At 39.0% G+C, this 72,089-nt stretch overlaps 1 protein-coding gene and 1 long non-coding RNA gene across 3 annotated transcripts; one reads left to right on the plus strand and one right to left on the minus strand.

The window, feature by feature from the left end:
* Positions 1-5,494: 5,494 nt before the first annotated feature.
* Positions 5,495-29,993, minus strand: INSIG2 (insulin induced gene 2). 2 transcript variants are annotated; one of them, XM_019748228.2, is made up of 6 exons: positions 29,923-29,993; positions 23,804-24,190; positions 12,195-12,319; positions 8,531-8,697; positions 8,251-8,350; positions 5,495-7,207 (listed from the first exon to the last, which is right to left on the minus strand). In XM_019748228.2, exons 2-6 carry the CDS (start codon positions 24,045-24,047, stop codon positions 7,166-7,168), a joined length of 678 nt encoding a protein of 225 aa, XP_019603787.1. In that variant the 5' UTR covers positions 24,048-24,190; positions 29,923-29,993; the 3' UTR covers positions 5,495-7,165. The 2 variants fall into 2 exon arrangements, with proteins under 2 accessions (XP_019603787.1, XP_074191486.1); XM_074335385.1 differs by lacking the exon at positions 23,804-24,190 and having other exon boundaries at positions 29,923-29,942.
* Positions 29,530-47,938, plus strand: LOC141572171 (uncharacterized). The gene is made up of 3 exons (XR_012497374.1): positions 29,530-29,743; positions 47,492-47,591; positions 47,711-47,938. It is a non-coding gene; the product is annotated as an uncharacterized LOC141572171 (long non-coding RNA).
* The last annotated feature ends 24,151 nt before the right edge of the window (positions 47,939-72,089 follow it).

Below are 72,089 nucleotides of genomic sequence, written 5' to 3' on the forward strand. Positions count from 1 at the left end.
CTTTCCACCACTGTGCTGGATTACGCACACTTGGTTCTCCTGCCCTTCACGGGCGGCCTTCCACGTCCCAGGCCGCGGGAAGTCAGTCGGGGCCATAGGACCAGAACTATTCCTTACAAACATTTAAGGAACACTAGTTTATTTTTATGAAAATAAAGCTGAACACGACTCAACTTTTTTTAAATCAATTTTATATGTATTTTTTGGAAAGAGTTGCTTCAACATATACTGACTTGCTTTCTCTTGAACAGGCATATTGACACACACTAGGTCTCAGGCACAGAAAATTCCACAAAGATTTGTCTTTACACACATATTTGAACTTCATCTCCCACTTGCCAGTCTGCAGGCTTCCCAAGTCAAGTGTGTGGAGAGCGCAGAGCAGCTGCCTCCAGCTGATCCTAAGATGATGGGGGAGCACTTTGTCTTTCTGGAACGTCCTGCTGGAAAATCTCAAGTCTTTGTAAATGCAGAAAGAATTGTTTCAAAACAGAACTGCCACTGTCATACTTTGGTTGAGTAGACATTCCCAGAAGATCTGGGAGTGACATATGATAACTATAAAGGGAATAGAAATGAGTGTCATTCAATGGCAGAAATTCCCAGGGAACACATTTTAGAAACTTTTCTTCTAAAACAAACAGATTCAGCCCTTGAGTTCTTTCTTTTCCTTTGTCTACTCAATTGCCCATCACAATGGCTTGGTCCACGATCACGTTCTGTACAAGTTTCCTCAAAAAGTGTTTCTAGAAGAAAGACAAAATCTCGCCAGTGGAACATTCTCATGGAAACACAGTAGCACAGAGCGAATTTATTGTTTTCAGAACAGTAATAAAAAAAAGGATTATTTTTAAAAGGCAATACTTTTCCTAAGTGCTCATTACAGCCCACCTTTGGGAAAGCCACAGACAATTAGTAATTACAAATCCTGTTACAGGAAAGCAGAATAGGACACAGTTGCACCAGGACACAATTTCAATTTGGAATCAAAACTGCCCCTTGTTCATGAAAATCCTTACAGACCGCAACTGGAGAAACAGTGAAAGGGAAAAATTGCCCACATGTGGCAATCAGTTTTGACACGGGGCTCATCAATAGCCCCGTCTTTCCCAGGCACATCATTATCTATCTGATCTGCCAAATCTGATGCTTAACAACATTGTCTTCAGAACAGTTGACATACCCTGGAAAAGTCTGTCTTGTAAATCACAAAGAAAGATGACAGGTTTCACAGATTTCATCAGTGATAAAAAGAAGGGAGGCGTAAAGGAACTAGTATACTGACACTTCCTGGCACAGTGAACTCAATGAACTAAATGTATTTCAAGGGGAAAAAAACCCCTCCACACCCCATTTTTTGTTGAGACCAAGTAAGAAACCACTGACTTAAACTATTTATATCTCAGCTCCCAACTGAATTGTTTTTGAAATGTAAAGACAAATGACCAGGCAGATGGCATGATTTTGTGGTATAAAAAAGTGGTGGGAAAGGTTGAATTGGGGCAGCAAACTAGTCAAGCTGTAACTTCTCCCTCCTGTCCCAAATCCATAGAATAAAAAAAAAAAAAGGAAAGGAAAGAAAAGAAAAGAAAAAGAAAAGGAATTCACAACTGTTCTGCCAAATAAGGAGAAATAGCCTCCATGGACTAGATACAAGAAATCCCTGAAAAGCACGAAAACATTGAGAACAGAGAGGTGGAGAGAAGCCACAGTCCAAAACACTCAAGAAGACTTGCTAAAAATGAAAGCAGGAACATTCAAAGCTCAGAGGTGGCTGATGCCCAGGGCGGGAAATGCCAAGGGCAAATGACCTGATGGGTGCAAGCAGGCTGCTGTGGAGGCACCCATCTGGCTGACCCTCCACACTTCTACCCGCCCACAGAGACAACACAGTATCTGCCTGCAGCTGCAGAGGGTAGGTGTGAGCACTAAACTCAGAGAGGTGTGGCAGGGTGCCCAGGGCAGAGCAGGGAGCCTTCATGGCCAGAGACCTCTGGGCTGGTCAGGCTCATCCTGCCCTTCCCTACAATGGCTCTTTAAAAGAGTTTATGACTTTAGAATAATCAATACCCTCAGAAAATACAAGAATGACAACACATGTCCACACACAAAAAAAGACAGACCTTGGAAATTAAAATTGTGATCACAGAAATTAAAAATTCAACTGAGCCGAATGCTGAGTGGATATAGTTGAAGAGCAACTCACTGAGCGAGAAGATCCAGTTAAGTAATCCTTCCAGAATGTAGCACAACAGAGAAAAGCTAAGGGGTATATAGAAAACAGAAACTCTTGAATAAAGAAAGAGCTCTTGACTAAAGAAATTTTAGGAGACTAGAGAAGGTGAACAAAGTAGTAAGAGCAAAGAAAGAAAAAAATGCCCCAAATTAAAGATAATGTCTCTGATAGAACAGGGTTAATAGAAAAAGACCCATTCCTAAACATCCTGTGGTAAAATTTCTGAATGTCTAAGACAGTGAAAAAAAACTAAAAAAAAAGAAGAAAAAGAAAAAACTAAAAATAAAAGGTAGAAAGGGACCCTAAGTACCTTGGGTTTTTTGGTATGTATTTTGCTTTATTGTGCTTTGCAGATATTGCATTTTCATCAACACTGAGACAAACCCCCTCCCCCACCCAGCAAAAAGATTGACTTGCTGAAAGCTCAGATGATGGTTAGCATTTTTTAGCAATAAAGTATTTTTTAATCAAGGCATGTACATTGCTTCTTTTTTAGACGTAATGCTATTGCACTCTTGGACTCCAGTATAGTGTAAACATAATTTTTATATGCACTGGGAAACCAAAACATTTGTGTGATTCGCTCTGTTGTGATACGGGCTTTATTACCGTGGTCTAGAACAGAACCCACAATATCTCCAAGGTCTGCCTGTACAGTCAAGGCGTCTGCATACAGATTTCACTCAAGTGGTCATCAGACTACAGATGAGACCCTTCCTTTCCACCTGACCTCTGAATCATTCCAGGAAACATCAATACTGGTATTAACAGCTAGTCACCAAGGCCTTGGATCTCCACTGCTGTTCATTCCACTCACTTCAGTGAACTAAGTAAACAGTTATTTAGATCACACCCTGGACCTCAAGATCTGGAAATGTTCCATGAAATTCCTCTCTAACTACAACCTCCAAGTCTACCACCCTTCCCATTACATGGGGTTTTAACCTCCTTAAGACTTGCAGTCCTTTCACCCCTCCCCTTCTGCCCCCGCCCCCACTCTTTCATGCTGTCAGGTCAGCACTGCTGATTCAACGTCCTTCTCCAATTTGCCTGGATCCCGTGATAAATCTGTTAATCTATCCTTAGGATCCTCCATTAATTTTCACATAACCTTGTGCCATGTCTCCCAATAAATCACCACTAGAATCAATCTACTCCATCACAACTGACCTAAATTCATGGTCTACTGAGACCACTTAGACGTGGCACAACCATGTCCATTGGCTCCACTGCAAATATCTGCTCTCTAGCTTCACTTGGGTCCTTGATGGCCTCCAAACTGCCTAGCAATTCTTTCAACATCCCTAGTCATTTCCTGTGTCCATTTTTCATAGATGTTGTCCAAATCTCCACCATTCTTTCCAAGTTCTCCAGTTGCTCCCGGCTCTCCTCACTCACAACAAATCACTTAGTAGATGATCAGGCTTTCCTTAAACATACTTTGTAAGCTATTAGTATACAATGAAATGTTTTAACTATTAAGATAAAATAGGTTAGAAAAAGCATTTTTCAACACAAAACATCAGACACCACCTTCTTTATCTCTAAGGTTAATTATTCCTTCCAACTGCATTTCACACAGTTAGCCTCTGCCTGAAACTCCCTCCGGCCTTGGTTTCATCCACCTCACTCTTCTGTTTTTCCTCCTACTTCTGACCACACCCCTTTATTTCCTTCACCAGTTTCTCTCCCGACGTGTCAGTGTGCCTCAGATCTCTTCTCACTGTCACATGCTCCCTAGGTGATCTCATCCTCTCCCACAGCTTCAGTGATTTCTGCCATATGCTGATGACTCCCTCATTTATATCCAATAACCCTGACTCGAATATCCAACTCTTTACGACTCTACCAGATGTTCCTTCTGTATCTCACCCTCCACACACCAAACCAAACTCATTAGCTTTACCCATTCACCCACTTCTCTACATATTTCTTTTGGCTTATGGAAATATCATCCACCTACTTTCCAAAGAAAGAAAAAGTAAGTCACCCTTTCTACTTCCATAACCTTCACCCTCAAGTCACCAAGTTCTGATGATTTAATCTAAAATTTAAGTCAGTGTATCTCTCACTCTTTATTTCCAAAGTCGCTACCATCTCATCTCTCTCACCCTCCACCTTATCTTACCTTTATCTACACCAATGATTAGCAACCTGGGCCACGTTAGAATCACCTGGGGAACTTCTGAAAATCCCAACGCTTAGGACAAACTCCAGACCAATTACATCAGAGTCTCTGGGGGATGGGAGCCAGATGTCAGCATATTTTTCTAGGTTCCCATATGATTCCAATATGCAGCCAGATTTAAGAATCTTCCAGAATTGAAGATATGAGCCCACAGATTGAAAGTGTATACCAAATACCAAGCAAGATAAAATAAAAATAAACCTACAACTAAACAAGTTAAAATGAAACTGAATAACCTTGTGGATAAAAAGAAAATCATGTAAAAATTTCTGGAGAGAAAAAGACAGATTGTCTACAAAGAAAAGAAAATTACACTAATGGCAGACTCATTGTCTTATGGTGATCCCTTCTTGATGTAGGGAACAAAATCAATAATGTGGCAGTAACTCTGTATAGTGTCAGGTGTATACTGTTGAATAACTATGATGTACAAACTAATATAATATAGTATGTTAGCGATATTTTAATAAAAATCTTTAAAAAAATGAAATGGACTTTTTCAGACACACAAAACTAAGACTCTAATGCTCATAGACCATCACTGAAAGAATTACCTAATGAACATACTTCATTGAGCCATGAAAATTAGAGAGGTATTTCATAATGTTGACCAGGTCTGGATCCTACCAAGAAAACACAAGACATGTGAAATGTATGCACCACTGAGGTTCAAGTGACCTTAAAGATGGTAACATAGTTCAATGCAAACAAATAAATTTTACAACAAAAGTATTAGTAGGGTATGGCTAGTTAATTTTAATTGTTTTCTTGTGCACTTTTGTAGCATTTAGTCTCAGTTTTCAACTCTTCAAGAGATAATATATTTATATACTTATCAAAATATCAACACAACTTTATTTTTGCCATAAATATCTTTTCTTGTGCTCTAGATGATCTGAAAATAATTTAAGAATCCCAAAATGACATCATTCAATTCCTGTAATACTAAACTTAATTTCCTTTCATCGTTTCTTAGGAAATTTAACCATGCATGTTAATTTTATTAAATTAATCCTCAGTACTTATATTTTATGATTTAACATGAGAAAGAAAAAAAGACTCTTAACCAAGACGATAATTATATATTTAATACATCTTGTTTTTAAAAGCAATTCAAAGTAAACACATCATAGACCTTATAACTTATTAAAGATTTATAGTGCTTACAAAGTTGATTCTAAAAATATACCTTATTTGTTCTAAATGAATAGCATTATCTGGAAGATAGAATCATAAATTATAGTAGTCTGTTTACCACCACTATAGTTAAGATTGTGTACATATATTCAATATGAAGTCCTCTTAGGATTTTAACACTTTCAGCCTTAAAGTGTAAAAACACATTAAAGTTTGGCATACAAGATCTCAGTCTGACAGCAATGGTTTAAAAACCAAAAATTAAAAAAATATCTAGCTGGTATATTAAAACAGCATGGGCACACGCACACATATACACACATACACTTTCTCTCTCAGTTCAACACATACACACGCGTGTGCACACATGCCCCCAGAGTACACAGAAGATTTCCCCCTTGTGTATCAGACAGTTGCCATCAATTTCAAAAATAAAAATTGGGAAAAAAAGTTAATTAAAATATATACTTAAGCCATATTTAAATGGCTCTGGTTGGAAAGATGTACACAAAATTGTCATCAAGGTCTCTAACATGCACAATATGCCATCTCAATACTCTTAACCACGCTTGAACTATTCATTGATGCGCATATGAATACATACAAAATTATGTACCCAGCCATTCCCCAGATGGCACTCCACTAACAATCAGTCATATGACCCAGCCCAGCTAAAGTGATTTGCTTTATAGAAACCAAAGAACAGAACCCAATAGAATTAGAAACTTCATTTTGATCTGTTTGGGGTTTTTTACGTGTTCCATGTACAAAAGCAGCAGGATTCTGTATTGCAAATGACAGTTAACACCACTTAACACTTTGTGGCACAACAGAAGGTCATTTTGTATTTCTAAAACATATATTTATTCTAGTTAAAGTCCCCAATGGTCCTTACTTTTAATTATATATACTCTTCCAGGTTTAGACGCAAAACAGTTTAATGCTGATAATCTCTCCTGCTCACCAGTTTTACCTCCAGTAAAATCTGTCCAAACAGAAAATTACTCTTCTGACTCTTTCCAGTAACGTACATTTGAAAAGTGTTCTATGGAAGTTCATTTTCATCATATAGTAAAACGTCCAAAGTTCTCTGAAACCACGTTAAAATAGAAACTAACTACACATTAGGGCACCCATAAGTCATACTGTTGTGATTAGAAAAATAAAAAGGCACAATAGTAAGCAAAAGAGAATATACCAGCTTTCCATTCATGTTTTTGGGCCTTCCTCTTATTTTATTTCAGTAAGTTTGTAAATTGTTCAAAGCATTCTTATACTCTGCATGACAGGAACAGAATATTTTGGCACATCAACATTGTGATACAATATATGGTATGTTTAAAAAATTAATTAAAAAATTTCATCTATTAATCAACATTTTTAATGTAGTGCATATATATTTTACACTTATTTAAGTCAAATACATAAAGATTTATAACTGATTTACAGACAAAGCAATCACAGATTGCAGTAATACAGATATACCAATCAAGGGAAAAACTGCATCCTGGCAATTTTATAGTCCATAGTTTCGTTGGTATAGCTATCGTTTACATGCCCTTTTCATCTTGTTTTTCTGTACAAAAAATATATTTTTGCTTTCTTCATTCCTGATGAGATTTTTCTGCGATAACTTTACATTCATACTGCAAAATTTAAAAGGTTAAATAAAAGGTTAACAGAGTAAGGTTTAATGTGAATAGCAATTTTCCTATAAACTAGAAAGTTCTAAAAATTAATACTTTATTAATCTATGCCCACTTTATTCCTCAAAGAATCTTGAGACTTACACAACTATTAGGATTCTATGACTAGTGAAATTGGGAAAAAGAAAATCCACATTGTAGAAGTGAAAGTCATAGCCAAAAGCAGGAGGAAGATGAGGTTTCTGCATTACAAGCAAATGATAACAGGGTATGTTTCAGATCAGCCCGAGAATATGAAAGCAAGCAAAGCAGGTTTCCCTGAGTGCTCGGTAAGTTGAATCAGCAAAGGAAAAGTCATGAACTTAAGGACAGGGCTGATAATAGTAAATTCAGAAGCAAAAGCTTCTAGTCAAAACAACATTTTAGAAGTACAACTATAAAAATGTACACTCACGTTTCAAAATAAAGGCAACAAATGCACTTACGGTAATTGGGTGGCTAGATTATCAAAAAGAGCAACGTGTGAAGCCACTCAATTCTCCTGCTGGTTAAACTGGTAACTGACAACTTATTCCCGAAACTGCTGTGGCCTCTGCATGTTACTCCCCGACCCCGGCCAGTCTGACTGTGATCAGCAGCGATGTCCTTTCCTTCTCAACCAAAATGACCAAACACCTTGATTTCCTAGAGATCGTCCTAATTCATATCTACCGTAGTAACATCATTATTAATAGAGCCTCTTTTCACTTTAAAATTGTTCCTTTTTGATGGAGTAGAAACCTATAAATTAGTTTTAAAAAAACAGGAGCATAAATCATATTGCCCTATGCCTAACACATTTTAGCTTTTCTATCCAGTGGCTCCTTCAACTTTTAATACACTTGTGATTAAATCCTTCCAAATGATTTATTTCAATGGAATTGCAAACAGATTCAAAGGATGCTGTCTTCACAAACTGTTTTCCCTTAAAGAAGGACCGCCATTTGGAGAAAACTTGTCTTACATCTAGTAACAGAAAAGTGATTAAATAAGCATCAGCTTACCATCGCCAGTTGTCTGCCAATGTTTCCCATTGTTATGCCTCCAGCAAAAAATATACAAGGTAACCAAGAACGAACATAGAGAAAATCTGGAGATGTATATCTAGAATAATAGAAATGTTTTTAACAACCCAGAGGAAAGATAATGACACTTATTAAGATAATTACAACTGAAATCAGTTATTCTTCTGATTAAAGTGGCTAACCCAATTTTAAAATCTCAATTCTGAATTCAGTTATCATTTATTTATTTTAGCAAACAAGCACCAAAAAGAATACTTACTGATAAACACCATTGTAGACTAGCAGTTGTGTGACCAAGGTTGCCAAGAAAGCAATTCCTACTCCAAGGCCAAAACCAGTTCTAGATCTATCAAAAGTCCACCACAGTCCAATGGACAGTGCAGCCAGTGTAAGAGACAACTGTATGTTGTTATCAAAATCCACTTTCTGAGATCAGTGTTAAAGAGTCATCTTAAAACTTGTAACCAAATAACATCACCTGTTCATTTTTCTAAAATAAGAGATGTTACTGTTAAGAAGGGAATTAATTGCTTATTCTGGAGTGTATTCAGTCTTTTAACACAATGTATGAGATTTAGTGGAATTAAAGCTGTCTCTGATATTTACTAAAGATACACAGAGGGCATGATATTTCATTAATAGAGCCTACCAACCTGTAATTCCTCAAATTAAAAAACACTCTATATACATTTCCAATTATAAGATCAGACCCATTTTTTGAGAAATGTTTTCTTGCTAAAACTGGAACTGGAAGTCTTGGAACACAAATTTTACAAAAAGAACACAATTTTGCTAAAAAGGAAGCCAATATTACTTCCCAAAAGGGTTGAGAATTACTTGAGAATCATATAGGAACTTGAAAATAGAAGAGTTGACAGCTATTTAACAGGGTACAACATTGTCTATGTGATTTACTGACAGACACATTTTATAATAATGCAGTTCAGAAACAAGAGTACCAAGGACACAGTATCCCTTTCTATTATGTCAACTGTTCCAGTTTTAATTTGTAGAGGATAAAGCCTTGAAGTGAACATTATCTTGCAACCTGCCAAGCTATTTTGGTGCCTGAGACATTCTGGTATAGGACAGTTTGCTCAAATGATATTTTATTTCCATCACCTACTTAAGCATCTATTCACAAACGTACAGCCCTTTTCTACTCCAAAATCTCTGGACAAAATGAAGCTTTACAAATTCAATTTTCTCATTTCTTTGCTAGAGGATTACACTAAAGGAATTAATTTCAAGTATCATTAAAAGGGCATTATCTATGTCCCAAAGGCCACATCTTGGCTCTCCATCCAGCTCTCCAGGGGAGCCTACATATCTCACCAAACTAACTGGCCATGCTGCGAGTACAGAGAAGAGAGCAAAAGTTCAAAAAATGCATACGAAACCATTTCCTACTTTCTTTAACACCCTGTTTACCACCTACCCAACCAGCTGGTATCCTGAACACCCAGCTGCTTACTTCTCAGCTGTTAGGGGCCTCTCCCTCCGGGTCATTCACCGTTGAGCCTTGATTTAACAAGAAACCTATAGTTTATGGATATGCTTTCTGGAAAAGAAAGCTTTTCTTATTTTTTAGCAAGCATTACACCTAAAACTCTACAAAGAAAAGCTTGTGAACTCTGACTTCTCTATGCCATAAACATTCTTGTAAAGAGCGATACTAACTGCGTTCTATCTTTGCTTACTAAATGAACTTCATTTAGAGTCAAAGCAAAATAAGGAGGTTTCTAGGGTCAGCAGCTAAAAAACATCAATCTCAAAAATAGCACCGTGTGATTTTGTGAAGTCTAAATATCCTAATGATAAGCCCATATTATAAATTTGTAAACATTTGGGGTTTTGCTTAAAGGATGGCCAGAACAGCTAAGATTGCTATATTTAAGTATTTCATTGAGAGAAAAAGAATGACCAGAGCAAAAAATTTTAATTAGATATATAAAGTTTTTTAAATTCCAGAAAAGCCTATTTAAATTTCTCAACTTAAAAATATTAGGTTGGTGCAAAAGTAACTGCGGTTTAAAAGGTTAAAAACAATTGCAAAAACCTCAATTACTTTTGCACCAGCCTAATAACGAAAATAAAAATACCGAGATAAAAAGATCTAACCCACCAGGTAGAGAGAATTGACACACGTGTGGGGCTCCTGGATGGGAGACTGGCGTCAGGATCTCTGGAGTCTGGTCTCGGCTCTGGCACAGCCTCACAGTATGAAAGACTTACCGTGTTCCCTCGAAAATAAGACCTAGCCGGATAATCAGCTCTAATGCGTCTTTTGGAGCAAAAATTAATATAAGACCCGGTATTATATTATATTATATTACATTACTATATTATATTGTATTATATGACCCGGTCTTATTTTATTATAAGACCGGGTCATATAACATAATATAATGTAATGTAATATAATATAATATAATATAATATAATATAATATAATATAATATATAATAAGACCGGGTCTTACATTAATTTTTGCTCCAAAAGACGCATTAGAGCTGATTGTCTGGCTAGGTCTTATTTTCAGGGAAATATGGTAGCAAAGTATCTAGACTCTCTAGCATTCATTTGTCTTATTATCTTTATAAAGAAAACATGGAACTAGGTGATTGCTAACTTTTCTTCTAGATAGAATTTTCTATGAATCTATCTTTTTAAGCTCTCATAACCACTAGACTTGTTTAAATGCTAAATATCAAAGATTTCCCCAAATTATACACGTGGGGAAATTCTTTAACACAAAAGGAAATGGAAAACCAAAACAATAACAGCCACTGGGGGACTTCCAATCCAAGGGCCAACACAACTGGGAACAGAAAGGCAGATGTGTTTTCAGCATTAGGACCCTGCCTCTTTCCATGGTTCTTCTTTCCAAACTTTCCAAAACACTTTCCGTAAAAGACCCAGCAATTGACTTCCACATGACCACCCCCTCTCCAGCTAACCACCAGCCCTGAGCCCAACCCAGGACAAGGGAAAGCCTGGGCAGCCCAAGTCACATCTCCTGCTCTTCCCAGTACCAAAGGCTTCCGCCACGTCCATTCTCTAAGCCAAGTCTTCTAGAAAAGGGAAGACTGAACTCGCATTTCCCAGATCCTCCTCTACAAAGGGAAGTTGGGGGTGGGGGGAAAAGAAAGGGAGGAGAGCATGAAAACCTTAGGAGGGCAAAACCTTTTGTTCTGGGGGTAGACATTGTTTTCTAAGGTGTATAAGTCAGAGGAGGCAAGGGGAACAGAGGCTACCACGCCCTTCTAGCTAGGACACTATAAAAATACTCAATCACTAAATAAAATGTCAGAATTTTTTAAATGATTAAAGTTTAAAAATATGTACCTTAGAAAAAAAATTCCTTTTGGCCAAGGTCTAAGTTGGATATTTCTATGTATGCCACCCTTACGAAGATGGATGTGGTTTGCTGGTATTGACTAAAACCAATAAATGACAGTGTGCCATATATATATATATATATATATATATATATATATATATATATATATATATATATATTCTTTAAATTAAAAACAAAACCAAAAAGCAACCAGCCCCTGAAGCCACCACATGTCCTTATTGGCACATCTTAAATGAAGAAATAGAGGAAAGAAATCCTTTGAAAATGTATCTGTTTCAATGCTAAAGTTACCAAAACTATAGGTAAGTCACTTACGAAAAACATGGAAAATCTTAAAACATGTTAAGTCTCTAAATAATATTAAAAAACGGGGATTTAAATGAAAAGGTGAACCCCACACTGAAGTAGCCATCACAGCCGCCACTGTGACGTTTTAACAATATGACACGTATTCCTTTCATGACAAAGTGGGCGTATCACAGTTTGATGAGAGTGAAGTTGCAAGGGGCTGGGTCACCTGTGGTTCTTATAATGCATTTCATTACAGCAAAAAGGATACAGCACTGGCGTGGTTTATACCGACAAAGACGGCGACACACCGCATTACACTTGACCACTCTCTCTTAAATTCATGTGGTTCTCCTAGATGCCTGTCAATGCAGGGGTACAACAACCCAATCACAGCTGTGGAAAAAGAGAGAAACAAATGAAATCATCTCCAATGCTTTCCTGGCTAAACTTAAGCTCAGAGTCACCACAATCCCCATAAGCACTGGAAAGATTATTTTGAAAAACCTTACAAGTTACTTAAGGTCACTTGCTGATATTTAAACTTACCTCCCAAAAGGGGAAAAAAGAAGATAAGAACACTGTTAATGGAAGCATTGTAAATGATCGCATCAGTATTCTAAAGCGTAACAGGCAAAACACCATTTCAGCGCATGATTCAGAATTTAACAGATTGGCCTAGATGATTCATGCTACATTTCTACTATTATCTCTGAGAGTTAAGAAACATCAAACCAGTTGGCAGTTAAGCAGTGTTCTCTCTAAGCTATATAACAACCATGGAACATGGCATTAAATGCCACCAATCTAGAGGCTAAACACGTACAATAAACTCGTCATACACACGATGTTCAGATGGCAATGGCTGTCCTGTTATACAGGTCACCTGTGCCCCTTCAGGTTCCAGTCTCGAGCTCCTGCATCTAGCACCTTGATCTGACACTCCCTTCCACCCCGGCCCTCTAAGACTCTAGATTATATTGTCCAAAGCAGGAAAACTCTCAACAGAAATCTACATGTAAGACTCATTCTGCACATAGAAAAAAAATGGAGGAAACATGGTCTATAAGAATTATAAATTTTCAGTAAAAATTTAAATTCACTGTTGAAAGATAAGAAGTCATTTTAGTACATTTCTTATTTTTCGAAAGAACATCATGACTGCTAAATATGTAATTAATTATGAATAACTGTATGCAAAATGTCTGTGATTGAGACTCAAAATATTCTCACCCAATTTTTAACTTAAATACTTGACGAACCTTAAATTTTTGTTCGTTTGGTTGGAGAGGATTTTAAGTGCTAAGTTAGTCATTAAAAATAAAGACCAATGAACCAAGACTTCCTGCAACAAGTTATAAGGAAAAAGTACTTCCACAGATTAAATTTAACAGGAAATAGCTAGGCAGCTTTGATTTGCCAATCTTCCTAAAAAGAGAATGGTTATGCTGCCATTCGGTACTACCTATGACGTATCATGAAACTATTGTACCAAGATCTAAGTGCTTGAGGATCAGAAGCCTCTGCCTAGTATTGGCTGCCTATACCTCACAAATGATGCATTTAATCTCCAAGGAAAAATGAAAGTCAATTAATATAAAAAACCACAGGCTAGCAGACCAATGGAGCAGCACGGAGAAGAGGCTGCATGACCACCCTTCCATCTGGAGGTGAGATGCTACAACGATGTATGCATTTTCTAATCCACAAAACACTTGCAAGTGCTCTTCTGAATTAGGCTTTGCTGAATATAGATGGTTCACAGACCATCACGAGATCACCAACAGCTTCAGTTATGCAGAGCTCCAAAAGCTACTAATAAATATAAAAGTTTCACATCACAGCAGTCACTCTACCATCTTTTCATTATCACATTGCAGGAAATTAACTTTTGTTTATATCAATTAACCTATGGTAAAATTAGTTTTGTTATACATAGTTTCATGTAAAGCCACAGAACCTACCTGGGACTTTTAAGTGAGGATTTACTGTACATTTCTATTTAAAAGGCTGCTCTAAAATCTTGTGAGATTAACTGACAGCGTTTCCAAATTTCTACAAAATTAAAGTAGCAACAAGCATGCCTAAGTTGAAATATATCTAAATGAATAGTACCTCCTTTGTTTTCCTTACGGGGTCACGATACTAACAGCTCATATGTCATTCCTCACTCTCACTCCAGCTCTCTCCCCCCTCCCTTTGCCTGTTGCTGAGTAAAATCAACTAAGATCGGGCATTCCAAGTCAATTTTCCTCAACAGCTGATGCCACAGGTAAAGTATTATCACATAGAGAGAGTACTGACATGTGTGTGCAAAGATATAAATAACTAAAATTGACTATATTTTTATGCATGTGATGTCAGACTTGCAAGTGAGAGACAACTGTGGAGAGAAAGCAAAAACACAAAAGGAATTTAAACTGCCATGCTGCCAACCTTGGGATTTGCCAATAAAAATCAAATCCATTGAGTATGCATAGTTCTCGGTTGCTCACTGAGAGGGAGAATTCGAGGAAGCTTGTCACTTCCCATTAAATGTCTTCTTTCTTCCCTTTAAATAAAGGCATGGCAGAGTCTGATAGCAATATCTACAGCACAGTGAGGCGCCACTGTTGAAGAGCCCGGCAGAGGTATGTCTGGGCTTCTTTTACCCTTTCTGTTAAAACCATGCCTGCGTAAAATCATATGCAAACACAGTCCTGGTTAATCAGATGGTTCTCTGATGCAAAACTCCCATTCGTTGGGATACAGGCAGGCCTCATGTGATTGTGCTTTGCTTTATTGCTCTGTGCAGATAGTGCGTTTTCTATGAATTCAAGGTAAGACCCTCCACCACCAAAAAGATTACGCCTAGCTGAGGGCTGGGGTGATGGTCAGCACTTTTTAATTAAGGTCTGTACATCGTGTTTTTAGACATAAAGCTATTGCACATTTAATAGACCACGGTATAGTGTAAACATAATGTGTATATGCATTAAGAAACCAAAAATTCATGTGACTCATGTTATTGCAATATTTGCATTATTGTGGTGGTCTAGAATCAAATTTGCAGTATCTCCAAGGTATGCCTATATATTAAGTTATTGCCCAGGGACTAGTTGCAGCCTACCAGGACTAAAAACAAAAAAGTTTATAAAACATCAATATTGTCATCACTTTTTCATCGTAATGTGTTTAATGCAGTGATACACTAAAAGGAACAGTTAAACATTTTGCCAGGAAAGGGGGCTGAAAAAAAGAAAACCACTGAATGAGATATACTTTTGTGGAAAACTATTCCAGGATAGGAAACATTTTCATTCAACAAATACTTAAGCTCCCACAGTGTCGCTTGTTCTTGGTATTTGTTGAGGATTTGAAAAGAAAAAAGAGTAAGACATGATCCCAGTCCCCAGGTGACCACAGAAACAGCCACATACAGCCATGTGTTAGGGGCAGCACTGCCAGGGCCCAGTGGAGGCCCCATACTCTCCTGGCCTGTGCTGAGGGAAGATGGGGTACTGTGTTGTCAGGGAAGCTTCACAGAAGAGGCGATCCTTGAGGCAAGAGCATTCAGCAGGTGAGTGGTGTGGAAAAGGCTTTCTAATCACAGTGAAGCATTTGAGGAAAAGCGTGGGGAACAGAAAATGCCCGGTGTCGCCTGAAAATTTTAAGCATTAGTCCAGAAAGACTCCAAGGAAGATAAAAGTAGTCAAGGGTCGTATCATAGAGACTTTCCCCTGTAGCCACCGGGGAACCAGGAAAATAATGCCATCACAATTGTACCAGATAGAGAGGCAATCACTCTTACAGCATTGAGTATACAAGACGGGAGGGGAGGTTGGAGGATGATACAAAATTAGAGACAGAAAAAGAAAAAACTGAAAATTCCAAGCAGAGTGGTTGAGGGCCTGGACCAAGAAAGAGACAGAAAAGATGTAAAACTTGGAACTGAATGTGGGAGGTGAGAGAGAGAGGCAGGAATCTCACAGGGCTCTCCAGGAATTGGGTAAATGACTGGATGGCTACACAGGGAAGATCTGTTTTATTAAATTTTTAAATTAGACATTAGTTTCATAGGTATGAACACAATCTGGTAACCTGTGATTTTTGAGTCAACTTCTCTACTTATTTTACCCACACAATGACAGTTGTCTTGCTTCTCCTAGCATACATTCTTCAGAAAGACTCCTCTGTGGCCCTCAATAATGTTCAAGCAGTTTCCAACTCCAATTCTAATGCACTCCACATAAAGAACTTAATCAAGCACATCCAAACAGCAGTCTCAGCAGGCACCAGCGCCCACTGGGGAGAATCCCGCTCCATGGGGTAACCCTCCCGCAAGGCAGCCCATAAGTTGTGGACATGGCCAAACCCACAGCCCGTTAGACTGAGGGTCAGAACCACCCACTGCCACACCAACAGCAACCAAGGCTCAACTATAACAACAGGGCACACACAACTCACACAAGGAACACACCTGGAGTATGCATCACAGGTGACCAGGGAGACTGTGCCACTGGGACACACAAAGCACCTACTATAAAAGGTCACCCGACCAAGACTGGGAGACATAGCAGATCTACCTAATATATAGGAACAAACACAGGGAGGCAGCCAAAATGCAGAGACAAAGAAATATGTCCCAAATGAAAAAACAGGAGAAAATTCCAGAGAAAGAACTAAATGAAATGGAGGTGAGCAACCTACCAGAGATAGAGTTCAAAACAATGGTTATAAGGATGCTCAAGGAACTTAGTGAGCACTTCAATAAAGAGACAGCAAACATAAAAAGGGACATAGAAACCATAAAAAAGAACCAGTCAGAAGTGAAGAATACAGTAACTGAAATGAAGAATTCACTAGAAGGAATCACCAGCAGACCAGATGAAGCAGAGGATCGAATCAGCAATTTAGAAGACAAGGTAGCAGAAAACACCCAATCAGAACAACAAAAAGTAAAAAAAAAGAAAAATTAGAATAGTTTAAGAGACCTATGGGACAACATCAAGCATAAGAACATTTACATCATAAGGGTACCAGAAGGAGAAGAGAGAAATCTGCAAGGGATTGAGAACCTATTTGAAGAAATAATGACTGAAAACATTCCTAACCTGGAGAAGGAAATAGACATACAAGCCTACAGATAGTCTCAAACAAAATGAACACAAACAGGCCCACAAGAAGCATTGCAATTAAAATGGCAAAAGTTAAAGACAGAAAGAGAATCCTAAAAGCAGCAAGAGAAAGGAAGATATTTACTTACAAGGGAGTTCACATAAGACTGTCAGCTGATTTCTCAACAGAAACTTTACAGGAATGGAAAACGATATTTCATGTGTGTGGAAACAAACAAACATAAAAGCTGTGGTAGCAATATTTCTATTAGACAAAATACACTGTAAAACCAAGACTATAAGAGACAAAGAGGGAAATTATATAACGATAAAGGGATCAATCCAACAAGAAGACAATAACACTTGTAAATATGTATGTACCCAAAATAGGAACAACTAATATATAAAGCAAATATTGACTGGCATAAAGGGAGAGACGGACGTAATACTATCACACTATGGGACGTTAACGCCCCATTGACACCAATGGACAGATCTTCCAGACAGAAAATCAACAAGGAAAGAACAGCCTTAAATAACACACTATACCAGATGAATTTAATTGATATTTTTAGAGCATTTAACCCCAAAGCTACAGAATACACATTTCAAGTGCACATAGAACATTTTCTAAGATCAATTACATGGTAGGCCACAAAACTAGTCTCAATACATTTAAGAAGACTGAAATCATATCTCCGACCACATTCTCCAACCACAATAGTATGAAACTAGAAATCAGTAACAAGAGAAAACCCTGAAAAACACATAAATCACAGGTTAAACAACATGCTACTAAATAATGACTAGGTCATCAACAAGGTTAAGGAAAAATTCAAAAAATACCTTGAAACAAATGAAAATGAAACCACAATGATCCAAAATCTGTGGGACACAGTGAAAGCAGTCCTAAGAGGGGAATTCATAGCAACATAGGCCTATCCCAAGAAACAAGAAAAATTTTAAATAAGCAATCTAACCTTACTTACATCTAAAGGAACTAGAAAAGAAAAATAGCAAACAAACAGTGAGTAGAAGAAAGGAAATAATAAAGATCAGAGTGGAAATAAATAAAATAGAGTCTAAAACAAACAATACAAAAGGTCAATGAAACCAACAGCTGGTTCTTTGAAAAGACAAGTAAAACTAATAAATCTTTAGTCAGACTCAGCAAGAAAAAAAAAGAGAGGACCCAAGTAAACAAAATCAGACATGAAAAAGAAGAGACAACTGACACCAAAGAAAAACAAAGGATTAGAAGAAAATTCTATGAGCTGTTACATGCCAACAAATTAGATAAACTAGAAGAAACAGACAAATTCCTAGAAACACACACTCTTCCAAGACTGAGTTAAGAACAAACAGGAAATCTGAATTGACCAATTACTACTAACAAAATCGAATCAGTAATCAAAAAACTCCCAACAAAGTCCTGGACCAGATGGCTTCACAGGTAAATTTTACCAAATATTCAAAGAAGATTAACACCTATCCTTCTGAAACTATCCCAAAAAATTCAAGAGGAGGAAAGGCTCCCAAACTCATTTTACGAAGCCACCATTACCCTGATTCCAAAACCAGACAAAGACATTAAAAAAAAAGAAAATTATAGGCCAATATCCCTGATGAACATAGAGTCAAAAATCCTCAACAAAATATTAGCAAACTGCATACAGCAATACATTAAAAAAATCATGATCAAGTGGGATTTATTCCTGGCCTACAAGGTTGGTTCAGTATCTGCAAATCAATTAACGTGATACACCACACAAACAAAATGAAAAATAAAAATCATATGGTCATATCAATAGATGCAAAAAAGCATTTGACAAAATCCAGCATCAATTTATGATAAAAACCCTCAGCAAAGTGGAAATAGAGGGAACATACTTCAAATAAAAAAAAAGCCACATATGACAAACCCACAGGTAACCTCATTCATACTCAATGGGGAAAAGCTGAAAGTGTTCTTCCTAAGATCAGAAACAAGACAAAAATGCCCACTTGTATTCAACATAGTATTGGAAGTCTTAGCCACAATACTCAGACAAGAAAAAGGAATAAAAGGCATCCAAATTGGAAAGGAAGAAGTAAAACTGTCATTATTTGCAGATGACATGATACTATATAGAGAAAACCCCAAAGATTTCACCAAAAAAAAAAAACCTATTAGAACTGATAAATGAATTCAGTAAAGTAGCAGGATACAAAATCAATATTCAGAAATCAGCTGTATTTTTACACACCAATAATGAACTGACAGAAAGAGAAATTAAGAAAACAATTCTATTTACAATTGCATCAAAAACAAAAACAATAACAAAAAAAACCTAGGAATAAATTTAACCAAGGAAGTAAAAGACCTGTACTCAGAAAATTATAAGACACTGAGGAAAAAAACTGAAGACACAGATAAATGTAAACATATATTGTGCTCATGGATAGGAAGAATTAACATTGTTAAAATGGCCACACTACCAAAGCAATCTACAGGTTCAATGCAATCCCTATCAAAACACCAATGGCATTTTTCACAGAACTACAACAAATAATCTTAAACGTTATATTGAACCACAAAAGACCCTGAATAGCCACAGCAATCTTGAGAAAGAAGAACAAAATTGGAACCTATCACTCTGCCTCATATCAAATTATACTACACAGCTATAGTAATCAAAACAGCATGTACTGGCATAAAAACAGACACATAACTCAATGGAACAGAATAGAGAGCCCAGAGATAAACCCATGCCTAAATGGTCATTTAATTTATGACAAAGGAGGCAAGAACATAGAGTGGGATAAATACAATTCATTCAATAAATGGTATTGGGAAAATATGTTCTAAAAGATGAAATTGGACCACCTTCTTATACCATATTCAGGAACAAACTCAAAATGGATTAAAGACTTAAGTGTAAGATCTGAAACCATAATACTCCTAGGTGAAAACATACACAGTAAACTCTCTGACATTGCTTTTTGTAATATTTTTTTCTGATCTATCTCCTCAGGCAAGGGAAACAAAAATAAATAAACATGTGGCACTACGTCAAACTAAAAAGCTTTGCACAGCAAAGGAAACCATCAAAAAAATAGAGACAGCCTACTGAATGGGAGAAGATATTCACTAATGATACATCTGATAAGTTAATACCAAAATTTATAAAAATCTCATAAAACTCACCAAACAATCCAATAAAAAAATGGGCAGAGGACCTGAACAGACATTTCTCCAAAGAGGACAGACAGATGGCCAACAGACATCTGAAAAAATGCTCAATCAATTTCACTAATCATCAGAGAAATGCAAATTAAAACCACAATGAGATATCACCTCACACCTGTCTAGGATGACTATTATCAATAAATCAACAAACAACAAGTTTTGGCAAGAATGCTTGTACACTGTTGGTGAGATTGCAAATTGGTGCAGTCACTATGGAAAATGGTTTGGAGGTTCCTCAAAAAATTAAATCGAACTATTTATGACCCAGCAATTCCACTTCTGGGTATTTATCCAAAGGAATCCAAAACACTAATTCGAAAAGATATATTAGCCTCTATGTTCAGCACTATTTATAATCACCAAGATATGGAAGCAACCTAAATGCCCATCAACAGACAATTGGATAAAGAAGTGGTACAGATATACAATAGAATATTGGCCATAAAAAAGGAATGAAATCTTACATTTGCAATGTGGATAAACCTAGAGGATATTATGTTAAGTGAAATAAGTCAGACAGAGAAAGACAAATACCATGTGATCTCACTTATATGTCGAATCCAAAGATCAAAATAAATGAGCAAACAAAACAGACAGACTCATAGATGCAGGAACAAACTGATAGTTGCCAGAGGGGAGTGGGGTTGAGGAGCTGGATGAAAAAGGTAAAGAGATTAAGAAATACAAATTAATAGTTACAAAATAGTCATGAGGATGTAGTGTACAGCATAGAGAATATAGTCAATAATGTTGCAACAACTATGTAGAGTGCCAGGTGGGTACTGGACTAATTGGGGGATCACTGCATAAATTACATAAATAGCTAACCACTATGCCACACACCTGAAGCTAATGTAAAATAATACTGAATGTCAATGGTAACTGAAAAAAACATAATTTTTAAAAAGGAAAAAAAAGTTAATCAACTTGAAACACCAGTCAGTATTAAACTAAAAATAGAGAATACAAGGAAAATGAGATCAAAAGCAATTGACCAGAGTTTTCTACTAGTTGTCCCTCCAGAAGCACCAAAAGCACATTGTCCAACCCTAAGTGTTATAGAGAAAGGCAGCAAATAACCAGGAGCCCTTCCGTTTATGTGTAGTACGTGTGATTATGGAGACCCTGCAGAAGGTAGTTGTTTGGTTAGTTGGACAGGAAAATCAAAGGACAATTATCAGCTTTTCTGATTTAAGATGGTTGAGAGCCTAGAGCTTTAAAAATGCATACCAACACAACACACAAAAATATAAGCACACTACATACACATGCAAACTCATATACACTATGTTTCTTACACCATTTACTTTTTTTCTTGATATTTTCCCTAAATTTGGTGGGGTGGGGGCAGGTGGCAATTATGCAAGAATCCATTTTCCATCTTTGGTGATTTCCACAAATCTGATGTCTTTATCCTCATCTGTTAAACACCACAACTTACCCAACAAAATGAGTAGCAGAAGTAACTGGAATCTAGAGTTCCTAATGCCTCGCTATTTTCTGTTGCCCAGGTGCCTCAGAGAATGCACTGCTTTCGGAAGAAACAGTGAAGCAAGAAATGTAAATGCAGATCCCCAAATGAAAAGGTGTGTGGTTAAGTTTGTCAGTGTGAGAAACCTAGTGGCTGGGAACAGGAAGGAGGGCAGGGACAAACTGACTGAAATGTAGTGTCCACATCTGGAGTTTCCCTTCCTCGGTGTGAGTTTGTGGCAGAACTGCCCATATCCGAGAGACAGACACAGCCCGTTCCTCTCCATAATGGAGGGACGACGACACCTCAGTCAAGGTCTCCTGCCCCCGCCCAGAACGTGCAACACATTCCAGTGCCTGCCATCCAAGCCTGGCACTCAGTCTGCAGGCTTTGAAAGAGGTGCCCTAAGCGCAGAGTGCCAGTAGCGCCCCCTTTCGCCTTCCCCGGCGTGACACGACCAGCTGAACCATTCACTGGCTCCAGAACCCTGGGTTCACTGATATCCTCTCATATCTCAGCTTCTTCATCCCCCCCCCCGCCCCCCAAATAGGCACGATGCCATACATCTCACTCCCGAAGTCGCTCTGCAGACCCTTGGGGTTAAGGGATGTGCCCAGCACATTAGCAGACACTCAGTAATAGTTCCCCTTCTCTGACCTTCCTTTCGTCTATTCTTAGAAGATACGTTCTTCTAAGTCTCTGAAAGCTTCTCTTGGTAATCAGACAGCAGCAATACCAGAGTGGAAAATAAACAAAGAACTAGAAAAAGTTGTTGGGAAAACTTCCTTTTTCTCTTTTCTGAATTTAAACTTCCTTTCTGAAAGAAAGGAAAATACACGAGGACTAAGAGAATGAGGAAACGTAATTTAGGCTGTCTTCTCTTTGCCTGTTTGGTATATTTTCCATCTTCTCTCGGAGAACGATAAGAACCCTGTGGCCACTAAGAAGCATCACCTTCACAATTTCTCTTTTGACGTGAATACTGTAATAGTGAGACACAATATGTACCCCACACTGAAACCTCACCATGACAATACCCTTCCATCCCTGCCATGGGTAGATGCAAAGGTCATTCTAAAGCATCGCACACCTAACTCCTTACCCTTGGACCTCCAACTCTAGGATGGAAGTCAGGAAGGATCTCCATTACACTGCAAGGTATTTATGTATATTAAGTATGAGACACCAATGAGACATTCAAAAAAAGCAGTTTTCGCCCTTAATCAGAATTCTGTTCTACCATACAATTATGGCTTCCTTCTATTACTTTAATAAACTATTATTAATCTATTTGTCTCAGTCATTAGAAAAAGCTAAAGGGCTGTCCATTATGGAAGGTGAGCATCAATAGGAATTCTGAAATGTATTCATTACACACTGCCCTCCAAAAAAGATCTAAAGTATCTAATAGGAAAATAATGATTTCAAGCAAAGAGAATCTACTTTATTGATCTCTTTAAGTATTTATTATCCTTGAGGTACATCTGAAAACAAGATGTCAAGGAAAGAAGCATATATAAAAATCTGAAAAAATAACAATATGAAGCTTTAAACTTGAATAAAACTATTTCATCTTCAAAAACAAGACCATAACACACACATCAAACCCTTAAAACCAAACAGTGGCGACCAGGATTAAAATAAGACTTATTTATATGAGGTGGGCTGAAGAAAAGGCAAAATTAAGAGGTTAAAACCTTCATCCCTAAAGGAATCAAGTTTTTAGGATTTCATTTTTAAAGGTCATAGGTCAGACAGAAATTAGACACAAAAGAGTACATATTCTATGATTCCATTTATATTACATTCCAGAACAGGCAAAAATAAACTAGTGACAGAAAGATCAGTGGAAGCCTGAAGCTGGAGAAAGGGAGTGGACTGCAAGAGGACACAGAGAGTCTGCAGGCGGCTGGAATGTTCCATAGCTTAATTGTGTATGCATTTGTGTGAACTCAGCAGGTACATTTATTGAATTTAAATTATACCTCCATAAAGCTGATTTTTTAAAAAGTATTGCTCAGACAATATCCACACTCATTGACCATATTTTCTTTCTCAGCATCACGGAAACAACCTACACCTACCTGAAGCTGTGCCACAACACGGTGGTACCCACCATGCTGAGGAAAAGATGCTTGCAATCACATCAGGTGGAAAGAGTGTCACATTTCTCTGAATCTGAAGTAAATTTAACACTAATGCAAGAAATACTCCAATAAAAAATAGCACTACTCCTCGAATCATCAAATTCACACTCCGGCTAGTCACAGATGAGATATAGGGGCCATGCTTTTTGGGCCCAGGTGACTCTGTCTTTCCTTCTGCCATGGTTTCATAAGTTCAGTAAGTCGGCCAAAAAAAAAAAAAAAAAAATTGGTTTCCCAGCAGAAAAGCCAACTGTCTGTGAATCAAATTAGACTGGCGTTTCAACAGTACAGCATCTTGTCCTAAAACAGGACCTACCAGAAATCCTGCAAGAGATAAGAAAAAAAAACATCAATGTGGGTCTAATGATTATATAATTTTCCTGATTTCAATACTAATTAATTTGAAAGGACAAATAATGAAATGACAAACTTAAATGTTTATTTAGTTATTTACTGAAGAAGAGGTTTAAAAAAACATTTTTATATGCATGATGTAATAAAAAAATGAAGTACTCCACTTACATTTACTAGGACAGAATAAGTAACTGAAGAGACTTAAAGGTTAGAATAGTAGTAAGAACAGCTTGTGCTGCCTCCGAGAAAAGCAGAGCAGGTTATGAGACACTCTCACCAGAATCAGGAAGATTAAAATCCAGATTTCTGTTTCATCTACCTGAATCTTTATACTTTACATTCTGACTGAAAATTGTTGAATTGTTCACAATAAAATGTGAACAAAAGGACATGTTTTAATGTTTCATGCTTATCTATTTGAGTTTCTGCTCAGAAGTGTCTTACCAAAAGCAGACCACCGCACATTCACCTACACATATCCCACGCACAGAAACCAGACCTGACCCTTTCCCCAGAGCCCCAGCTGCGTCCCAGCCCTGGCTTGACCCAATCCACCCTTGTTGCAGTCATGGGAGCTTTCCAGAGAAAGTGGAGTAGGCAGCAGAAGAAAGGAAGCTAAAAATGAAGAATAACCTACTCTAATGAGTTTTGTCCACATAGATCCGGACACCTAAAACGTACAATCAGTGTAGGTATTTGTTCACTCCTCCAACCAAAGTGATCTTTCCTTTGTGTATGTTTCAGGCTTTTCTATGGCCCTGACATATGGTAACTCATATAACTTTCACAATAACCCTAAAAGGTAAGTGCAATTATTATGTCCATTTTACAGGTGAGGTCAAAAAGCAAAGAAAGGTTAAGTCACTTAATAAAGCTTACACCCCTAACAAGAGGCCGAGCTGGGATTCAAATCCATGCCATGACTCCAAAGCCCTCATTCTAATCATGACGTTCAGCCTCCAAAACTGTTGCATATTTTTCTCTGTTTCCTATAAATGCTATCATTTTTGAAATGGGATAATACTCCACAGACTGTTTTTGTCACTTACTTTCATCCCACCCTATAATAATTCATCTTGGGCATCATCATAAGTCAGCACATAAATGATGTTTCCTTCAATTCGCAAAGCAGTGTATTTAAAGGTTTAGTATGGCACTTCTCATAGCTGCCTTATAATGACACGTACAGTTGCTTTACGGATTATAAGCTTTTCCTATAGATCTGATTCCCTATCACGTCCCCACTGTGTCTATGTACCCAGAAAGGTGCCTGCCTCGCCCAGAGTGGGAGGTGTATGTAGTCCGATTTGTTGAGTGAAACTGGGCAAACTTTTTGAATCAAACAACATGGGGTTAAGCGGGCTTTCAGAAAGCAAACCTAGCACTTAATCATCATTTAAAATACATTTCCTCTGCGTTTCCACGTTTCAAACTACCTTAAATTTTAAAACAAAATTCATGTGTAAATAGAGGAGGTGCCAACTTTAGAAATAATCAGTATGAAAACGAGAATATCTGTAAGCACTAGCAACCTGCACAGCCTATCAGTTTCATGGGATAAACAGACAACAGAGTATTTTCATGAGCCCCTGTGCCCAGGGGGAGACTTGTGTCCTCAAGCCACGCGTAGCCCTCACAAACCTACTTCAGTTTATAGCATCACTGAGCCCTCCAGCTTAGAGGACTAGAGAAAACAGTACGTATGACTGGTGATTCACGGGACAACAGACTGTCAACACCAACTGAAAAAGTCCGGAAAACACCTCCTCCTGAGCTGGTCTTGCAGACTATTCCTCGCTGTGGTATCCGCCATGTCCTCAGGGCACGTGCTCTGGGCACTTAGCGAGGTATTCAGTAGCTACAGCGCTCTTCTTCACCTTCCTCATCATCACGAGCATGACTACTGATAAAATACCCTTTACAGAGGGCCTAATCCGTGCGAGACAGAGTAATCCTAGTCTTCAGAATAATCCTAAAAGCAGGTATGATGATCCTCACTTTACAAATGAAGATGTAAATCAGAGATGTAGCAACTTGCATATGGTCACATGATATGCAGTCTTGGAACCTGAATTTTCCCTTACATCAGACTGACCCTAAAACCCTTTCTGCTCCCTCTAGGCCTGAGTCCCAGTCCAGCCCAACTCCTCAGACTTCTCTTTTGGCACATGGGTCTTGGGAACATGACTTAGTTACTGAAAAGATGGATAGATATTAGAAAATAATCTCAACTACAAGATATTCTAAGATAAATGCCAATGCATGCTCCCTCCCCAGTCTGAGACAGCTAAAAATGACACTACGTATTTTCAAATGCCCCCAGAAAGCCAATACCCTCCACTAAGAGCCAGACTGCTAGAGACTCTTTCCTCAGTGTATTTCAAGGTTGCTAGAGACTTTCTACACTCTTCATTTATGTTATTCTACCATGGCTGTTTATTCAACCTTTACTGGTAGTGCTTCTTATAGTTTCCTACTTCACCCCAAAAGTTTTCTTTAAAAATAACACATTTGCTTGATGTTTATTTGAATGAGTTTTTAAGCCAATTTTTAAAAGCCCCAAAATCTAATTTTGTGCCTACATAATACAGTAGTATATAATTACTGTAGACGAAAATAAAAGTTAAAATGCTTTAGAATCATGGTACCCTAAAATTTAAGAAATGGAAGGTAACTGGGAGATCACCTGTTCCAAGAGGTGTGTGAGCCTGAAGCAAAACAAAAACAAAAAAGTTGTGCATATATGCATTTTTCTCAAAAAGCCCAAGACCCAAAAGGAGTGAAGGACCAGCTATCTAACAGTTCTCTTATTTTACTGGCAAAGCAAATGAGACCAAAGTGGTCACGTGAAGTGCTCTACTGGATCTCGCTACCACGAACCTGTGAAGTGAACCGGGCAGACTCATGAAAAGGGTAAGAAACGCCACAAGACCATTCAGTCCCTACTGTGGATCAAGTAAGATCCTACAAAACCACGTTTTTTACAATATTAGTCACACAGTTGGCGAGTGGGTTAAAGTGAAAACTCTTGGAATAAGTATCCCTTAATTTGTTAGCTTTAAAATTTGGTTTTCTGATTATGTATTGATACTATTTTCTGAAAACAAAGCATACCGCTGCCTTTAAATATTATTCTAACATCAATGATAAATTCGGTTCTCCAAAATTAAAAAATAATGTATGTGTGAAAACTTGAGCTTACTCAAGAAATAATTTGCTGATCAAGAAGAAGTGTGTGGTATAAAAATACCCTTTAGAGGACAAGATCTCAATAGATCCTCAACAGTAATCTTGGTAAGTAGGCAAGTGTTTTTAATTCCCATTCTATAAAATAAAATAGTCTCAGTAACTCTCTCAGACCATAAAACTGTTACCAGGTAGTCCAAGCATTCTGACTCCACATCCAGACTACTGTGCATTTCACTACATTTGTTTCCACCTACAAACACCATACAAAACAATTTAAGTGCCCCACAAGGAACAGTTTTTAAAGTCATGCTCATAAACTACGTTAATACCAAAGTGATACCTTTTTTCAACAACTGACAAAGAAAAAATTCCACAGGACATGAAACACTGTTGTACCTTGAGCCCTGACGTACAGTTTCTATAAAGATATTACTGAACAACAGCAACAACAACCAAAAACAACAACAACAACAAAACCAACAAAAAACAGTGCAAATAGTTTGGATAAACAACAAATCATCAAAACTAGAAAAAACATTATTCCAGGTATATGAATATGACTACCTGTTAATGGATTAATATTACCACTTTTAGATGAACAAAAGAGGGTTGTAAGTGATTCTGGGATTTGTGAATGAAAATCAAAGTTGATATTTGCCACTGAAACAATTTCAGGCAATAGGCAATTGAAAACAAACTCACAAATACAATCTCCTATTAACCTTAAAAATCGGTTGTATTTTAAGAATTGCAACAACCCCTAAAACCAAAGATCATTCATCTTCCAGTGATTAGTAGTCACAGAAGTATGTTTGCTCCCTCAGATAACCTGGTCTCTTCAGGTGCTCAGGTCACATAGGCTACTAAATAATAAAATTAAATTACTACCTCACATCTTTTTCACCATATGCTCTCTTAATTACAATGGCATCCTCGAAATAGAATAAGCATTAACATTAGTAAAAACACACTTCAATCAATGAAAAAGTTTAACTCTCCTTAAACATAAGCATACACATGTGACCCATAGGCTATGGACACTAAAAACTTCCAGGAAGAAAAACTTGTTTGCCTTGAAGACACTGAAATTCATTTTTCCTATGGACATTAACACCCAAACACAGAAACCATTAAACAAGCAGCATTCACATCCCATTACTGCTTTTAAATGTCAAATCTCAGCCCCTAAAAAGTTTACTCCATTGTTGGGGAATAATTTTCTCATAACAATGAAAACAAGCTGTGTTTAAATTGCTGAATTATATTTTATCCTTTCCTTTCCAGCCCACCATATGTAAAATCAACAGCTGTCAGTTTCAAAAGAATCAACCTTTCCCAAATGTACACAATTCACAGCTTGGTCATTTTATGTCAGATATATACTGAGAACTCTAACAAAACACACTACTCAATATAATGTCCAAAGAAAGAATGAAGGGGGAAAATAGAAAATACATGGTTAAATCTTCTTCCTGTGGGACACCTATTAGTGGCAACATCAGCTTCATTCATTCCCACAGAGTGGTTTGCTATCAAGGCCAAACTCAAAAGTTACAAAACACCTTCTAGCCACTGCTTGGCTGCCTTCATTCTTCCAGCACCCAGGACTGGAGCGTGTCTGCCCCTGCAACCCTCAGCCCCACTGCAATACCGATCTGGGCCAGTTTCAGTGACCCAGCTGTCAAATCTATCCATTCCTTCTTAAAGCATTTCTTCATCAATCCTACAAAACAGTAAGCTCTTCGTGAATATTTTTCTTAGACTATCTAGCTAACACCGTACTTCAATAACTTTTTTTCCAACACTAACGGGGCAATGGGTCCATTATCATTTCTTTTACAACCCTTCCCCCGGCCCCATCATCCACACTGCTTTCCTTTTCCGGATGGCTAATCCCCACTGACCAACTCTAAAATCCCAGTAACTATCACCAACGGACTTCTAGGTGTTGACTAGAGTTCCCTTTGGCATACCGACACACCCACTCCAAAGGTTTCCAGTCCCAATCCAAAATGCCAAAGTCCCACTCCTCTAACTCCACATCAACATACCTTTTTGTGGATTCTAAACTTACTGCAACACCTACCTCTTTTGGATCCACCCCCCTCCCAAGCCTCAGTCTCCCCGGGCTACAAGCCTCCCAAGTCCTGACAGCTCCATGCTTGACAGCTCGCCGGCCTCCACCCCCATCGGATCTCCAGGGTCGCGCTCTCCGCCGTCCTCCAACCTTCTTTCCTCTCAGACACTCTTTCAATGTCCGGGGAGCCTTGACCTCTCCTATGGCCTCTCCCCGACCCCGCTGTCCCCTTCCGGACCTCTCCGACCCTTCTCCAGGTAAGCGGAGCCCCTCGCCCTTCAGGCCCCATCTGCGGTCCTGGCTCCCCTCGCTTGCCATCAGGGTTCCTAGGCTGCGAAAACACCAGCAGCTCCTCTTCCCGAAGGCCACCCCCTTCCTCAGGTCGCTTCCCTCAGCCCCAAGTCACTGGCGCTTCTCCGGGAGACCCCCAACTCACCCCCGCCTCCGCCATCTTCTGGGATCGCCCCCCTCCACCTCTTCCTTTCCCCCCCTCCCACAACTCCGCCCGAGCTCCACTGCGCCTGTGCGCCCGACGCAGACGCATTCCAACGATCGGGGCAGAAGAGCTTCCGGTTCTGACCCGCACTCGTTGGTAAACGGACGAGCCGGGGCAAAAGGGCTTCCGGTTTGCCAGTAATTCGCCGCTGGGTGTAGGAGTGAACCATCTAGGTAGTGGGAGGATGCCAGATCAGCTGTTGTTTGCCAACTAGGCAGTCGTGGGTTGTAACGAGTGCCCAGACCCTGTGGGCGGTGTAAGAGAATCGCGCGTTAACACACGCACACTCTCTGGAAGGCGCAGCCCTCAGCGTGTCTCTCTCCTCGGAGCCTAAAGGAGATCTGTAGCTCGCAGGCCGCTGTGTTCTCCCGCTAAGGATTACATATTTGTGCTTTTCCCGGGCCTTATTCTTGACCTTTTTTTCCTTCTCTACTAAGTCGTAACTTCTTTTGGGAGAGGAGCACAGTTGATACTTCTCTCATCTCCATCCTACAGCTCTTTTATGTGTTTGTCACTGATAATCGTTCTCTAAGTTGGACCAGGTAACATGGTTTTCTTAGGAAGAGCTTTAGAGGTTTACAGCAGAGTGGAGAAAATACAGAAAACCTCTGACTTGTCAGAAGTAGTACTATAATATGGATGTCAGACTACAATGGTCTTGAGGAAAGTTTTGGTTGAAATTTGGGCCTAGAGTAATTGTTGTAAGAGCTTTGCAGTGCAGTGTCCGTTAGTGAAATTCCTTTGTTGTTTTTACTTTGAACTGCTAAACATGATGGATTTTTATGTTTATGACCTTTTTATCGGTACATTTATTTATGAAAATTGAAGGATAAATTAAATTGCAACAAAATGCATCTGGGCAAGTAGATGACCTTTCTTGTTTTCTCTAATGTTTCCTATAGCTCTTAAATTTCTCTCCTGTAGGTATTTACAATAGCACTAAAAAAAGATCTGGGCCAACTGTACTGAATAGATGAGGAATTTTAAAAAGAGAAAGAAAAAGCACCCAGAAAAGACACAGCAACTTCAAAATGTGCTGATGTGAAGGCTCTATAAAGCAATATGAGTCCTATTTATCCACCTCATGTCTCCAAACCCAGCTTTTTCAAATACTTAGAAATTGCCTTCAAGAAAATGCTTATGGAAAATTTTCACCTACAGAGGCATTTATTTTAGTGTAAATATTTATTGATTGCAAGGAGGAACAAGACCTAAAAGAGCAAGTACCATGTGGCCACAGTTCCTAAGGTTCTTCTATCCAGTGCAGTCATTTCTACTGCAGTACAAAACACAATACGAACTCTTTAGGGAAAATACAAAGAGCCATTGCCATCTTCTGGTTAGGTTTGAGGACAGTTTTCACACAAGATGTAGTCTTTCAGTAGGCATTGAACGTAAGTGGGCAGATATGATGAGGCCATGCATTCTGTGGGAGCTCAGAGTTGGAAAAACATGAGACATTGTATGTAGACCCTGGAGTGTGGAAGGGTGTATGGTGAGACATGAGATCTGAATGTCAAGCTCATAAATTTGTACTAAATTTTTGTTGTCATGGAAACATTAAAATCTCATATTGATTCCAGAATATAAATTGACTAAAACTTTGAAAAATCAAAACAACTTTGGGTTACTTTGAAGTCGATGTAATATGGTCAATAGAACACTGATAAAGGATTCTTGAAACCTGGTGCTATGACAGCAAGTACATAATCATGTCCAATAAATTCATTTTTAGGCTTATTTTTTTCATTTGTAAAATGAGGGATTGGTCTAGATTATTTCTAAGGTCCTTTTCATGGGCAAAAATCTCAATGATTTGCTAAATCTATGACTTCAGAGAAAAGTTTTTTTCATTAACCTTACATGTTATTTGGTCTCCCAATTGAATGGGCCAAAAGGTAAACTAGAAAACAAACAAACAAAAAACTCTTTACTTAGCTAATACAAATACCTACAAAAGTTAATTTGCCTTGTTGAAGTGAGTTATTGTTAGACTAACATTATTGCCCAAGGGTTGATGACTAAGCCTTAATAAGCTTCTAAGAACCTTGGACTTGGTGCCTTACCCAAATTAAAAACATGCAAGAAAAAGAATATGGAGATGTTCATCATCTTTGTAGCACACATGCTCAATTTAAAATTATATATTAATTTAACTCTTTACTGTGTGTTTCGCTAACTAGACTGCAGATTTCACAAGAGCAGGAACCTTGTTTTGCTTTTCTCTTGAGATCCAGAGCCAAGTGCCTGGGATGTGCTACGTGCTCAGATGATCGCTGTTGAGGGATGAAATGGATTAATAAATGATCCATCCTGTAATCTCAAAAAGGCAAAATTCCTTGACTTTTTGAGTCCCTCACTGTATGTATCCCTACATCAAAACACCACAACAAAAACTGAAAGCAAATAAGTAGAATTCTCCCTAATGTTTTGGGTTCTACTGTAGTCACAGAAGTATTTTTATGAAGCCTTCTTATATAACCAGTATTTATCCCTAAGTATCATAAAGAAATTGGCCTTAGAATCTGCACTGTCTAGTAGGGCAGGAACTAGCCATGTACAGATATTTAAATTAATTAGAACAAAATAAATAAATTCAGTTCCTCAATCTCATTAGCCACATAGCAAGTGTGCAATGGCCCCACGTGGACATTTCTATCATTGCATGAAGTTTTACTGGAAAGCACTGTATTAGATAATTTATATAAATTTAGCTTTCTCAAAATACTGACAAGGTAAGAAAAAACAAGAAAAAGAGGTGAAATGAAGTTATTACCTACCAGCAATTTGTCCACCTAAAATTTATAAGGTCTTTTAGCATGTTGGAGACAGAACTATGTAATGCAAAGGAACCCAGTGGTTTTAGTTTTACTTTAGGAAATGTTTCAATTACAGTATTCTAAGCTTTCAGATCTGGTACAACCCTCTTCCAGAGGGACGTGTCAATTTCAAAAACTGGTTTGGTTTTTCAGCAAGAATCATGAGTAGGTGGTCTGTTAAAAATCTACAGGATGGAATGTGGGCCAGGTTATAAAGAAAAGCCCTCGTGCTGAAAACAAAAGTTTATGTTGGAATATTTTTTAAGTATCATCAAAGAGCTGAAAAAGTAAAGAGGGTTTACCAGGCCAAAAATGGAAGAAAATGTAGGACCCTAGAGAAGTAAGCAGATCAGGGAAGCCCGTCTTGCCCTGAAATCTTTGCTGATTAGAAAATACTGAAATTGTTTTGGTGAAGTTTTCAGTCAAGAAGACATTGCTAAACTTGGGGTTCAGAGGCCTCAAATTTAAAAGGTGGGACCAAGAAGAACAGCACCATTGGCATAAGGGTAATATGAAGTGATACCACTACGCACACCCGGAGGGAATGAGCCGAGCAGAGGGAAATTAAGAAAAATAAATAAGTACCTGTGGAAACATAGCCACAAGTTGGCCCTCAGGCAAATTTATATTCCAAATTCACCCCACCTCAGTAAATACAAAAACATCATGTCTAATTTTGTTTAAACTGGCCTTAGCCTGATAGAGTCCAAAATGCCTGTGAAATAAACCCTTCTAAATGCTTTGTCCAAACTTGTACAAATATCCAGCTCACATCTAATCCAGCTGCAAGTTTCTTTAGTGACATTCACCTTAACCAAGTTTCCATAGCTTTTATTTGTCATAGAAATAAAACTGCCCTTTTTATATATTCAGTCCATCAATTTACAAATTTTGTTTTGCATTGTGTAATTACAAGGACACGACTGACAATAATCACAGCAGATTCTTAGTGGGCGCAATCTAATTGCTGGGCCGGAAGTGCATGGGGCAGTTAGCCCCAGGAGTGAAGCAGGCTGTACCAGGGAAAGGAGGCTTTCATTTTACTTGAAGTGCATGATGTCCTTCCTTCCTTTGCTAGTGCTGTCAGGTAGACAGGAGAGGCTCACGGACAGGAAGGATTTGCCCAAGCTTTACTAGTAGTCTGGTCAAAATAGAAATCAGATCTTTTGCTTCCTAATCCAGTACCTTTTAAAAAATAATAGATCTAAGGACCGTGTTTTAAATCTTACATCACATAAAATAAATTTTTTCTATTGTATTAGTTTAACAGACTCTGAGATAATGGAATGTTCTTGGTATATTTGTAGACAAAGCATTTATACCTTTCCTTGATATTCAATGTAAGTTATTTATTATTTTGTAAATCTCTACACTGAGGTCACCCACTATTCAGTAGTAGTTAAGAAATGTGAGTTGATTTTATAATAGGGTTGCTTATCTTCTTGGGTATAAGCTCATTAAATGTTTCCGGCAAGTACTAACCTGATTTTTTTTTTTTTTTTTTTTTTTTTCCCCTGGGTGAACTCTAACCTGATTTTAATTGTGTAATCAGTGACAAACTCTGTACCACATTCAAGCAAACCAAAAATAAGATGGGCAGGGGAATGATAGAGGTGATTATAAATCAATCTAGTCACAAGCAGGCAAACTAACCTGAATTCTCATGGTTGCATTACTGCAATCTGTGATTATAGTAAGATCAGTGCTGGTTACAGGAAAAGAAAAAAAACCCATGTGACCAAAGCGGGGGATGGATGGGGAACAGGACAGGTTGAACCTCCACAGCTCCGAAAGAAGAGGGCAGTGAGCTGGGCATTCACCTTTTAGTGGTGGCCTTGGTATAACCCTTTCAGGGTGCTTTTTGGGTGTGTTAGGAAGCAGTGACGACTAAAGTCAATAAATTGAATGTATATAAAGTCAATGGTCCCTGTAAGGCTTGGTATGTGTGGTCAGGCAACAAATAAACTAAACAAAGCCCAAACAAGGTCACCATGGTCGAGCAAGCAAATGTAGAACAACTCTAAGACAAAGTCACTGAGGTATAAAACACTGAGGTGAGAGGACAACTGGAAAGATTATAGACTATAAACTACTTGTCAGAGAGGCAATAATAGAGACCAAGAATAAAGAGGCAACACTAGCTATTATTACAAGGGCCCACACAATTTGAGGTCAAAAAACATAACAAGGTGTTCTCTAAAAGATTTCTGTCTTGCTAATTCACCACACTGTTGTTTCAGGTCTGCAACACCCATTCACATGGAATTTCCCCTGATTTGCTAACTATATATGTGTACATATATATGGATAGATTAGATAGATAGATGATAGATTGCTAGATTGATAAATTGATTCACAAAGAGGATTTCATCTAATAACAGATGGAGGACACGTATGATCAAATAGTTAAAAATTTCCCAAAAGAAATATGTATATGGCTAGGTGATGTAATCGACATAAAACACACATACACACTTATAGAAACTCTAGGGCTTAAATTTAGTTTTCTCGTGGGACTTGGATTTGCCACAAACAGAAACTAACAAAAGAATTTTCCAGAGAAATAAAGTATTTGAAATGATTTAAAATTTAATTTCTTTGGAATTAAATTTCTTTAATTTCTTAATTGCTTTTCTTAAAGGCTAGGAATTAATGCTCTAATAATGATTAGAGAGAATTAAAAGATGTCAGGCTTTTCAGAAGCAGATCTCAGATTTGATAAAATTCAGTATTGAAGTATGATAGAACCATAAAAGACACCCTAACCTGGGAAATGATATGTGCAGCTCAGTGATGGCCTGGAGAGTCCTGTTGATGCTTAATATTCTACTTTAGCTGAGGTAGATCCCATAGCTCCTCTGTTGTTTTAAAGATTGATACAGCGTCCTCTCCTACAGCTCAGCTTTCTTTTAGTAGGAAGCCTGGGGTAGTGGCAAAGCACGTGCACTATTTAGAATGAGACAGATCTGGGTGCCAGTCTCTGCTCCCTGTGACCAGCTGGGGATTCTTGGGCAAGTTACTTGACTTCTCTGATCCTTCATTTCCTCATCATTAAACTACTTCTTATTGTAAGGAATACATCTGATAAAGTCATAGAAGGTCATAGTTTTGTGGGTATTATTAATCACTTCAAATTTTTTTTCAAAATTTTTTTGGGGAATATTGGGGAACAGTGTGTTTCTCCAGGACCCATCAGCTCCAAGTCATTGTCCTTCAATCTAGCTGTGGAGGGTGCAGCTCAGCTCCAAGTCGCTGTTTTCAATCTTTGGTTGCAGGGGGCACAGCCCACTATCCCATGTGGGAATCGAACTGGCAACCCTGTTGTTCAGAGTTTGTGCTCTAACCAACTGAGCCATCTGGCCACCCCTGATATTCTTCTTGACAACTAACCTTCCTATTTCTGTCGAATGCATCCAGGATCAGAAATTCCTCACTTTTTGAGGTAACTGCTTTCGTCTTTGCACAGCTTCAGTTGTGAGAAAGTTTTTTGTAGGGTTCAATTGTATTCAGCTCCTTTATGCAAACCACTCCGACTCCATTCCATGCGACAACCTCTAAATTCTTCATCTCTCCTCCCACTCTGCACTCACCGCAGATTCTCATCCTTGCTAAATATACCCAGTTTCTTTAGTCATTTTCTATATGACAGATTCCCCATCCCTTCACCATAATTGTTGTTTTCTTCTGGACATACTTTTGTCTGTCGATGTCCCCTCCGTAGGGTCACTTCCAGAGCAAACATCAGAGCTGCATCATCACGTCCCTTGTTCTGGATCTTCTTTAACACAACGTGCCATCACAGTAGCATTTTTGGCAGCTACATCCCACTATTAAGTTGTATTGAGTTGTTAAATTTAAACAACTCTTAAATCATTTCCATGTGCACAAACCACATCTTCTCCATCCTGTTCTTTTATAGTTGTGGGTAGAATTGGGGGGTATTTGGATTTTTCCATGTTTTCCATTGAGGATGAGGGGTGGATGCCTACACAAACGTGTTTGTGACTTTCCTGTTCCATTCCTTCTTCTTACACCATGTCCACAGTTACTACCTGTCAAGATCTCTTTGGCACAAATTCCACCATTCAATCTAATGATGAGCTCTCAGTTTTGTGTTGCCTTTAGCCTGCCACAGCATGCTAGCATGCTATCAAAATCGTATTCCAAGCCCTTAATAAACATTTTGGGTAGTACAGTGCTAAGCAAAGAAGGCTGTGGTGGGCTCTAGAGAGAGCGCTGCCTTTTGACTGGCGTAAATCCATTCATCAGAAAGAACGCTGCTGACTGTATACCCAGCTCATGTTCAGAGCGATATCATTAGAGATTGATAAATTCATATAGAAATGCAAACTAACCACTTCATTTTCACTACCTTATACTGACTTCTTTGCTGGGGGCTTGCAAATCGTGTCTTTAATGATTTATTTTAGAAGATTTCCAAGAGATTAAGCCCATCTAGAGTTTACAGGATTCGCCTTTGTTCTGAGAATAAGACATTTGTCTATTTTCAGTCTTCCCTAATTCCTAAGATTCCTCAAAATTTATTGACAGGCGTTCTTCTGTTTTACCCCAGAATTCTTTCAGTGTCCGAGAAATGTACCTCATCTAAATCATGAGACGTATACGCATTTTGAACACGCAGGGCTTTCTTACAAGTTCCTCACCTACCTTGTTTTTAAAAACTACTGTTAGGGCTGCTCTTCCCTTTCTGACAATCTTTCAGCTGGAAAACAACATAGGAATTAAAGCAGTTAAGTGGTTTTACTTTCCTCCTCCTGTCTTTCAACATTGCAAGTATCAGACTCCTTACACTTTAGGCACGTTTCTGTGTGGCTGTGAAAATGTGCCTTGCTCAACTTACGACATCGTCCCAAACCACTTACATTTGTGTTGTTCATAATTTCAGTCCTGAATGCTTCCACCTCACAAGTCTGACCTGTATCCAGTCTGACCCTATGACTTATTTTTATCTTTCATTTCTACTTCCCTTCTTAGGCCTGATACTTCTCACACTTTGACTTTTCTCTTTGCTCCTAAGCCTTGGCTGTACTACTTTGGTCTCCCAATGGTAAATGCCTCACCTCAGCACATGGGTCATTTCCTCTGGGTAATACTCTTGGGTCTGACATCCTCACCAGGTGTATTGTGGCGCATCCAACCAGGTGGCTCCTGCATCACCTTTAGGTCACTCAGCTTCACTCCTGCCATACTCTGTTGGTCAACGGATCACGATCAAAGAGAGGAGACTTAGACTATATCTCTAATGAGAGGTGTGTCAGAAAATTTGTGAACAAGTTTTTAAAACACCACTTGATTGGGTGGCTGGATAGCTCAGTTGGTTAGAGCATGGTGCTGTTAACACCAAGGTTGCCAGTTCGATCCCCGCATGGGCCACTGTGAGCTGTGTCCTCCTTAAAAGCAAAAAACAAAAACAAACAAACACCACCACCTGATTAATGGTGCCAGTGAACAGAGCCCAGGCACAATGCAACAAAGGCATTTGTTACTTGTTCTTCCTTCACATGAGTGTGTAAGTCCGTTTTGGTCCATTTCGGTGACTGAGTATTTTTATACACCTCCCTTCATTCTGGACATTAGTGTCGAACATTCGTATAGGCTTACTCGTATATTGTTTTATCTTTGAACATGATTGCTTGTCTGTTTTCTGTTTGAATTCCTCAAAGAGCACCCTCTGAATCCATATCAGTTTTATTAGGAGCCCTTCCATCGCTTCCATTCCACTGTATTGCCAAAAATTAAACTTTGAAAATATTTCATTCCTTTTCTTAGCTTCCCTATAAATGGAATGCTACTGATTCTTTTCTTCTGTCTGCATAACCCACTTTAACTGTTCACACCAGCTCTTTGCCTCTTGTCAATGCTTGTCATCCTGTTCTTAGGGTGGGCAAGGTATAACGGCATGGTTAACAGTCAGACCTGGGTTTTAACTCCCATACGCCCTGACTAGCTCTCTGTGTAACTGGAGAACATTGTGTTACTCCTTTAAAACCTAGAAAATGTTATGTCATAAATGGGGACAACAATGCAATTAAGTGACAGTGGGGTTAAATGAAATACATGTAAACAACTTAGCACATAGTGGGCACTCATTAAATAGTAGCTGTCAATATTATTCACTTCTTATCCTTTTAAGAGAAAACTGCAACAATCTCCTCATTCTGTATGCCAATTCTGCATAAAACGTCACCTGTATATCTATACCAAACACCCTGGCAGGTGACTTTATAACATCATGTGTTCTTTGTAAGTTGTTGCATACTTATTTGCCTGGTTTTATCAGCAATTTGGGTCATGATCACCCATTTTTTTCTCTTTGGTAACCCTTCTAGCTCCAAGCTCAGGCCTGAACTACAAAGTCTAGAGGTACATCCTAGTTTATATGAACTGCCCCTATGTTGAACAGTTGAATGTCAGAACCGAAACTTGCTCCAAATTTCTCTCTGCAAATAACACTCGGACACCTCCCTACAGAGAAGCTAATGTAGAGGAACGCTGCCTTTCCAGAATGATTGCAGTGCTTGCGGGTGTATAATTAGTCACTAGTCAGTGTGTAAATACTCTGTAAATTGCTTTATTTGTTAATGTGAAAAGCTCTGCGGAAATACAAGGTATTATAGGAACCAGGGCTGAACACAGGAGATAAGGTATTGTGGAAAGAGAACAAGTGAGTGAGGTATCAGTGTGTGTCATGTATCCCTCTGAGGGGACGAAGCTTATAGGTTCTCCCCCCCTCGCTTTCTAAGAACACCGACTCCCCTGGGTGAATAATTTAAAGGACAAATTACCACTCTTCTGGGTACCAAAGCCAGCCATAAGCTGAAATTAAATTAAATCATAAAGCCCTACAAGAAACTGAGGGAAGAGTCAGAAATATAAAACCAAGGGAATCCAGAGCTAAGCATGAAATATTAGAGTCAGTACGATGTCCTTGCCTTCCTGTGCTGATGAAGGGAAAAACTGAAAACCACCCCGGTACAGACTTAAAGGACCACCATCAAATATCCATTGTTAAGTACTTGGCAGTGGCTATTGCAATGATTTCAATTCCAATGGGGTATTGAAGGGAGGTAGGAGAGAGAACACTAGATCAACTTCAAATCCTTGCACTTCAGCTAAGTAGCTGGGTGACCTTGAGCTAGTCACTACCTAAACTGGGCCTTAGTTTCCTTTACCTCTGAATTGAAAAAAGATAAAATCAGAGTTTGTGTTTCTAAAATCTTTTTTCAAAATATTTCTATAAACCCAAAGATCATAGTGTGCTGATGAAAACATGTATAAAATGTGCCTATTAAAATCCAGAAAGCTCATTATCTTTTTTCACAGCACCGGCCCTCCTATCACCATTGAAATCCCTTATACACCTTAGGAAGGGGCCTAGAGATATGAGGGGCAACTTCAGAACCACAAAGCCATAAAGTGTTGTATAATAAAACAGTATGTCCCCACAGTTGTTTCCTCCAGAGGGAAATGAGTGTTTACACAGTCACTTAGAGGGATGGACCCACCCTGGGTGAAATGAGTTAAGTAGCACTTTAAATACCCAAGACTGGCTTCTGAGAAAGGATCTCAGCACTCCTGTATTGAAGTACAAATCCAACAATCTCGTCATTCTATAACAGAATGAGGAAGAATTGGGCAATAGTTCCATTATTCAATCAATATAAAGCAGGGACTTTGGTAAACAGGCTGGCAGCTCTTTTGCTGTCAGCGTAGCATGTAGCTCTAAAAAAAAGTGAAAGTCTACAGAGCAGATGGTGTTTTCTAGGGTGCTATTATCGTTGAAAGACCTGGGACACGTCCTAGGTCCAGCATATTAAACTTAACTCTATCAACATCATGGCTAAGCCTTACCAGCATTTATTGCCATGACAGTATCATGGGGAATAAAATCCTAAAATGCAGTGGTCCTTTTTGTTACTAGAAAGCTGTACTCAACATCTTGGCCTACGTGGGTGAGGGCAGCAGTAGAGGCCAAACATTAGGAATGATCAATCACCTAACTGGTGGTACCTAGATCTTTGAATTTCCTGGGCCAGGAAAATTTCAAAGAGAAAGAGAAAGACCATCATAGAGAGGCCAAATCTGACACCATTACTTCACAAAATAAAAGCATCTACTATCTATGACCACTATCACTTTATAACAGGATATTTTAACACCAAAATGAGGGAGGGACACTCTCAAAATGAAGAACAGTCTTTTAAATTGCTTATATGTAGTTTTCAGACATACTTGCTATGTTTCTCTGCACTGTTTTCAGTAGTCATGGGTCAGTGAAAACCTCATCTTGGATCAGAATGGTCCTTAGACCTGCATTTGGGAAGTCCTACTCTTTGTAAGATACCATTAGAACTAGAAATCCTCTTTCTGTAACAATTCCAATCTGAAATTTCCTCAAGGCCAAACTTTAAGCCCCATTTCTACTTTGAAGTTTTCCTGATTACCTCCGACCATTATGATCTTTCTGCCCTCTGAATCTTTATAGCTCTTGTAATTTTAATATATAACCTACCACTTTCATTTTGTGGGAACAATATTTTGAAATTTAGAATGTTTTGCAGGGAATGGTTTCATTGTTAACTAAAAACTTTAAAAGTTTTATTACCAACTGAGAGAAGCACAAGTTAGACATCTCTGAAGAAGATCCCAACTTAGGAAAGAAAAAGGTATAGAGAATCTAGAACAGAGATGAGTCATCCATTACTCAAAATGCATCTGAAGTCAGCCGAAGTCTTTTAAGGTTGACAGTATAGTCCAATATATTTTGATCAGTAAACTGATGTGGTGAAAATGCTCTATTGGTACATTAAGGAAGGGTTACTAAAACTTTCATTTCAATATTGTCCCTTCTCTTCACCAAGTTAAGTAAGCATCAGGGTAATCACTCTCCGACCTCTTGTTCCACATGGTCCCATAGTCTCATTTACATAGAATAACAGAATTCTATACAATAGAAAATTGTCTTAGAGATTATCTAACCCAGCCCCTTGCTTAACAAATGGGATACCAAAGGCCCAGGTAAGTGAAGTGACTCATCCCAAATCCCAAGCAGATCAGTATTAGAGAGTTGAGATTTCTACCATGATGTATGATCTTCTATTTCAAATGTAATAGTCGTATATCCCCATATCTCCTGTTTCCTTGAAATCACCACATATAGGCAGTAGTTCAGTTCCAAAGTCGGCCAAGCTCTTCCGAGTTGGAGCCCTGCTTTTCTTTGGTCCCCTCACTGCAGGTACCACAGTCCTAGATATTTAATAATGTTAATAAATCTATATCACAACATAAGGGACCTTTCTTCATTTTCCTTTCTTGGAACTGGTCTTTTCTTCTTTAACCAAAACCAAAGCCTTAACCTTTCCACTTACACACATCTTTGAAATGTTTTAAACATTTGTAGTTGTTATCATCAAAACCACTCTTACCACAACCTGAAAATGAGGACTCCCATTTCTGGAACAAATATACCACGTGACCTTTGTCAATTTTCTAAAGTTCTCTGGCCACAACTTTTCACATTTGTGAAACAGAAAAAAATGTCCTGAATAGAGACTGAGGTATTGGAGGGTTGGGACCACGCCTTTTAATCTTCCGTATGTTACCATATAGAGCTTCGTCTCGGGCTCTGCCCACGCAGATGCTCAGGAAATGCTTGCTAACTGAAGATTTTTATGGTCGCTGATAGAAAGACAGCATAAATGCAAAACACAGTTTTCCCCTTGCCCTGAGTTACCCAGGAGCATCATTCTCATTCAGAGATGACCACATTTCAGAATGTGGGTCTCATAAAACATACAATTTAATGAAGCCATCTGGGAAGATGATAGTCGTATAAATGCAAGATATTGATATTATCTGGCTACTTGGGGAAATGCCATGTAAATGAAGGTACAGCCCAGCTCCATAATTCAAATCAAGTATTGATGTACAAGGTCTTTAGATAATGGACTTTGAAGATTGATATTTCTCACAAATCTGAGGCTACTTTTCTCCCCTCCTGACAATTTTGCTATTTTTACAGTAAGATTTTATTTTAATTTTTGGAAAACATCTTTTTTTCTTTTTTAACAGGAATCTATCAGTGTCAACTGGGAGTCTTGAAACAGAAATTTTACATCTGTCTTTATCGGTTTTTTTGTAGCTTCTTTTCTTTTGAAGCAAGAAATGATGCAAACAACAGAGGCATTTCTTTCCTGCTCCAATAATTATGCAGAATGTTGTTCAGTTATTCAGCATCCCAAATGACCCAGATGCTTTCTTCTCTTTGTGATTCTTCTAGCAGGAAGGTGTGTTCTACTCCAGATATTATCCGGGAGACTCTTCTGAATGAAGCTATTCAATCTGTACTCCTTTTTAACCAATGTTACCTCCTTTATCTGAGAGACAATTGCTGAAACAATACCAAGTTCAGTCATGCCAGTAATCACAAAATGAACATTCAGCTAGCTTTGGCACTCTTAATCTCGTATGTGGTCAGGGAGAGGATAGAGCATTTCTTCAACACTTACAATTCTGCCCTACTACCTCGGCTGAGGGAATTACCCGTAACATTGAGGCAGCAGCTGCCCCCCTGTGTAAACCAGAGTTCCTCTGGGCTCCTTCCAGTCTCTGCAGGGAAAAATGGGATCCAGTGTTTGTGCTCACTTTCCAAAATGCTGAGTCCATTTGGCCCTGGCTGTTCCCAACCACCCCTCTTACCACGCACTCACCAAATAATACATAAATACAGTCAAACACAACACTCCTCCCAGAAGTGGCTGGGGTTCATGGACATCGTCTTATATGTCTTTTATGGGAGTGTATGTTGTGGGTTTGCTGGTCCCAGGGGCCACACAGAGTGCTCATCTAGAGAACGTGCATGGCAGGGGGTGGGGGAATGGAGGCAGGGAGCTTTGACTGATGACTGGGGTGGGATAGATCGGGAGATGGCAATATTGCCTTGATCTTTAATCCTTTTCATAATCACTGAAGAAACTCCCCCCACCGCTCATCTTCTTGCATCCCTAAGTCACAGCCTAACAGCAAGTGTGCCCAGAGCTAAGGGCCAAGACTCACTTGCGGGCCCTGTATCCCAGAGACAAATTTGCATACTCACAAGCAGGGTAAGAAGAATCTGCTGGCCCCTTTTTCCCTTGGGTTCTGCCAGGCATTGTCACTCCCCATCGCCGATGGAAAAAGAATATTCTGAACTTCAGCCTAGTGAGACTAAGGGAGGTCTAGCGTCTTGGAGGCCATATTAGCCAGCTCATTAAGTGAGTGTTATGGGCCAGATAGCATACTAGGCAAGGGTATACAAGAAGGAAGAAACCCAGGTTATGCCCTCAGAGAATTCTCATTCTGGGAGGGAGCTCGTAGTAAATTTGTCTACATGGATCTGTTAATAGTCTCAACATTATTCTGTTTTAAGAGTTTCCCAATATATTTTTCATGTTACAAAACATGAAACTAAACTGCAAAGGTGATGCCAAAAATAGTCTGAACATGCCAAGGGATTGGAACCCTGTCTGCAGAGATAGCAAGTAGAGAAGCCACCCCATCCAAGTAGCTAATGGTAACATATCGACAACTAGTATGTCTAGAAAATCAGCAGATTTGCCACAATAAAAAAACATGTACTGGGAAAAGCCATTTCAGTTTCTCATAATACATTAGGCAATTATGAGAAATAAACATTTTTTTAAAAAGTATCTTTATAAAGAGAAATTAGTCTTTTAGATAACCACATGTTTTCTTAGCATTGAGACAGGGTGCCACAATATGAGAAGACAAGTAACAGTAACACAATCTTTTCCTTGAGTCACAATATTGGTGAGATGATGTTTTGCACATGAGAAAATTAAAAAAAAGAAAAAAAGACGTATAACCATAACCAAGAGGTAAAAATTGGGTGTAGAGGCCTTTTGTAGTTAACGGGGTGAGGGTGGGGGGAACGGTGACAAAGGACTTGAGGTTAGGAAACTGGGAAGAGCTGGTAAACTGTTTTTCTGTGCGAACAAAAGGCAAAATCCTTTCTAATGATTGTTCCCAAGTGCTTTTCTATAAGCATCAAAAGTACAAGACCAGTAGGGTTTCATACTCTGTCATTACAGTGTTTGGGAAATTTTGAGTCACATATAGATTTGTTTTTAAACATAAGAAATAAAAATTGTTTTTCTGATTATTTTTAATTCATAGCAAAAAAATTCATACCCTATAGAAAACAATAAAGAGAAAAGCAAAAAAAAAAAATTACCTATAATCCTAGTACACAGACATAATCAATATTAGCATTTTGATGTGTACTCTTCTAAACATTTTTCTATGCATGTATACACTCATTAACATATAGCTTTTTATAAAAATGAAATCATCCTAGCCATCCTGCTTTTTAATTTTTTACTTAATAATATCTCATCTTGCACCTCAGTAAATACTACTCCTACTACAGTGAGTCGAGTAGTGTTCTCCCAAAATTTGTGTCCACCTAGAACCTAAGGATGTGAACTTATTCGGAAACAGCATCTTTGAAATTTAAGGTTCTACAGATGAAATCATATTGGATTTAAAGCGTGCCATAAATCCAATGGCTGGTGACCTTATAAGAGAACGAGAGGGCGATTTGGACACAGAAAGGGCCATGTGAAGATGAGACAGAGACTGACGTGATGCTGCCACAAGCCAAGGAATACCGGGAGACACCAGAAACTGGAGAGGGCAAGGAAAAGATTCTCCCCTAGAGCCTTCAGAGAGTTTGGCCCTGCTAACACATTGGTTTTGGACCCGTGGCCTAAAGAACAGTGAGAGAATAAATTCCTATTATTTTATGCCATGAAGTGTGTGGTAATTTGTTATGGCAGCCTAGGAAACCAATACAATTAGCATTGATATTGGCTGCAGAGCATTTATTGTGTTCTATTCCAAGTGGATCTACCATAGGAAATGGAATACAATGATGGACATTGTTGATGGGCATTTAGGGTTCTTCCAGTTTTTCACTATAGTAGACAACACTGCAATGAGCATCCTCATCCAGGCAACTTTATGCCCTTTTCTGCAGAGGGAATATAGCCTAATTATTAACAGCATGGGTTCCAAAGCCAAAGTCAGGCTGCCTGGATTCGAATTTTGACTCCTTCTTCTACTAGCGATTACCCTGAATAGTAACTTAACTAGAGACTTGACACTATGTGGATTTTTTTTTCTTTTTTTGCAGTGTCTGACATATAGTAAGTAAATGTTCTCTATTTATGGTAAATGATCAGAGATAAATAATTCTTTCTAGGTCAAAGAAGAGATAGACACATTTTCAAAAATCAAATGCAATTATAAAAGGCTTAGGAATAAATCTAATAAGCATCAGAGTTCGCTTTTGTTCACAGGCATACACATTTTCATAGAAAAATATATAGAGCAAAAGGCTATGAATACTTAATTTCTAACATCTTTAACAAAACAAAGAAAGTCCATTAGTACTTTATTTTCACTGACTTTGAGAAGGCAATTGTTAATTGTTCAACACGATGGCATTTCAGTCAGACTACATTTAATTTCACTACCAGTTCTGCCATCTTTTAATTGGGGGAAATTCCTAAATTTCTGTGCTCCTCAGTTTTTCAATTACACACTGGGACAGTTACCTCAATCTCATTAGGACTCTTATCAGAATTAACTGAGGTACTTTATGCAAAGTGCCTCGCGCAGAACCTGGAACATAGTAGAGTCATAAAACATTTAGTAAAAATGTTATTTTTACTAAAAAAAGATTAATGTCTAAGAAAATTCTAAGGAATAGTTTGTTGAATAAAGAAGACCAAAGTGATATTTGCAATCACTTCATAAATGAATAATGAATATAGGGGGTCTAGGAAGCTTTGGGATCTTGCACCCCATAAGTAAAAAGAAAGTTTGCACCATGCACCCCTGAGATATGTATATTTGTGTATAAATTATAAATATGTATAATGATATTCATATGTACATTATAAAACTCAAAAGTAGAGAATTTAAAGGGATGAGATAAAAATTTCTAAAGCTCTGACATTTCCTTCCCACACTCTTGTGGATTATCTTGGACGTCCCCCAACCTGGGTTCACACGCTCCACTTTCAAGATCCCTGATGATACAATGTTCTCAAATATAAGAAGGCACAGCGATGGGATGGGCTTAAGGATTTGTGATCATCAAATGTACCTGGAACTCACCAACAAAGTATTTCTGGTGGATGTGAGTGCCTATCTGTCTGGTATATACCCACTTGCTCATTTTTCAAGATTTGGTGCTACGGCTATCCCGTGCGTGAAGCTGGCATTTCCAGGTAGAACCGACAGGTGCTTCCTGACAAGTGCTTCCCTTGGATTTCCCTATCCCTATGCAGGTATCTAGGCCAGCATCTGTAACATGTGATTGCATTTATTAGCGTCTGTGTCTCTCTCCCCATCTTGACCGTCAGTTTCTCAAAGGCAGGAATCATGTCTTATTCCTCATTGGTTTGTTAGTGCTTGTTATATAGTAGGTCCTTAATAAATACTTACAAAGTGAATGAGCTGACAAAACTAGGGAGCAATACAGTACATAAAAACTAGGATGTCCCAGAAGCACATGGAAGAAAAAAATGCTATTAAATGCTAGCAAGAGCCTCCTTAACATAGAATTATGTTTAATTAGATTGTAAAGTCTGACTTGTTTGCAGCACATTTCCTAGAATTTCCCAGTGAACTCTCCAGATACTGCAACGGAATTCTTGGTTGCTTCGCTCGTCTGCACAGCTCTTCCTCTGCTCCACAGAGGAGGTGAGTTAGGTCTGGATGGGGATATTTATGAACTTGCTAATCCTAAATTTGTTTTCCCTCTAAGCTCAGTTCTGCCTGCCAAGAATAGCTCAGGATGACAATCATTTTCATGCTTTCAGTCAAACAAAGGCTCCAGAAGGACATGGAAGAAGGGAACAAAGCCAGAAGTTTAACATCAACGACAACAAGGAAATAGAAGAAAATATGTTTAAATATCCTGCTCCTCATTTGTTGCTGTCCTTTCTCAGCATGTTCAGGACTCCTGTTCACCTGCAATTGAACGTTGTGGGTAGGTTAGAATGGGTCGACTTTAAATACTTACAATAAATAAAAGGCTGCAATTCTACCCTTTACTTCCATCCCTCCAGAGTCATTTGAGTTTTTAAATATTTCTCTCTCTCTCCGCCCCTCCCTCTTGTCTTTCATGTTAACTTGAAGCCACAACTAGAAACTGTTAACAATATTTATTTCCAGCTCTGTTTCCCTAAAACATTGTTTTCCAAAGCGGGTTCTATGAAATGATCGTAGATGCTCCATGGAAAAAAGTTTCTGTGGTTCAATGTTTGGGAAATTTATGGTTATACAAATGTCTTTACAACAGGCCTTCTCATGTCCTTTAATTGTCCGATGTACCTGGTCAATCTCTAAGAGGAGGCATAGTTCGCACAACAGAACCCTCTTTTTCTAGAATCATCCGGCCAGACTAATGTTCTGATTAATACCCTTTAAGAAATGCCACCATTTTGACTTAGGGTTTGGCTTAAACTAGGAACTCTTCATCTGAGACACAGACACTCAGAACTACGTTGGTCATTTGGATTGGTGTGTGGCTCTTGACAACACAGAGACAACATCGCAAAGGAACTTTCCCAAATATTCATGCAACGAATTTCATTCTTCCTGTGGGCAGACATTGCTATAACTATAGCTGGAGCCTGAATTGCCAATCCTGAAGAAAGAGCTAGGCTAGAAAAATAGCCCGATGGAAGGGCAAAGGGACCTCATCTGGGCACCGTGGTTTTAGGGATATGCATCGCAGGACCTAATTTGTGCATTTAATCTCTCAGCAGTTGCTTATCAAAAGAGGAATGCCCTTCCCTCTTGAGGTGCTTTCACGCAGAAGTCCTTTGTTTCTATTATTACTCACCCCCACACAGAGCTTTCCTGTTATACACAGTTTTTGTTTACTGTCTTCCCACCAAGACTATCACTTCTCTATCTCATTCCTACATAGTCTTTCTCCTGCTCCTGAATGAACACTTCTCTTTCCACCCACTGAAACACTCCCTTATTTCTCTGAATACCCACACTACTTAATGTCTGTATCAGAAGTCAGCAAAACGTGGTCCTCCATCCAAATCCAGCCTCCCATCTATGTTTGTTAATACAATTTTATCGGAACACAGCCACACCCATTCATTTATATACTGTCTATAGCTGCTTTCTGTCTACAAGGGCAAAATTGAGTAGTTGAGCAAAAGACCATATAACATGCAAGCCTAATATAATTACTATCTGTCCTTTACAGAAAAATTTGCCCAACTCTGGTCTATACCATTTCTTTAGTACTTATCAGATATAGCCTTTCTTTATGTTGTGATTCATACTTTGATGTTTTATATGTGTTTTCTCAATTAGTGTTAAGCCCCCTGAGGGCAGAGTCTATGATTTGTATCTTTTTTGAATCCTTTATAAAAACTATGAGAATAGCACATATCAGTGAAATCATATGGTTCTCTACTTTTTCTGTCTGACATATTTTGCTTAGCATTATAATCTCAAAATCCATCCATGTTGTCACAAATGGCACTATTTCATCTTTTCTTATGGCACAGTAATATTCCATTGTGTATATATACCACAACTTCTTTATCCATTCATCTATCGAAGGACACTTGGTTCTTTGCATGTCTTGGCTACCATAAATAAAGCTGCAATGAACATTGGAGCATATATATCTTTACAGATACATGTTTTCAGATTTTTTTGGGTAGATACCCAAGAGAAGGATTGCTAGGTCATATGGTAATTCTATTTTTAATTTTTTGAGGAATCATTATCAATAAACATTAGCTAATCATCTATTTTTTATTTTATTTTATTTTTGAAAGAGCACAATTTACCCAAATTTTCCATAAAAAGTTTCTGGCAGCAAAAAGGAGAGAGTAAAATGATGTCATGTTATTTTCATATCACTTCAGAGTAGTGGTTTGCCATGGGAAGTGGGGCACAGGCTGTTTAAATTGGTTCACTTTGAATTTTTTCTGAAAGTAAAAGAAACAGTCACATATTTCTTCCAGGTAGCCTGGAAAATATTATCTTTTCTATACACAAATTACACAACATTAATACTTTCCTCGTCTACCATATACTAATTTCAACCACCCCCAAAACAGTTGCAAAACACACACACACCCCTACCGAAGGGGTAACTAGTAACAGACAGAACGCAGACTAGCAAAACTTGGCCAACACAGTTCTCGGGTGGCCATCACACTCCCCTTCCTAACCACCACTTGGTGGAATGCGTGGCCTGGCTGAGATTTTCGTTCTGGGCAGGGCTGCTCTGCCAAGGCCTGAGCTGTACTACTGGAGGCTGCCCATATACACGAGCCTCTGATGGACCAGACTGGGGAGACAAGAAGCTCTTTGCACAGCCATGGTATCTGTTCTGAAGACTTCGCTGACGAACATTTGTGAGGGCAAATGAAAATCCTAAGCTAAAAGTGATGAAAGAAGCCTCTTTACAAAAGCCAGCAAGGAAATCCTCCTCCTTATGAGCAGCTTTTATATACTCCGATGGGGTTAAATGGGCCACTCAAAATGCTTAGTTTGTTCGGTGCCAAGAAGTGGTTCCTGATGTTGTATGCCTGGTTGACACACCTGTCTGCATTTCTTCTTATGGCTCCAACTGGTTGTATGTGTGGGCCTGAATTTTCAGTTTGTGTAACATCCACCTCCCATTTGTTCTCTACCCACAAATACAATTGCCCGAAAAAAGGAAAGGAAGCATCCTCAGAGCTCTCCTGCAGCGGGTGTCCAGCTCTACCACTTCCATTCAGGCTGACTTGTCTTTGTTTCTGAATAAACGTGAGGACTGACTTGGGGTTAAACGTGATGTGATTTTTCCCCTGGTCTGGCCCTGGTTGGGGGCCCAAGCAGAAAGAGTCTGATTTTTCTATTGTGAAACAGCAACAGCAGATATGTTTGAATCTATAGAAAGTAGCCTTTTTATAATATAACAATTTTTTGTAGTTATAATTTTCATGGTGTCTACTGGTTGAGAGATGATAGAACTTATTCATAGAATTTACACTCTAGTAGTTTGATAAATATATAACATGTTGAAAAGGAGTCTTGTGGGAAAGTAAACATTATTCATCAGGGCTTTAGTTTCTCTTACATTTTGCTTTCCGCTGAGCAATATTGTAAGTTGTTTGTTTGATTTTTATTTATATTTCATTTATTTGGCTTTCTTTCTAGATCCTTTAGCTAATTGAACCCACATAAGAACAGTACTTAAGCAGCTCTAAATATGGCGTAGGGGGAAATGTGTATATCCTTTTCTTTACACTACCTTTTGTTCACACACTGAGGGCTATGGAAAGCAAAATGTGGTGAGGTGCTATTTTATAGCATGTTTAATGCTTATCAGTAATTTTTTCCCTCTGACCTTCTGCCTCAGACAATTAATTTTGTTGAACTGCTCACACACTAGAAGAACATTAGGGGGAAAAATAATGTTAGTACTAGTGAATATAATCTTGGAAGAAAAGCTGTGCAATTATTCAAAGACCTAATCTTATCTCTTGTTTCATTTTTATATCACAAGTCTACATTTAAAAGTATTAGATATACTGTTCTGCTGTCCCACACCTTCAAACCCCAGTAAATAAATGCTGCTAAGTGCCACCAGGAGTGAAAGAGCTTGTAATGGGAAGTGTGAGGAGATGTGTGCTCCATTCATCATTCTGTTCAGTCCAATATTGAGGCTCTTGTTATCAGCAGGATTCGTGGCAGTGTCATCGCGGCTGGCATAAATCTTCTGTCAGTGTGGGTCGGACTGATGCCCTATTAAAATCCTGCTTTCAGCTAATCACAAAATGACCTTTCGATGTCTTTAATTAACCTCTGACCCGAGCCATGCCAATGTCTTGTTGGTAGGTAAATCTATGGCGTGACATTTGCTTATGACACGACATTTGTCTTGGTTTAATCATCGTCCCTTTCAGATTATGGCTTGAATGAAATACAGTTGGGATCCCTGCTAATAGTTGGATTAATTTTTAAAAGGTTAGAACATAATATTTTCCTCTGAGCTCCCAGTGATATCTTTGCAGACATTTCCCCCTGGGGAGTTAGAGCCCCCTCCTTAAAGTAAATTCAGGTGAGCCTTCAAATTCACCAATAATGTCGTCTTTTCTATCCAAAACTATTCTTTTTGAATGGCCTGGGGAGCCGGAAGCGTTCTAGGTCCTACGGATGACCAGAAGGTGAAAGATTTAAAATATGATCTATCCTCACTTGTCTGAGACAACAGAATGCAGCAGTGGCAAAGGATTGAAAGAAAAAAGGAGAGAGGGAGGGAAGGAGGGAGGGAAGGAGGGAGGAAAGAAGGGAGGGAGGGAGGGAGGGAAGGAGAGAGGAAGGGAGGACAGACTTTCATCTCACTTTGGGAATGTGCTTTTCTACTCTAATATGTGTGTATCTCGGGTCCTGAGAGTTCTTTGAATGATGAAAATCTCATCCATATCTCATTCCTCCACTAAGAAGAACCCTATTGGTGACCTCCTATCTGAATTAGTAGCTATTACAAATGTAAAATATTTATAAAGAATTACACTTTTCTTTTCTTTTTTTAGTTAAATTTATTGGGGTGACAATGGTTAGTAAAATTACATAGGTCTCAAGTGTACAATTCTGTAATACATCATCTATATATCACATTGTGTGTTCACCACCCAGAGTCAGTTCTCCTTCTATCACCATTTATTTGACCCCATTTACCCTCATCTACCCCCCCCGAATTACACTTTACTTATATACAAATGTAGTTATAAATCGATTGAAGTGGTTATTAATTCATTGAAATTGAGTAGGTATTTTAAGATGGCAAGTTGTGATTGGCTTGTAAATCATAACCTTATGATTGGCTTGTAAATCATAATGAATAAAATAAAAGTTTTGAGCTACCTAAGATTTATCTAATTTTATGCTCAGCCAGAAGCCCCATGAAGGGCTTAGACTAGAAAATCTCTCAGGTATTTTTCAGCTATAAACGTCTATGATTCAGTGTCTCAATATTACAGATTCTGGGTTTATTGAGTCTGAATTCAAAAGAGTTTCCTGCCTTAAAAATACTTTTTGAAAGTTATATTGTAAAGACTTTAGCAGTTGGAAAGTTTTCAAGGGTTCCACCTGCGTTTGCCCTCTTCCCTGCCTCTTCCTCAGGTGGGCCTTTGTTGACTCACCTGTAAAGTGAGGATAATGATACCTACCAGTAGAATTGCTTTAAAAATTAGAGGAAGTGTACATATAGCACCTAAAATAGTGTCTGGCATGCAGTGATGCTCAACTCACTGTGGATTCTGGTGCATCTAGTAGTATCTGCAGCATTTGCTGGTAGATACTGCCTCTTCGGTTGATGCACTAGCCAAACCTAATCTCTTTTCTTCAAAAATTATGCAACTTAATGGTTAACTTTGGAGTCACTACTGGGTTCCAAAAGGGGCTCTATCAGCAACTTACTGGCTGTATCATCATGAGCAATTTACCCAAGTTTTCACAACTTCTCATCTATAAAATGAGAAAATAATGACCTAATTAATGGACCTATTCAGTGGGGCAATGCATAAAAGGGGCCATGTCTGATTTTGCTCCATATTTTGTCCCCATTACCTAGCGTAGTACGTGGAATACAGTAAGTACTCGATAAATACTAAGATTTAACTATTAGTAATAATTATTATATTATTCAATTGCATATTAGTATTACACATTATATATCATCACCATCATCATCAGTGAACTTGTTGTATTTCTATCTCACATCTTCTTTGGTTTAGAAATGATAGTTACATCTCTCTTTTAAAAATGGGTTTTGGTTAGGTCTTAGGCTGAAGAAGGGAAGGGATGTCCACTAATGATATTATCTATTTGCTCAATTATTCATTTATTTAAGAAGTATTTACGGAGCAGCTGTTGTTATGTGTCAGGCTGTGAGGAAAGCTAAAAGACACACAATCCTCGTCACGGAGCAGTGTTTGTGAAGGAAAGATTGAGTTAATCATAGAAGGACATTAACAACTAACAACAGTATAACTTTGCCAAAGACCATAAAGGAGAGATACATGGCTCTATGAGGGGGCTTTGACTTAGTCAGGGGAAAGTTGAAGTCTCAAGGACTAGCAGAGGATGAAGAAGCCGACCCACCTGGGAGTTGATATGTCATGTTATGAAATTTGGGGGTTTATCCTACATTGACTAGGAAGTAGGGGATAGCACATAATGAGATTTGTGTTTCCAAAAGCTTGCATTGATGATCATATGGAGAGTGAATCAGAATGAGATGGGGCGTACAAGGAGATGTTAAATGTCAATGATTCACACTGTATAAAATCCCAAAGGGGGCGTCGCCATTGTGATTCCTTCTTTGAATCTCAGAAAAAAGTTAGGTTGATGCCTTCTTCATAGGTACCAAAAAAGTAGAGGGAGGGAGACCTGCCAAATAAGCAAACCTTTCCTTTTATACTCAGTGTCAGTACTAATGACCAAGAGGTAGCACACAGGTCTGTGAATGGATTCTTCTCTGAAACTTTTGCTGTGACCACAAGAGAATAAGGCTGTGCACGTATACTATCTCATATTATGGGCAGTCACATGACCTCTGGTTGCAGAGTTGCATGTCTAGCCCATGATCTAGCCTCATAAAACCTCCCTGGTTATTATACTGATGGGGCTAGGCTCCAAATCCATTTAGAGTTCTAAAACTTACCTCTAAACCTCAGTTCCAGCACAGACAGAAGAAAGAAAACCACATCTAGCTGGAGAGTCTCATGGCAACCAACCTTTTAAGGAGGTAAAATGGCTTGTTTATTCATAGTTCCTCCTGAAAATATTTATTCAACTCTTATTATGTAGTAGGTACTCCTGAGTATTAAATGGGGCAACTCAGCCCAGCCTTGAGGGGGATATCTGCTATGTCATGTGATTTAAAGGGAAGAGCTAACATTTATGAACCTGCTGCATGCTTGGCATTTTATATAAATATCTCATTTGGTCATGAAGACAACTCCATAAAATAGAAAATATTATTTCCATTTCAGAATAGCTCAGATTGGAGCCTAGATCCTTCAACCACAAAGCCCTGGCCCTCCCATTACACCATGTTGTTCATCAAAAAGGAACCCTTTTCCAGAGGTAGCTCCCCAAGAAGGGGAAGTTAGAAAGCTTCCCCCTCTCTCCAGTTCCCTCTCTCTAAAACCACAACAAAGTTTTTGAAACTCAGCCCGATTGACAGGTCTAGATAATTCTTTGTTGTGTGGAGCTGTCCTTTTGCATTGCAGGATGTTTAGCCACATCCCTGGCCTCTGCCTAAGGATGCCAGTAGCACTCCACCTGTCACGTTCCAAACTGTTTCCGGATATTGCCAAATATCCCTGGCAAGCACACTGTCCCTGGGAGAGAGCCACTAGTAGAGAATAAAGGTAACAGGCCAAAGGACTAAGCCCTGAGGTCCACTAATATTTAAAAGGAAGGTAGAGGAAGGTAAGCTATTGTGAATAACCAAGAGAGGAGAGTTTCAGGAAGGAAAGGTGGGCAAAGTCAGATGTTCCAGAGAGGTTACATAATATATGAACAGAAAAAAATAATCTTTGAAATTGGTGGTAAGGAGGTTCTTGTTGACCTCAAAAAGGTAAGTTTCAGAGAACAAGGGAAGGAGGTGTCAGGAGCCTGGAAGCGGACAATAAATGGAATACATGGGCTAGAGTTAGTGAGAGTAAACTCTCCTTCCAATAAGCTGGAGAAACGGCAGAAATGATGCTGTGCAAACTTTGAGTCCAGAACTTAATTGGAAGCTTCTACTTTCTGTATCTTGGAATACTCTCTCTGGGAGCCCTGAGCAGCCATATGAGAAGTCTCACCACCACGCTGTAGTCACAGCCTCAACAAAACCCCGCCTTCCACCCATCCTCACCAACTGGCAGACTTGCAATTGAAGTCATCTTGGAGCCTCTAGGCCAGCCCACCCACCAGCTGAATACCACTGAGTGACCTACTCATAAGTGAAAGCTACACGGAGCAGAACTGCCCAGCTGCACCCTGCCTATAAAATCATGAGCTGCGATAAAATGCTAAGTTTTAGAATGGTTTACTACCCAACAATGTGTACCTGGACCACACTGCCGGCTTAATCCCAGTTGCCTTTTTCCAATCATGAGGTTTAAAGAAAAGGGATGTGAGACTCCCTGTCATCCAGTCCCCACTGCACTGAGAGTAACTTCTAAGGATGAGTTCTGTGCCATTAGTATGTGACGGTCAAGTACTCAGATCCTAGAGTCAAACATCACGTTTAATTCTTAGCTTCTCTGCTTCCTAGCTGTGTAAAATAGGAGTTATTAAAGGTCCTAGTCGTAGACACATTGCCAAGATTGAGTGAGATGCATTTAGAAAAGCCCTTATATAGTGTCTGGCAGAATGAATGCTTACTAAATGTTGGCTCTTAGTTAAATGATGAGTTTTTCCATCAAAGGACAGCAACTCATCATATTCTTTAAAAAAATGACCCTGACCTCATAAAAGCTTGCACTGCATGTCTCCAAATGACCAGGACTCTTCCCTTAACTTCCGCTTGTTCTCAATGAAAGCCACAAATCTGTTTCTGTTGGTCTGCCTATGTCTCCTAACCTCGGGTTCTCACTGTCTAACCTACAAAACTTACACACACACACACACACACACACACACACACACACACACAAAGAGAATGTCTCTAAACCACAAGTTCTCCTGTGGGAAATGTGAGTACTAAAGGATTGACTTCTGAATGTCTTTTTAGCAACCACGGAAATTTCAGTTCTAATTTGTGTGACATGTGAATCACTCCTGTTGGAAATAACTATAAAAAAGATAACTAGGTGTTGGGAATAGAAAAGAATGAAGTAGAAATCAAAGGGGGAATAGAGGTTTTTAGTAATGAAGCATTGGAAACTCTTAATGAAATTGTAAAAATAAAAATAAAAATAAATGGACACACCTATTTCTGCCAGGAATCAAAGGGCTAAGCTGTATATGAAGAGGGCCCAGGGCAGAGCTAAGGCCATAATCCTGGCTACTGGACAGATATTTCAGATATACCAAATTGTCCATGCAGGTAGCCCAAAGCTTTTTCCATCTCAGGCACTATGGAAACAATTCTGCATTTCTGAACCCACAGGGGACCCCGTATCTTGGAGGTAGGAGTTAATAATTCTAAAACATAAGATTAACAAACATTAAACATTTAGGTAGAGGACCAGACACAGAGAGAAAAACGCCTCCTAGCACGCATATTATCTGAAAGACCAATTTACAAACGTCTCATTGATCTTCTCCAGTAGGGAATTCCTGCAACGTTGCTAATAAGCAACGGGCGCTAAGATAAAATTAACTATACAGAACGCATCGAAATAAATTAAACTGGTGAAATGTCAACAGAAAGTTATTTAGTGTGCCCTTTACTGTTTTAGGTTCCCAAACACAAAACTATAAGGTGAAGGACAACCTCTGACCCTCGACTTCTACTTCCACATTGTCATAAGTTCCTTATCTTCCATGGGCTTTTTGACGAGAGGACTGAGGATCGATACGAGTTTGTGTGGAGGGCAGCAGAAGGGGGTGATACCAGGAAGAGATGGACTTAGGGTGGTAGCTGGTCGCCAGGTGCTTCATCAGGATCCTTCCAATGCCACGGGAACAGGCCCACTTTGTAGAAACAAACTGGTGTGATGCCTTCGGGTCAAAGTACTGACGATGTGTCTGCCCTGCTGAGAAGTGTTCTTGTGACCACAGGGCACAGAACCATGGACCAACTGCTTCATATTTGCAGAGGCTCCTCTGAGCATTAAAATGATTCCACTCAGCCCCTCCCACCAATCAGGGTTATTATTATTATTATTTTATTATTATTATTATTATTATTAATGGCAGGGGTGTGAGTGGGTAATGGGAAGGAAAGGAGCCAGACCTCACACTCATAAAGAGCCTGCAGTTTAGACTTTTGACATTTTCTCAAAATAAAGTTATATTGACACACTACTTTTAGAGTGTTAAACTATTAATTTTTAAAAGGTAAACTTGGAAAACCTACCACGTATGTGTAGATGTTTTGGCGTCTCTTCATTTTTAGTATATCTGGATCCTCAAAAACGGGAATGGTCTGGGTTCTTTCTGTCTCTGAGAGGCCCTGCCCAACCCAGAGATCACCTACAGCTCTTCCCCTCAAATACTGAAACTTCTCAAATGAAAGCTTAGACATATGCTAAGCTGAAAATGGGGGTGATAAGTGACTATGCAGCGAGCACATGCAGATCCAGAGGAAGGTACTAGAAATGATTCCATTAAGCCCCACTAGAAGGTATATCCCTCAAGAGCCGGGGTCCCATCTTTCATCTCCATATCCCTAATTCATAGTATAGAGCTTAGAACACAGTAGGGGCTCAATGCATGAGTGTCGAATGCGCGAATGAATAAATGAATGAACAACACTAGCCTGGCCAGATGATTCTTTATGCAATATATGATACTGTCAAATTCAACTGCCTGCAAGGGAATCATTTGTCTATGGAGTAGGCAAATTTTCAATCTGAAGCTGACTTCAAGCCATTGCTCAGATCAAGTGCCCAGCTACAGGAACATAAATGATTCTTAATATCCTACCCAGGAAAGCATAGTGGGAGAAAGAGCTCTACGGCTGGAAAAATCAGAGCATATTCCAAAATCAAAGAGAAATTCCATTTGGATGGTCAATTATTTGGGATTATCTGAGCCTGGGTCACAGACCATTGGTGTGGATAATCAAGAATTGACTGCATATGTGGATGTGAAGCCTGTTTGGACTTGGGTATCCCCCAGTGGCCTGCTCACATCGTCCACCACTCCCTACCACACAGAGCCCGGGGTAGGGATGCAGGTGTAAATCCACAGCTGGCTGGGGGCAGGGACCTTCTAATAACACCCCCAAAGGCCAGAGTTCCCCACAGGGCTACAGGAATGAACTGGGGTTTGGTATGAACTCTGCAACCAGAGCGAAAGGGAACAGGAGCAAGGGGTCATGGAAGAGAGAATCAGGAATTGTCCAGGCCAGTTCCATTTTCCAAGTTACTACAGCCTCAGAATTGTCTGTCCTAATACCTCATAAAGCAGGGACAACTATAAGCACAGTTGAAGACCGGGTAATTCTGCTTTGGGCACTGTTTCCACCTGCCCTCACTACTGTGTCCTCGGCAGTTGGCCGCCACTTGGCTCCATTAGCTGCTCAAGGTCTTACCCCAACAGCTTCCCCTGCGGATGCCAGAGGCCCCATAACCCGTTTCTTCTCCATACCCTGTTGCGCCAGAGGCCTGCTCTCAGCTCTCAAAGGTTAAAGCTAGAATAGTTTGATACATTAATCTGGGCTTTCAGGTTAATGTGCTTACAGGCACTCCTTCCAACAAGACCTGTCCCCCATTGGTGTTGACCCATCTAAAAGAGCAGCTCAGAAGGAAGGCAGCATGGGGTAGGGTCAGGGGGCGTAAATGTTCTGGGGTCTGTGAACTAAGAGGCTTTCAACACACTTCCGGTTTCCTATGGCTGGATCTGTCTGTAGAGGCAGGTGGCAATCAAGATTTGATCAGGATTTCCTGGACCAGGGGACAAGTCTAGGATGTTACTTGCTCTTTTTCTACTCCAGGGGTCCCCAAGGGGATTATTTAGAGGTTTTCCACTTTATTATTCTAGTTTCCTGAGAGTATTTGAGTAAATACAAAGGGGGGTGATTTGAGAAATTATAACAGCATTATAATCGATACAGAGGAAAGGACCTACCATGAACAGAAGACTCTGTGGCCCATTCTGGTGAGAGAGGACTTGGGGAGCACATAAACAGGGAGTCTGTCCCCAAGGTTGGGCCGTCTAACAGAATCCTTAGCCTCACCAGAAAGAGTGGGATAATTTATAGGTTAACATTTTCTTTTAATGTGGATAGCATTTTCCTCATCTATAGTTAATTAGGTTAAGCATGCATGGGGAGCAAGGGAGAACGGCTTTTAGTGATGCTCTAAATGATTAGTAATTTGAATAAAGTGAAGAACCTCTAAAAGAGGGAGCATTGGCCCATGTTAAACAGGCTCACTCTTAAGGGCTAGAACTGGCGGCCCACACTAGTTTGAAAAATATCGTCGTAATTAAAGGACAAAGGTAAAAAGATACAGAACGTGCTAAATCTTTTTAAGCCATATGTACGTGCGATGTAAGTGACATCGAAACAAATGGCTAAAGAGTGAACATATTGGATATTTGGTGCCCTGGGAGCTACCATGTTGAGCTTTAGTCCTTGTGTCACACCCACTTGCCAGAGCCCAGGGATAAAGTGACAGTGATGAGCAAGCAACATCCCATTTTGAGCTTCAGGTTTCTCATTTGTGAAATGAGAACAATAATAGTACACACACACATACACACACACACATCCTTAGTGTGGCTGTAGGATTCAAGGTCATGTATGTATTTCACTTAGTGAATAGTGGGTACCAATAGATTAATAACCAATATTCTTAGAAGATCAAAATCATCCCTCCTTTGTTTGACTGAATCCAACATTTTAGGTCTTACTCGTCTTCTTCCGTTTAACCAATCCAGACTTCTTTGCTTTACGCCAGCTATCTCATGCAAACAAGGTGAAAGTCCTCATGGATAGAGTTTTTCCCCAAACGCTAATCCAATTGGAAGAGTTCCAAGAACTGCTTCCTTACCAATAATTTTCAACAAACTAAAGATGTAAGCAACAGAATCTTTCCCCCAGTTTGCAGGACATCATTTCTATCACGCCACAGCAGCTTTAAGCATCCCTAGCAAGCATATCAGCAAAGCATCCTCTGTATACAGACAGGTGAGTGAACACAGGGGCCGGGAAAGAGCCCAGGGAAGCTTGGCCTGGTCCTGCCTTCATCCCCTATCTGTGTGTCCTGGGATTAGTTCCCAGACTCTCTGAACGGGTTTCACTCTCCATAAATTGAGGACTGTCTTCATAAAGTAAATACCATAATTTAAAAGAAAGAATTAGAAGTCTCAATCCATGGGTCAAAGAATCATTTTTCTAGGCACAAAGTTTTCAAGGCTTAAAAGGACCAACCATTCGCTTCCTCCTTGCATTTCTCTGGCTGGCTTCTCCCTCAGGTCTTTCTCCTCCATCAGCCTCCTGGTGAGAGGAACAATGAGATTTGGAGCAGAAAGCGCTGGGCTTTGGGGCCAGGTAGACTGAAATTTGAATCTCAGTGTTTCCATTTACTGGTCATGTGAGCTTCAGCAAATTCCACAGCAGACTGGGGGCTTCACTTTGTTCCCCTGTAAAACGGCTAAAATAGCACAGAGCCCACTCTCAATGTTGGCATGAGGATAAAATATGGATAAAAAGAACCTAGCATATAGTTGGTGTACAGCAATTTTTAGTTCCGTTCCACAAAACCATCAAACAGGAAAAGTGCTGGATTTCCAAGACCCCCTCCCCTCCGACTCTCACATAGGCCCCTGAAAATAGTCAGTAAAAACATTATTTTGAACTGTCTCTTACACACACACACACACACACACACACCCGCCCTGACCCACCACAGCCTAGACCCCTCTCACCCTTCTCCTACCTTCCCCACTTGCCCCTGAAACAAGCCTGCATGAGAGTGAGGCCCAGACAAGAGGAGGCCATTTGAAAACAGCGTTCAGACCCAGTGGGGAGGGGTCATCCCTTTCCAGCTTCTCCACCCCCCACCCCCTTCGGGTAGCTGGCCTGATGAGGAGCAGGTGATTCTTTTTTCCATTGTTTTAATTTAATTCTAATTGAATGTATGGCTGGAGATGCCTTAAATGGACTCCTTTTTTTTTTCTAGTTAAATTTCCTCAGGGAGTGTACCCCAAGACCTCTCTCTTTGTGATAACTTATTCTGGCCAGCAGAGCCAGGATCTATTTATTACATCTCCCCACCATTCCCTCCGAAGCTCTGGGAGGAGGGGCCCCTTGCAGTTGCTGATGACTAGAGAATTACTCAAGTGTGAACTGTTTCACTGTCTGTCACTTTGCTCATTAGGCAAGTGAGAAAATGTATCTATGGCTCTGTCTCATGGTCCTCATTAGCTTAGTGGCACATTTTTACTTCCCTTATTTGTTTTAAAGATGAATGCATAAGAAACAGTATTCAGTTGGTGTTCCTCAGTATAATTTCAAGAAGCAAAAGCCTGGATAATCTTATTATCTTCCCAATAATTGTGTTGTTCAGACGATAGGGAAAGGGTAATTGCCTCCACGGCATTTGCAGCCAGGGGTTGGGGTGTAACTGTTTTAGTTGTAAGGATTGAAGTCCTCAGCATTGGGATAAGATCATGGTGTTTTCAGAAAGATAATAAACAGATACTCCAATAAGGACAGCTAAATAAACTAATGAGCCTATACCCTGAGAAGGTTGTTTTGTTTCCTTCCAATCGCTAGTCCCTGTAGGTAAAAAAAATATTATCATTACTTTTGTGTCAAATGTAATTTTATTTCCACATGGAGATTTAGCAAAGGTTTCATTTTGGGGGATGGGAAGAAGTGACATGGGCGGGATACGTGGGTACATTTAAGATTTGATTTTCATGGAGCTCTCTTTACAGGCATTTATGGTTGTTTATCATCTCTAGATATATTTACTGAGATGATAAAACAGAGCTGAGATCACCCAATATCATTCAAGAGTTTGACGTTCTGGTTGCCTTCCTGATAGAAACGTGTCAGCCTATTTCTTGGTGGCTGCGCTTGACTTGGGGTGTTTGGGATCCATTTTTGTTCAGCCACATAAATGTTGTTTCAAGTTCATTAGCATCTGTGTGGAGTCCTGGCCACAGATACCCTGTGGCTGATGACTTAAGTGGGGAACGTCCATCCCACCGGACTAAAGGACACAAAATCCTGGGTTCTTTACTTTACCTAAACTTACAACTTCTAACGCACATGTAGCATGTTAGAGTGGGCATTAGCTGCTAGCACTGGTTCACACATAGGTCTGCATAACAAATAGATGAGCTAGACTGGCAAATGCGCAGAGCAGGTTTCTGTTTATTTGCATTTTCAGCTCTAGAGTCTTAAAATCTAAGAAGTGTGGAGAAAGAAGCATTCTGTGTTTTTTTTAAAGCTTGATTCTTTTAGTAACAATGCCCGCGAAAATGCCTGATTTTCATCTCCCTCAACCATTTTCCTCATTCAGAGAAATGAGAATGCACGTAACCCATTCAAGGGAAATATAATGCATTATTATAATATGACTTGGCTTAAGTAGCTAATCACTTTTTATTAACACTTTTTGGCCCAGGGAGTTGGGATTTCTCCAAGCTGACTGTCAGGGTAGGGATTCTGGGAGTCTATATTAGTAATTAGCATTACAAGATCTCGACTCCTGGGGTGATTCAAATTAATACAAAATAAAAGTGCAAATTTCCAAATAGCTTTGCAAGCCATATCTATTATTAAATTTATGTTATTAAAGCCCTTTCCAACCAGTATGACAGGGGTCCAAAGCAGAGGGTTTCCTTAAATATCTGCACAACTCGTCTTGGACTCTTTAAAATGAAATAAAGAGCACACAATGAAAGATCAAAAGAATTTTCTGTACAATTGAGTTACGCCTTGGCAGTAAAGTTCTCCACCACACCAAATCCCTACAAAGCAATATTAGTTTCATGGTCACAGTTGCCTTTGGACTTTCCTTGATACATTTGGCAGCTATCTTGAGAGCATCCAAAGAACCGCTGGCAACATCAATCACTCATTTCATAAGCAGGCACTCAGAGGCGACAGGAGGGCGCTTGGCACATTACCATCTCCCCTCCACGGAGCCCCTCCCAGGCAGGAAGAAAGAGAAACGGCACAGCATAGAGACATTATGGAGTACTCGTCTTTGGATAAGGTTCCACTAATGTGTAAATAACCTGCTTTCTCTAACCATGTCTTTAGCAGACTAAGTGGTTAATTGTTATTGATCAGCTCTGCCCGCTGTTCCAATATCAGTCATTATTGAAAATAATCTCAGTATCCTTCATTAAGCATGCATCTGTTTCCATGGGAATGCATTTTAAACACAGAGAGCTACTTGAGTGTTATTGGTTTCACTGGTTGTGCCGGCACTGAGGGCTGTGGTTGCCCAATCTGTCATAGTTAATCAACTCTCATCTCTTAACACGGGCTGCAGTTATCAATGAGGTAAGGATTAATATTCTGGGCGAAGCAGATGATAAATCATTTGTATATAATTAGTGTACAGCAAGGTTACAGCTGACATGAATTTTTATCTTAATTATGAGAGAAATTTGTTCCATTAATTTAATTTAGTTTGCATGAGTGGCTAGACACCTAACAAAGTTAATCTTACACCTGTCATTACAACATTAAGGAGAGAGCCTCGTGTTGAGGCAGTCGTCTCGGGTCTCCCGCGATGAGGATAACGTTGTTCATCCTGATGTGAAAATAGACGACCGTACATAGACAGAAGACGTCAAATCGACTCTTTCAAGTTGTCCCCGGGTATTTATGGGAGAATATTGAAGTGACTCAAGTGACGTCACTGTACTTTGGATGCCTTAGCTCCCTTTCTAAAAGACCTCTCTCCTGCCTTGTAAATCAGGCGGGAGACACCAGACACAAGAAGAGATTTGTTCTGTTTTTCATGCATATATGTTAACGTCAGAGCTTTTGGCCAAAGAAAGCTTTGCTTCATGACAAGCTATTGCATTTTTATCAAATGCAATGAATTAAGAAATGTGTGCTGTGCAGGTTGTCTGTTCTAAGTGCTTCGTGTTTATGTTATAATTGAATAGAATAATTCACATAACTCGCATTACTGTGCAAGTGGTAATTATGCAGGCATCCCGAAGGCTTCAGAGTACTGCACAAACCTAAACCCTGTACTAATTATCCAAGTGATTACTAAGTCTGATCAATCATATTTGATTGATAGATTAGGTGGGGCTGGTTATGCAGCAGAATGTGATGTTTTTTCTTTTCCTAATCATTAGGATTTAAGATTAAAAAAACAAAAAACAAAAAGACTTGCTAACCTGGCTTTTTAAAAATGGTTTCCATATAGACTTAACCTCTGTGATGATTATTTTGCCCTGTATATCTGACCTGGTGCAGGGGAAATCTTTACAGGAAAAGGGCAGGAAGTCACCAAGTCACCATACAACATCTTTGTATCCAGTATGCCTGAGGAACGATTCCAGTGATGCTGAAACAGAACTGAATACGGGATCATGGATGAGCCCATTTCAGTAACTGTATGTGTAATGTAAGTTCTAGGATCCAGAGGAGTGGGTCTTTGCATCTAGGAAACCCCAAATCAGCCTGCAACTGAAAGGCTAATTGCACAGTAACTCAGATTAATGTATTGTAATATTAGTCCACAATTATCACTTGGAGATAGGGTCAAGAAGTGTATAGTTGGTTATTCACAAGAAATGACTGATTTAAAAACAAAGAGCTCTAATGGAATTCAATAGTGCTTTTCAGTCATTCTGCTTGGCATCTCTATTACCTGAGATGATTCACAGTCCATTATAGGAGCTTCCATGCTAATAGAATGTCTATCTTCTGTAATACAGACACATCAGAGCACTAACTGGAAATCTGTCACAATGAATTTCATCTAGATTTCACTTCATCTCTTCATGGACTGTAAAATTTGCTCTTGTACAATGCCTAAATTTACTGTGGGTAATTGAGAGAGATCTATAGATGCAGCAGCACTCAGTAAAAACCAGTTTTCCAAAGATCTATTGTAAATTGTGCAGCTTTGCCTCAGCTGGGGGAAGATTATGGTGAACTGAATCCTGCCTTTACTAATGAGATGTTTTGGTGAGTTCAAAAGATGGTGGGGTGGGGGGAGATGCTTTAGGGGATTGTGCCACGTGGAAAAAGGAAAACAAGGAAGGCACCTATCTTTCATTCCCAGGAAAGCTTTGCAAAAGGGACAAAAATAAGTTTGGACACAGGCTTCATTACCTTCCCTGGGAAGTATAAATCAGGGCTACAATAACCATAATATTTTCCGAATCTGCCTGCATTTCCTTGGCAGGGAAAGAATGTCTCGTGCACGACCCAGCCTTCCAGGAGCTTACATTTGCCTCCCCTTGCAGCTGCAGGAGAACAAATTCCATCTCTCATTTGCTAAACCTTCTGTTTCACAGATTGTTAATCCTACCTAAAATATTTGGTATTAAGCTATCTGCATGAATTGTTGATAAAGAATTAAGATAACATTTGAGCTATTAAACGTAATGTGTGCTCATATTTTTTCAATGGATACTTGGGTTACTGCTCATAAAGTATACACGCTAACCTTTTTTTTTTTTTTTCTTTGCTTCAAACTGCTTCCCTTTCTTTATTTTACTTATCCCTATCAAAAGCTAAACAGAATCACTGGGTGCCCTTAACAATCGTAAGGTTTAATATTTGTTAGCCAATTAGAATTGTGATATATTCTATAGCTTTTTTCCTAAGCCAGGAACTGAATAATAGCATCATGCTTCACTGGCAGTGAAGTGAGCTGAGCCTTTACATTAGGAGAAAATCAGAATGGTATGACTGCAGTTCATTACTGAAATAGGTAACTGATGAACTGAAAAGACAAAGGGCATTGTTAAATGAAATGTCATTATTAGAGGTGCTCATGTTTAACAAATGTACTGTAAGTTAATTCAGTAGTGTTTTCTATAAAGTTCTTCACTGAATGTTCGCTGCTCATTTTTACTGTCTCTGCATACCTAACATCTCCTTAAAAATGTTTTAAAGGAAACAATGTCAACTCCCAATCATGGGAGTAATTAAACCTAAGTCAGAAGCATCGTCTCTTGAGTCACTTCCACTGAAGACCCTGACCAGATGCAATTGTGTTTCTGTTCCTAGATTTACATGGAACAGAATGGAACACTAAAAACAAAACAAACAAGTGTAAAAAAACAAAAAAACAAACAAAAAAAAACCCACAATGATTTTGCAGAAGACTTAAGAAAAATGTTTTCAGCTTAAGGAGGGGAAAAAAAAAGCAATGAAACCCCTTTGGCATCTGTGCAAAACTGTTTGCTTGGCTCTTGAGGTGATAAAAATAATTTATGAAGCTCTACATTTTTAGCAAGAGGAAATGACCTCAGCTTTTGGCAATCTGATGCAGTTAGTGAAGCCTCTCTCTACTACTTTATGGATTTCCTTGAGCTGCATATTCTGTGACCTGTATTTCAGATTTATTGGCAGATACATAAGCCACATTAAGTAATATAAAATGCAGTGAATGCATCAAACAACTCAGTGGGGACCAACTGACAGCGGACGAGAGGCTGCCTCTTGGAAGAAGTCACTCGGAATTGGATACCTGTTTATGCATTTGTCTAAGCAGGCTCTGAATTTTTGTTTTAAATAAAGACATTATTTCAAAACAAAGAGTCTCCAGCTGAACACATAATATATTGAGTGACAGGAAGAGGGTGTATGGGCAACTTTAAAATCTAACCAAACCCTCAGGATTTTGAGTGTGAACACTCTTTGCTTCCAGTTTGGGGGGAAACGTGACTTTTCAGTAGGAGAAAGGGGGTCCTCAGCATATTGTGTTTGGTTGTAAGCAAGACAACAGAGTGGCATTTTGATGAGGGAGATGAAGACTGACCAATAACGTCTTTTGGTAAATACTTACTGTCCTGATTGAGAGAAGAAAATTATCCAGGGGGAAATGGGTACTAAATAGGGCCATATACTAGGCACTTGAAACAGAGCTGGAAGGATTTTTGTAAAACCTATACGCCCATCCCCGGTGCCAACGTGGCAAAGAGAAAGACCACCGGTGTGGTAGTCAGGAGGCCTGAGTTCTCTCTAGCTGGACAAGCTGTCATCTTGGGCAACTCACACCCTCTCTCTCGAGCTCAGAATGGGACTCCTGGCATCCCTTCCACCACAAAAATCTCTGGACCCTTTAAACAATGAGGTCCAAATGATTGATGTAGGAGAAGTGAGATCACAGGATGCAGGGGACACCTCAACCAGCAGTGAATTACTTGGGAAGATTCAGGCCCTGACATAAACCCAAACAAAAAAAATGGTGGATGTATGATTTCATGGAGAAGTTCTAATTTACCTCCTTGTGACTGTTACATTTGACCATTAAATATTACCTTTTAAAGAGAGCCTTGTGTGGTGTTGGCAAGGATATGGAGAAAAGGGGACCCTTGTGCACTGTTGGTGGGAGTGTAAATTGGTGCAGCCGCTATGAAAAATAGCATGGAGGCTCCTCAAAAAGTTAAAATAGAACTAGTGTATGATCTAGCAATTCCACTCCTGGGTATCTATCTGAAGAAAATGAAAACATTTATTCAAAAAGATATATGCACCCCTATGTTTATTGTAGCATTATTTACAATAGCCAAGATATGAAAACAACCTAAATGTCGATTAATGGATAAATGGGTAAAAAAGATGTAATTTATATATATATAAAGGAATACTACTTAGACATAAAAAATAATAATTCCATTTATATGTGGACTCTAAAAAACAAATAAAACAAAACCAGACTCATAGCTACAGAGAACAGGTTGGTGTTGCCAGAGGGAAGGGGGATGGGGATCAGCGGTGGCAAAATGGGTGAAGGGGATCAAGAGGTACAAATTCCCAGACAGAAAATAAATAAAGTCATGGGGATGTAATGTACAACATGGAGAATATAGTCAACAGTAGCAGACTAACCTTTTTTTCTTTTAAGATTTTTTATTAAAATACAGCTAACATACAACATTATATTAGTTTCAGGTGTACATCATAGTTACTCAACAGCACCCACCTAGCACCACACAGGGTTATTGCCACATTGTTGGTTATATTCCCTATGCTACAGAAGTGATCACCATGACAAGTCCAGCTACCATCTGACACTGCACCACGCTATCACAATATTATTGATCTTCCCCCCCCTTTTTTAAATTTCAATTAGAGTCGACATTCAATATTATTTTATATTGGTTTCAAGTGTACAGAACCGTGGTTAGACATTTACATAATTTCGGATTGATTTCCCTAACTAGGGAGTATAAGGATGTACTAACTTTTTATGGTAACAGATGATAACTAAACATTGTGGTGATCATTTTAAAATGTGTATAAATGTTGAATCACTATGTTGTACACCTGAAAGTAATAGTAATATCATATGTCACTTTTATACTTCGATTTTTTAAAAATTAAATAAATAAAGATAGACTTGTGAGACTCAGATAAAAGTACTCTCCTCCAAAACACCTTCTGGGTGGATTTCACCCTACGATGGCCTCTCCGTTCTCTGAAAGTGGACTGCTCACTGTTCGCATCACTTAAAATGTTCATATGAACGTGTAAGCAGAGTGATTAAAGGCTCAGGTTCTACAGTCAGATGACCTGAGTTTAAGTCTTGGTTCTACCACTCTTCACTGTGTGACCTTGACCTTGGGCAAGTCTTCTAACCTCTCTGAGCCCCACTTTATTTGCCTGTTTAAAAAGGAGGACAATAATAGTGTTTGTTTAATGGATTGTTGTGATGATAAAACAAGATCCAATTTGTAAAGCATTTAGCACAAAGCATGAAAGAGTAAAATTCACAATCTGTATTAGGTAGTATTATTATTACTCTGTTTCATGCCTTTTCTTAGCAAGAGAACAATTCATTAAAGGCAGAGCCACAGCAGCACACACCATTTGCATTCCCTACAGTGTTGGGCTCAAATTATAGTTTCAGAAAATAAGTACCAATGGATAAAGTCCTGTCAAGGTGGAAAAAGGAAAATGAAGCATCATAGTAATAGAATAAAAGTATCGGCACTCCTATTGCACAGAGAGCAGTTCTAATAATGGTTACCATTATTAAACACTCACCTCATGCCAGATACTTTACATAAGTTGTTTCCAATCACTACTCTGCAAGTCTGTATTATTATCCCTGTTTCACAGAAAGAAAAATTGAAATGCAAGGAAGGTAAGACTTATTCACAAGGATACATCACTGAAGTGAAAGAATAATATTCAAACCCAGGTCCGTCAACTGCCAATGTCCATTTCTATCATATAGCCCTTCCACCCACAAAGTACTATCCAATCAGATAGATACCCAACCTCTGAACAGGCCACAGAGCTATCTCTACTGGTGAGGGTGGGGAGAAATTAGAGATGAGGTAACCATAGGAGCCCTCAATGCTGAATCACAGAGCAAAATGCATGGCAGGTAGTGGCCAAAGCTCAAAATCAGTCTTCAAATATGCACTGAATAAAAAGAAATGCAGATCATAGTCATTTTGGGCTCACACCATAGCAATTACAATCACCAGGGTTCTCTTTGAACCCTAACAAAAGTGGCTTAAAGACAAAAGATGCCAAAGAATTAAGACATTGAATATGGCTACTAAACAACAATAATATGACACCTTGTTACTTGGAAATAACAGTCATGCCTTATGCTTAAAAAGCTTCTCTATCTCCCTAGAATGTTCATCAGCATTAAGTGTGGGGTAATAAGATGGAGGAATTCACATTGTCAAAGTTGGGACGTGGCCTAAGAAGACATTGGGGATTGGGAGAGGCAGCCAAGACCAGCTGTAAAATCCCAGTTGGAAGTGCCAGTACAGGTTGTGGCGTGGACTGGGGCCAGGGGAGAAACACGTGGTCCATGCAGCACATGTTGGCGGCCATATTGTGAAGAAGGACACGGTGTTATGAATGCCTTTGTCTGACTGAAAATATCTGCTCTCTCTAAGCAACCGTTTCCAGATCTGAATGTTGTCTTTCCTTCAGAAATGTTGCACCCTAGACCTGAGTTGTTCCCATTGTTTACCCAAATGTCAGGTAGAAAAGCTTGCGATGATAAAACAGAGCGCAGGAGTACATTTGCCTGGGGTACGTGCCCTGAAAGTGCTTTACAGCCAAGAAGTCTAGAGCTATGCTAGCAAATTTAATAAGAGTTGAGGCAAGCACCACGTCTAGTAATTCAAAACTAAAATTACACATTCACCTGAAAAAAAAATCAGGTAACCGAAACAAAAACGAAGGGGACTTTGTTTATTTAAATTATGAGGGTAATTGCCTCAATTCTCCAATTCCCCTCACTTGGGTAGACTTGGCTTGAGTGCATCAGTATCCATGGTGACTCATCTAATAAGTAAACTGCATTAGCTCGGCTACTAGCAGAGAGGAGAGGAAAAGGTCTTGAAATCTATCTTTCGTGGCTTCCTTCCAGAGCAAGGGATTTCATTATAACCTGAAGACATGAGACAGTTCAAAGAGATTTAAAATATGGAATGAGAAAGAGGAGGAGGAGAAATTTGGGCTTATACACTTGCTTTTCAGTTTTGTTTTTATATATGAGAATCTGACACTAGACACCAAGACTCGAGGGGAAGGCTTTATTCCTCTGGTCCAGGATTTTGTTTGGGTTTGTTCTATGGTTGATATCTTTCCAAAGGGTTCCCCCATATGAGGAAGCTTTCATGTTTACCCTATGTACATAATTTCAAATAAGTAAGGCAGAGGATCCTTTAAAAAAATACACATACATGATTTTATGTTCCATGGCTGGAATGAAACTTGATGGAACAAATGCATAATGGTACCTGTTTAATAAATCCAGACAGTGTGGAATGGTAATAGAAACCTTCCCAAAAGAAAGTGCCAAAATATCCATGCAACAGCAGAACAATAACTTGCTTTGCATGTATCTACTTTCAAAAACCATTTTATGATTACAAGCATGTAAGCTATCCTAATTATTACTGTAAATAATTACTCATTTCTTTTAGAATCACTTATTAATTAGCTGTCATAACACTGTTGTGAGTTAGGTGGAAGACAAGGATTCAATATTCAGTTATTAACACCTAATTAAAATATTCATTGTTTTCCGCATGTTGTTTATAGCTTTGCTTCCTCACACTTGATCATAGAATTTTTCTAACAAGAAACAATGTTCTCCATTTGCTTAGCGACATCGCCATCTGTTGTTGGGAAGTGGAAAACGTCCTTTTCTGTTTTCTCACATGAACAATAGCTTAATCCTTACCTCTTAGCTTTTACTTGAAATTGAAAAAGTTTGATTCACAATGTTCTCTTCCCGAAATATTTTTCTTGACTTCATTTGTGCTGCCACTGACTAAACTCCTCTGCTAATTTCAATGGCATCATCTAAATGGTAAATTACACAGTGAAATATTCAAAGTAGACCAACATAGGAACAGTAT

Source organism: Rhinolophus sinicus, linkage group LG01 (assembly GCF_036562045.2).
Source record: "Rhinolophus sinicus isolate RSC01 linkage group LG01, ASM3656204v1, whole genome shotgun sequence".
In the NCBI taxonomy this organism is placed as follows: domain Eukaryota; kingdom Metazoa; phylum Chordata; class Mammalia; order Chiroptera; family Rhinolophidae; genus Rhinolophus; species Rhinolophus sinicus.

What these genes read in the sequence shown, in the direction of transcription:
- INSIG2 (XM_019748228.2), bottom strand. Translation starts at nt 24,047, where the DNA reads ATGGCAGAAGGAAAGACAGAGTCACCTGGGCCCAAAAAGCATGGCCCC. An exon ending in GTCTACAATGGTGTTTATCA is followed by an intron (nt 8,351 to 8,530) that starts GTAAGTATTCTT and finishes CTATTATTCTAG; the next exon opens with ATATACATCTCCAGATTTTC. An exon ending in TTGGCAGACAACTGGCGATG is followed by an intron (nt 7,208 to 8,250) that starts GTAAGCTGATGC and finishes TAAATTTTGCAG; the next exon opens with TATGAATGTAAAGTTATCGC.